This window comes from Canis aureus, chromosome 1 (assembly GCF_053574225.1).
Source record: "Canis aureus isolate CA01 chromosome 1, VMU_Caureus_v.1.0, whole genome shotgun sequence".
NCBI classification, from domain to species: domain Eukaryota; kingdom Metazoa; phylum Chordata; class Mammalia; order Carnivora; family Canidae; genus Canis; species Canis aureus.
The window spans coordinates 33,491,556-33,563,644 of record NC_135611.1 but is presented as its reverse complement, the minus strand read 5'-3'; positions in this window follow the sequence as shown (position 1 = coordinate 33,563,644).

Genomic DNA, 72,089 nt, shown 5'->3' with positions numbered 1-72,089 from the left:
TTCATGAGAGACACAGAGAGAGAGAGAGGCAGAGACCTAGGCAGAAGGAGAAGCAGGCTCCATGCAGGAAGCCCGATGTGGGACTCAATCATGGGACTTGATCCTGGAACTCCAGGCTCAAGCCCTGTGTCAAAGACACATGCTTAACTGCTGAGCCACCCAGGCGTCCCATTCAGCCGGAATTTAAAAATTCTAGTGGCACGTGTTTGCTGAGGAGGACTACTTTCAACTACCTCCTTCACCTGGATATATTTACAATCCACTTTCTTACAGGATAAAAGAAATGCCATTGCACAAACACCTAGAGAAGGGAGCAGGGCTCATCTTGTGGGTTTGCTTTCTCTCAAGTATCAAAGTCTTGTGCTGACAGTTATTCAATTCCTGAAAACAATGGTCTCCTATATGTTGCCCAACTTCGTAGTTGTTACAGCAGTGGGTAAATCTGAACCCCTTTTTTTTCTATGACCACAAAAAGTCAACACTGTTTTTGAGGGATTTCCTACCATGCAGCTTATTACTTGGCAATAACTACAACAAACCTATATATAGTGCACAGTTTAGCCTCATTATAATATTAACAATTTTATATGAAATAGGGCTATAATATTGAATAATTTCATCATAATTGAAAGTATTTATCTGTACCTCATGGTTTGGGATTCTATTTAGAACCTTTAGACTAGCTCTAAACTCAAGAAAAACATCTCACAAAAATTTCCTGTTTTACAACATTTAGGATTTTCTCAAACTCAAAGCAAACCCCACGTTGGCTCATATTATTCTCTTGGGTTTATGTAGTGAATTTTATTGATAATTATGTATTTTGGCCCCCCAACAGATATTATTCCCATTTTCTTACTATAAAATATTTATTTCTGGTAACAAGAATAATTTATTTCTGGTAACAAGAATAATAACTTTAATATAAATATGATAGGACATTATAGTTTCATTTATCTATTACTACCTAGCCATTTTACTAAGCACTTGATACTTTCTACAAGCTTCTTAAACTTTGTGACCAAACCATTCATCTATAAAACAAGGCCAAAATAATTCCTACTTTATGGAGTTGTGAGGATTTAACAACATAATTCATGCAAGGTCATTTAGATAGTGCTTGACACATAAGTACACATGAATTATACATTATTATTATTTAACATTATTTACATCTTGTTACCCTTTGGAATAGCTTCCTTTTTCATAGCTCCATTATACATCATCCCCTGTGATTATATCCTCCATAAATCCTCCATCAATACCTGAGTCAGTTTATTTACCATATTTTTCCTAGCAAATAATATCTGTCCGTTTTATTTTCAACCTATTTAAAAATAAAACTATAGTCTCCATCCAAAAACAATATTTCTGCTTGATTTGTATAGAACATCTTTATTTATACAATCATTTGGGTCAAGAGAATTTCTTCTTTTTTCCCCTCTACCTTCTCATGCCTCATGCCAGTCAGACCCATATTTCACATCAGTTTTATTAGTCCTATTAGCATGCTTGTTTAGCTCTTAATGTCTTGTTACTGGGAAAAGACCATAACTCTGCTTTGGTAACTTCCAGTCTTTTCTTTCATTCAATATACCACAGATATGGGGTTTTTCCAGCACTCCAGTGCACATTTAGAGGATATTAATGGATGCCCATTGACTAAAGGATTGTGTCTATACTCCCTCTCCTAGCATTTTATAGCTAACATACCCAAGGTACTTTTGAGGAGTTATATATTAATTATTTAATATAACAGTTAACATTTGTGAGTGATTATTATGTGCCAGCCATACTTACCACAGAAATCCAAGGAGATATAGGCTATTAATCTCTATTTCATATTGAAGGAAACAGAAGCTTAGATAGCCAGTGTCTATAATGTTTAATGGCATAGATTTTGGGACCTTAACTTCCCTCTGCCTCAATGTCTTTATTTGTAATTTAGTGAATTATAATGATACCTGTTAAATAAGGCCTTTGTGAGAAGTAGATCAGTATATGCAGTATGCCTGCAGTTGTCCTTGGTATGCAGTATGTTTTTGGTAAGTGGTAGTTCCTACTGTTCTGTGGAGGAACATAAATGGCAGGATTGAGATATGTAACCCAAGGATCCTAGTACCAGAGCCCAAAGACCAGCATAATGCTGTACTCTGTACCTTTCAAGGCCTTCCAGAGAATGTAACAGAAGTTTTTCACTCATTACTTCCCGCACCTTCCTTCAGTAAGCCATTCAATGTAAGGCAAACTTATTTTGATCCCCTGTAGACTTCTCCACTTTTATTTATATGGGTGCCACCTACTAAAATTGTTTTTAAACTTCAAGACGCTGCTTATAATTCTTTCATTGAGGCTTTCCATAACACATTTTTCCATAGTGCTACATAATTTACCTCCTCTTCAATTTTGAATAATTATCCCAAAGAACATGTAATCAATACTTAGGAGTTCATTTTCCTCTTATATTATAGTCTTTAGTGGAGTCTGTTATTTTGAATCCATAATACTATTCTAATTGTTGTATGCTTCCATTCCTTTATTATACAATCCCATTTTTAAGTCTATAAACATGTTGAAGTAACTTCTTCTATTGTACTTTGTACAGCAATGTCAATGTATGTGGTAATTAGTAAGCACCTATTTTTGGTTATCAATATAGCCTAAAATTCTTGAATTTTACTAACTAATGGGACAAATATAAGTCAATATGAAATTCTTCTAAAAATTAAAGTATAATATTTTACAGATAACTCTGTTCAAAATATTTTGAATCAGATATACCATTACATTTTTCTAACCAAATGCACTGAAAACAAATAGCATTTTGTGTACTTACATGATAATATAGAATTTAAGAACCTATTCAGAAGCCAAATCAAGTTTCTCCAGATGATGTTAACATTTCTTGAGTTAGAAATCTCACCAGAGATCTATCTTAGTGATTTTTGTTAGACACACTCAAATATTACTATTTCATAATAGCTGATTTACATTGAATCCTTGAATTATGTAACTTTGGCCAAATCAAAATTCCTACTAGAGACATAACTTGGGAATTTCTTATTAGTGAGATACTTAATTTCTTTAACAATATTACTTCTTAATGTTTAATTCCTAAGAAATGAAATGAAAATGAACAATTTTATCCCCTTCCCCTCCAAAGGGAGAAAAACATTTGTCTTGACTACCATACTTGGATATATCTCTTATATATCAGATCCTTGGCAATCCCTTTAAAAAATTCATTCCTGAAGCTTGCTCATGCTGCCAAAAAATACTTTCTCATCTTTAAAGTAGAATTGTATTAAAGAATGTGATTTTCAAATACTTAATAGAAAAAAAGGGAAGTGTATGGCATGGATCCAAATTAGTATTTCATAAAAGTTAACTCCTTTAGAAAAGAATACTGAAATTGTGCCAAATATGGAATAAAGTTTGTGTTGCAGTATAGTTTCCACCTGGGTGAAAATCCTACTTTTCTTTTAAGCCTAATCTTTCAAAATACTTTCTGAAACTTATGGTTAATAAAAAATAAGCCTAACACTATTTCTGTCTGAAATAATAGTATCAAAACAATAAGAAAATGCCCCAGATACAAGTTTTGAAGTATATTAGGGAATCAGTGAAAATATAAACTTTTTTGTACTAGATCTCTGTGTTAATATTCGAGTAAATAAACAGAGGTTAGCAGATGAAAAAGTATAAATATTTAATTTTTCATAAGTTTTATTTACTCAAATATTTTAGAACTATTTTATACATAATTTGAATTAAAATTTCTTGATTATTCATAAAATCCTGTGTCCAATTACTATATCTGTAAGCCTCATGTGGAATCAATACTAAAGAGATACATAGAAGGTAGATAGCAAATTGATTATTAATTTTACAAGTATCTATTTCCCAGTCCAGCTATCAAGCAATTTCCTTGCCATCAAAAGTTTGGCAAATCAATAAGAATCTACATTTTCCTCTTACTAGAGGAAAAAAACTAGAGGAAAAACTATTGCACCAAAAAATAGTGAAATTTGTGTTTGAACAATGGATATTTTTCAAAACAGTGAGAAAGCAAAACCAGATTAATAGAATGAAAATTATCAAAAATCAAAATTAGAAAACTACAACATACATTATGCAAAACAATTACAATAAAAGCCGCTTCAAAAAATAAAAGCAGAAGGAATGTACTAAATATATCACTCTATCAAGTAAAAAGAGCAAAAGCATAGTGTCAAAAAGATTGGAAATTTCAATGGGGGAATAACACTGGTATATGCTATCAAAATAAAGAGAACAATCTGTTTAACCTTATGAAAAATGATTTTTAAGCTATGAATGTTCAAGATAAATGTAGATTACCAAAATGACCCCTGAAAACAATGTCCTTGTGCATGTAAATAGAGAAATTGCCTTGGGAGGAATGAAAAATCTTACAGTTAATTTAAAAAGCACTAGCCTTAAATGTTTATATACTCATATTCCATACAAAATTGAAACCTCAAGGACTTCAGTTTTCCACTGGCCATAGGTAATGGAGGATTTGGAGTAGAAGGAAAGTTAACTTATTAAAGCCCCTGAAAGAGGCACCTGGGTGGCTCAGTGAGTTAGGCATTTGTCTTTGGCTCAGGTAATGATCCTAGTGTCCTGGGATTGAGTTGCATGGGGCTCCCTGTTTAGTGAAGAGTCTGCTTCTTCTTCTCCCTCTGTCCCTTCCCCCTGCTCATTCTTTCCTTCTCTCTCAAATAAATCTTTTTTAAAAAAAATCCCCTTAAATACTATTTTAAATGTTTATTTTTATTCACTATACTGAACATTTTAAGTTATTTTTTAAAAGATTTTATTTTTAAGTAATGTCTACATGCAACATGGGACTCAAATTCACAACCCCAAGATCAAGAGTTACATGCTGTACTGACCAAGCCAGCCAGGTATCCCATACTACAGTAAACATTCTGTTTTATTTTTTTAAAACTTTATTTATTCATGAGAGACAGAGAAAGGCAGAGACTCAGGCAGACAGAGAAGCAGGTTCCCTGTGAGGAGGGGAGCCTGATGCAGGACTCAAACCCAGGACCCCAGGATCATGACCTGAGCCAAAGCCGGATGCTCAACCACTGAGCCACCCAGGTGCCCCCATAATAAACATTTTAAAGTTAATTATCAAGTGACAGCAAATAACCAGTTATGTTCCACATTTAAAATCTAAAGTAGCAAATATTAACAGACTTAAAATAGTCAATCTTAATCGTTATAATTTTTAAGAAGTCCGAAAACTTTCTTTAGAAATCAAGTAATTTAACAAAATACATTCTCTAGAAACCAAATAATTTGACAAAATGTATCAATCAAAACCTAAAAACCAAGATGTAGTCCAATATTTCCACTTGAAATTAGAAGATCTTTTAATCAAATATTAGCTTTTAAGTATTTTTAGTAATAAGATTTAAAAAGTACTGTTCAAAAGGAGTAAAACCCTTAAATACCCAATAATAAACAGAATGGCTATAAATGTTCTATTTAGATAGTGACATAGGCAGCCATTAAAGCTTATGTTCACTGTGTTTTCTAATGACCTGACAAGTCTTACTGAACAATTAAAAGTAGAAAAAAAATATGTCTATACTGACTGTAGTAAATATACGTACAGCTGAATAGCAAAAAATAGGAAAAAAAAACACTTCTCTCTGGTATTCTTTAGAAGGATAATTATGGATGCTCATTTTGTATACTTCTTAAGTTGTCTGAATGATCGTAAGTTAGTCTTATGTTCAGAGTTGTCTTCTTTATTCTAGGATTAATACTCAAAGTAATATAAAGTAGGATAACCCACATAAGATGATAAACTACTAGAATTATCTATGAAAATGTATATGCATCTACATTTATTCAACAGTTTTACTAAAAGAAGTGTATTGAATAAGTTGTCTTAGTTAACTTATCTGGTCTTGATGCTGATTTTCTAGTAAAAATAAACTTCTGTAACAGCATGCATATATTATTTCATAGTTTTATCATAATATGTTATGTTAGTTTCTCAATAATATAAAGGAGAGCTATTATGAGAGATTAAAATGGTATCAGTTTTTCCAGTTACCTGAAGCTTAAGCCACTGTGTTTAAATACACAAATTTAAAATTACAAACATTCCTTTGTGCATATAACAAAATTATCATAAAGTGAGTCTGTCCATATATGTTCATACTGAGTCAAGAAAACTAATTTTACTGGCACACCAAAAACTCTTATGACCTACAAAATTATTACTATCTACTATTTCCAAAAAGTATTTCTGATTTAATGCCATAGATTAATTTTCACAAGTTTTTAAATCTTTGTATCAGTGCTATTATATAGTGTATATAATTTTGTCTAGCATCTTTCCCTCATCATTGTATTTAGAAGTTATCCGCGGTATACACACAACTATAGATCATTATTTCAGAATGTAGAGTATTCTCTATGTTATGTTATGAATATACTGAAGTTTATTTGTAGTTCTAATGGTAATAGATATTTAGCTTGATATGTGTTGCTATATATATTTTTCTGAGTGTCCTTATGTTGGTGCACAGGTCCATGCATATATATGTATGAAATTGCTAGGTCATAAGGTAGGGACTCATTCAAATTTATTAGAAAACACCAAGTCACATTCAAAAGTAGCAATATTAAGGATACTCTCGAACAGTGTATGAGAGTACCAGGTTATCTATCCGTAGGCTTATCTGGTATTAGCAGACTTGAATTTTAGCTATTTTTATTAACTACAGGCCTGTCTTTGGCATTAGTTTGTATTACTTTGAAACTATGGAGTTGGAACAACATTTTTTTTTTCTTTTTGGCACTTTTGAGGTATCCAGTTAAGTCTTCTGTCCATTTTTACTATCTTTTAGTTGATTTGTAAGAGTTCTTTATATAACCTGGGTAAGGTCCATTTTCAGATAGGAGTTATGATTATCTTCACCTTTCTGAGATTACTTTTTTTTTTTAAGAAGATTTATTTATTTGAGAGATGGGGGGGAGAGAGAGAGAGAGAGAGAGAGAGCCAGAGGAAGGCAGAGGGAGAAGCAGGCTCCATGCTGGGAGCCTGATGTGGGAACCGATCCTGGGTTTCCAGGATCAGGCCCTGGGCTGAAGGTGGCGCTAAACCGCTGAGCCACCCGGGCTGCCTGTGAGATTACTTTTTGATGTGTTTCTGAGACACATACACATATACAAAAGTGTTCCTTAATCTAAATTTAACTGTATTTGTATATTTTTTTTAAAAAATGATTTTATTTATTTATTCATGAGAAATACAGAAAGAGGCAGAGAGATAGGCGGATGGAGAAGCAAGCTCCCTGCAAAGAACCTGATGTGGGACTCAATCCCAGGACCCCAGAAACCCAGGGTCCCATCCTGATCTGAAGGCAGATGCTCAACCACTGAGCGCCCCCCCCCCCCCAGGCACCCTGGTATCTCTGACTTTATTCAGAATTTATTTTTAATAATTTGTCTAGCTTTTCTAGTTGATCTCATTGGGAGACTTGAACTCAATTACCTTATTAATCACTCTGTGTGTGTGTGTGTGTGTGTATGTGTGAGTACAATTCCCGTGGTCCATATGAACATTGTATTATCCTAATGATTTTTTCAGTATCTAGATTTCATTACCTATTCTGATCTTTACTACTTATTTAATCATGGAAAATGTCTTCTGAACAAAGAAGACAAAATGGAAAGCTTAAGAATATCAAATTCATACCAATAAACCATGCAATACTATTTAAGCTTAACAATACATTATATAAATGCCAGAATATTTTCATTTTTGTTTTTAACTTTTTAAATTCAATTTGCCAGCATATAGTACATCATTAGTTTCAGGTGTAGTGTTCAATAATTCATCAGTTGCCTATAATACCCAGTGCTCATCACATCACATAAAATATAATACTCAAGGTTCTGTGTGTTAACTTTGGTATTAAACCCACTATAAGATGTTTAATATTGAAGAGAAATTGTTTTGATTGCATAAGCTAAGTAAATCTGTCTTCTTTTTGACTTTATGCCAATCCTCGTTTCTAATGATATTTAATTTTAATGAACTAGATCTCTTTCAATGGCTGTCCTAGGTCTCTCTCTATTTCTCACATACCTTCAAATCTGGTGGTAGTGCAGGGGCTCTGATTAATTTCTTCAGTAATAAACAATTCATGGTTAACATTTCAAAGAAATTTCAATGTTGATTAAAACATTTTAAAGGCTAACAATTATGTAGCACAAGACGAAAGCCAACAGAAAATTATTGAAGCTTTGCTATGTGTTTGCTGATTATTGGAAGAGGTTAATAGAGGGTAAGCAGAACTTTAGCGAGGTCTGACTGCAATCTTAGGATAAAACTTAAAATCATCATAGGAGTCATACTTCTGTGTATTTTAGAGATTAATAATGCCACTATAGGTTTCTGAAAAAAAACTTGCTAAGAATTTGATAAGCTTCTGAAAGGATTTTAAATTGAAGACCATGCTTTAGTGGCAATTTTGAGGTTTCTCAAAAGGACATTCATACACAAGCCATCAAATCTTTTTAAATTATGAATATTATACGTTTAAATTAAAACTGACCATGTTCCTAGTAGCTATGAAACTCCTAATCAAATAATGCTAAACAATGATAACAATTACAGTATATTATAAAGTATGATAATATTCAACACCTTTTCACATATGTTGAGCTCCCTATGAGCTGTTGTCCTTGCTGTTTTTTTTAAAAGAAATGAAGGACTGGACATACCCATGCTCAGTGCTCTACCTCTGAAAACTCACATGCTCACACTCTATATCCTTTAATTCCTCTCAAGCATCATATGCTGAATAATCCAAAGCATAAATAGTTATTTTCAGGCTGCTATAGAAAGTCCACAAACCAAATTAAGTGCAGGGTAAGAGTTGTGCGCTTTCATTTGTAAAATATGAAAAAGAAAATGGGGTGAAATCTACCTCCATTTTAATAGTGCATAATTCTATCCAGGGAGCAGTAACATCTTAGTTTTTCTAATATTGGTCAAATATTTCAAAGAAAAATACTTGTTTCTGGACATTTTCAAGACATAAAATTATCAAATGCAGTGTTCCCTTACAGAACAAGCCAGAAAATTTATGATTAAAATTCTCCATGTGAAGTAACTATTTGTTCAGGAGGCTATTACTGATTTTACTTCAGCAATTTCTGATTCTATTTCTTTCTCTAGTGAGCATTAATGTCATTTAAAAGTGCTTTGAATGCTTTATTCAAAGTGGATATTTGGAACAACATGGTAGATTATAGCTAATTGACAAAATTCTGGCCCTCAAAACCTAATGAACTGATTTAAAAGTCCCTTAAAATAAGAAAACAAAAACAAAATAAAGCCATATCAAGATAAATAGTAGGCAAACACCAGCCTTACAACATTTTTCAACGGAATTTGGAATGATAGACCTTTGATTTAGAAGCAGTATGTAAAAACAGAAGTTTAATGGGTAATATCCCTGAGAAGAAGTATGAACAACTGCACATTTTGAGGAAAAAAAAAAAAAGAATGAGACCAAGGGGAGTGTTAGTGGTAGACTTGAATCCCCCACAAATTCATATGTTGAAGTCCTAACACCTCATTACCTTGCAGCATGATCTTCTTTAGAACTAAGGTCCTTGTAGATATATTTAGTCAAAAGGAGGTCCTACTGGACTCTGATGGGTCCCTGTTACAATTTTCTTGAGGTGTCATTATCAGAAGAAATATGGCCCAAAGTCCAGGTTCTCATGGCTTTCCCTTCTCCCTCCTCCTTCTCTCTGGCTAAGGGAGAATGTCTAGTATTAGGAAGAAACGGGTGAAGAGATAGAATGAAATATCTCTATTAAAAAAGAGAAGTTCCTAGGACTTCCTGGAACCAGAAAAATAATGGAAGCCTGGAAGAATCAAGGAAATGAATGATAGTTTGTTTCATTTTAAGGTTTATTTATTTTAGACAGTGCAAGCTGAAGCATGAGAGGGGCAGAGGGACGAGGAAGCAGTGAGCCTGGAGCCCAATCCTACTGGGGTTTGATCCAGTTTACCCAGAGATCATGACCTAAACTACAAACAAGAGTCAGATGCTTAATCTCTTAATTAACTGAGCTACCCAGACGCCCCATGAATGATAGTTTTTAAAATGGATGGAGTTCTAAAACATCAGATTTCAGACCAACATCAGGAAATGCTTAATGATGTTATTAGCTACAATCAGTAGATGGTATGAAACTAAAAGAAGGTTAGTAAAGTCTAACCAAGTATCACATATGCTTTAAAAAGCAGCCATCATGTAGAACTACAGTTACATGAATTTTAAAATGCTGTCCAATCCATTGTTAAATTATTTATAAACAGCCTAATTAAACTCTATATGTGGCACTAGAAAAAATCCAGAGACCTCACAAGGAACTAGAAGAAATTGATTTAAGGTTTGTACCATTTGGACCATTTTTCTTTAATCCAACAGGATAACAAAGGAGGGAACAAGAAGAATGGTATTCCTATGAAAATGTTTGCTTTTATTGGCCTAAAAAATTTTGAATGCTATAACTTCCTATAATAGAATGGTAAAGAGGAAAATCCATTTTAAATAAACCCTACCACTTAGATGTGGTGAAAAAGCAATAAATTTGACAAAATTGTCCCTCACAAAACAGTATATCAAGGGTTATCATTTCATTTTCACTTGAATATACTCTTTTTTTTTTCAATATAATCTGATTCATGGCAGTATTTGGAGCACTATTCTAATGAAGATAGGAATTTGTCAGATTAGCCTAATCAAATTTCCTGTCTTTTCATACTTCTTATTTTCTATGGGTGGCTATTGGCTTTATTTTTGTTGGCAAATAATCTGCTGCTTCAAAGATATACAGTACCAATTATTTGACATATTGTTTATTTGTAGGAAATGGAATTCTGTATAGTTTTGAAAATTTATAGATCCTCTAGTCATTAAATAGAAAAAATGAAATACCTGGTGAAATATTCCCTTTTAAAGAAAATATCAATCCTTATTCTATTAATAAAACTGAGAAAAGTAATATAATGGGATATTTACTATAAAAATCCTCCACGGGATATAATCTTATATTCTTGTAAGCAACTTGTTGTTTTTCCTGAATGTTTTTATAATTATTAGATTATAAGTAAAAACAGTATCTTTATTCCTTAGCTTCCATTGCCTTTTTATCCACTGTAGTCTTAATCTTCTAAATGTGGCATCATTGTTGCTTGCTATAGAAATGACTCAAAGAAACGTCAAAATATAGTCATATTCAACATGCGTAGATTGACACAGTGATTCCTTATTTCATAGAAAAATATCTATTAACTTGTTGATGTATATGTATTCAGTTCATTTTATCAAATAGATTTACAAGTGACGATGCATTTTAGAAAAATGTTTATATTCATGAAAACTTTCAAAAACAGAAAAAATGTGTAATTTCAGCACTGCAGGTGACTGGAAGGGCTGGGTCAGGAGCTGGTTACTGGGTGAATGAAAACACACAAGGCTTGCTTGCCCCTTTTGCACATAAAGGTCACCAATGGAGCATACATGGAAATTTAGAAGTAAGACTCCTTTGTATTTTCTCAATTCTCCACATAGTTCCTCAGGATTATGAATGGACTTAGAGCTGTGAAACGTAGTGAAGAGTCAGAGGAATTCTCATAACGAGGTGCATAGCTAGACACCCTGGGCCTGCCGCAGACAACATTTCTCATTCATGTATGGTGGCAATGTTTAGACATGAATAGCCTTGAGTTAGTTGTTCTCTTCCTTCCTGGAAAAATAGTTTTGGAATATCCAACCAGCACTGAATGAACACACACAAAAGGACAATTACTTTTTAACTCCAGGAACACAAAATTTTCTTTCAAAGTAAAGTGAAATAAACATTTGAATATATATGATATATATATATTTATATATATATATATATCACATATATATATGATCATCACATTGTATACTTTAAGCTTACTGTATATCAATATCACGAAGCTGGAAAAAAATTTGAAATGAGGAAAAATGTGAAGTATTTTTGCTATATTTTCCCCTTGTAGAAATCATGCACAATAGAGCTTTTTAAATGCTAGGCAGAGATTGTTTTAATATGGTTAGTATTCAGGGGAAAATGGGAAAAATATTATTAAGTTTTATCATCTGTTATTGTTACCAACTTAGTTTTAATATATTTCCTTTGAAAAGTTTTAAAGATGTGAAATTCAAAAACCAAGATACAAGAAGTTAGTAAAATTCATAACTTAAAAAATTAAATTTTCCTTTTCATTTTCCTTAACCAAATAAAATGTTGATCTCCTAAAAATACCACCACCTTGATTTATGCTATATTTCTTTGTCTTCATTGCCTCCATTATAATCTATTTTCAGGCAGGATTCAGGTTCCTGGACTTATTTCTCCCGTGACCCTGTTGCACTGTTTCTCCCAGGGTTACTCCTCTAGCCAGAGATACATCTGCTTGTTGATAGGCTTACTTCTGGATCTTTTATTTCCCTTGGTTTTGTCTGACAGCTTTTTCTTCTTCAGGAATAGAGAAAAATGTGTATTGTATATTCAGGTTGATTTTTGCTATGAATCTTGCTGTGCTTACGACTCTAAGCTGAAGGGACATATATAGGGATATTTGAAACTGGCTCATTCCAGATAATCATAAAACTGTTTATATTATCATTTTCAGATAACCACATAAGATAGAATGCATGATATACCAAGCTTACAACATAAAGCATTGGAAAAATATATTGAATGTGTTATTTTGATTATATTTTTAACAATATCTGAATTGGAGTTTAGAAATTTCACATTACCACATAGCAAACTTTATATTGAGGAGGTAAAAGCTTTCGTTTTGTCAAATAGAATTTTATCATAATTTTTATTCTTCCATAAAAACAATACGGTTTTAGGGTCACCTGGGTGGCTCAGCAGTTGAGCATCTGCCTTTGGTTTAGCTGTGATCCCAGGATCTGGCATTGAGTCCCACATTGGGCTCCCTGCATGGAGCCTGCTTCTCCCTCTGCCTGTGTCTTGCCTGTCTCTCTCTGTGTCTGTCATGAATAAATAAATAATATCTTTTGAAAAAGAACAATACAGTTTTATAGTTATTTAAGAGTATATTCTTTGACCTCAAGGACTTACAGATCATTATCATTATTTTTTAAGATTTAATTTTAGAGAATAGGGGGAAGGGGAGAGGGAGGGAGGCATGGAGGGAGGGAAAGAGAGAGAGAGAGACAGAGAGAGAGAGAGAGAGACAGAGAGAGAGAGAGAGAGAATATGAATTCTCAAGCTGACTCCTCACTGAGTGCATAGCCTGACTGGAGCCAATCCCAGTACCCTGAGATCATGACCTGAGCCAAGACCAACAGTCAGACACTTAACTGACTAAGCCACCCAGGTGCCCCACAGGTGATTCTTAAAAAATATGTAAAAGAGAACTTACTTTATATTCAAATAATGGTTAAATGTAATGTGTTAATCATTCAAAATTCTATCACTTGGTATATTTTTATTTTTAAACATTATTACTTTTCTTTCATATGTCACATTTAAAGTGACACATCCAAAATTAACTCTTATGGAAGTGTAAGAATAGTGTTCTAGAAGCAAATTATTTTTATATCAGTAGCTTAAGGGATTGAGTATCAGTGATATTTTCAGGGTAACATGAAGAGAATTAGAAGGATGGTCAAAGAGTGAGGAGACATGTTTGGGGATGTAACGAAAAAACTTTAGTGAAGGAGATTTAAAAGAATCTAGTAAGGAGAAGCAATGGAAAAAAATACCAGAGAGGGGAAAAACTTAATTTTATATGTATATAATTATCTTTTATATTTTAAGCTTAGAATTTTCTCTTCGCTGCTCTGAAACTCTTGGCTATGTAAAAGACTTACAGAAAAATTATTACTAATCTTTTGGCCTGGGTCCATTTCCCATATAACAACAAATGCATTGTAGCTGCTTTGTCATTTATCAGTATCTATTATGATGGATATTCTACTTACACTGTCTACTTGGCCAAATTTCTAAGTGTGAATATTCTCACATGTTAAACTAATTTAATAGGAGAAATCTAACACATTTTGTTGGTCTTTGGAGAACAAACTATGCCACAGTATTCTGGTAAAATTGATTTCTTTACAGAAAAATCATTGAAGTTGCAGGTAATGCAGACAACACTTTTCTTTTCTTTTTTTTTTTTTATTTTATTTATTCATTCATGAGAGACACAGAGAGAGAGAGGCAGAGACACAGGCAGAGGGAGAAGCAGGCTCCATGCAGGGAGCCTGACGTGGGACTCGATCCCGGGACTCCAGGATCACGCCCTGGGCCCAAGGCAGGGGCTAAACCGCTGAGCCACCCAGGGATCCCCAGACAACACTTTAAAGTCCTCCAATGTTCTAGGCCTAATTACAAATAACATTATCTGTTGTCTTAGGCTCAATTAAGATTATCTTGAAATTTAAGCTAGAGGGATTAATTTAAAACAGAATATAAAGACCTATAATATGGGTGAACTCTCACCTTGTCCATCTTGACTCAGAAAGTAAGTATGATCTTTGCAGTCATTAAAATTGGATTATTAGTTCACATTAATGGTCTGTTTTGAATGTAAGATGTATAGATGCGCCTCTTTTTCCTCCTATAAAGCCCTTATAATACTGTTGCAAGCTTGGATGGACTTTGAAGATTGATTTGGATTAAACTGTAGCTCAGACTCTCCCAAATTCTATGACCTTTAACAAGGTTTTAAACTTTATTTCCATTTTCTCATTTGTTACATTGCAATAAGTGATGATTCTGCTTTATTGTTGGGGTAAATGCAACAACCATTTTGTTGAAATGGACGCAAGACAAATTTTGGATAAATGGTTCAAGTTCATATTGTAGTCCACTTTCTATTGATTAGTTATATAGTTCTATATTTTTTCCATTTGTTACCTAAAAATGGAAACCTTATTTCAGTAAATACAGTAACTGCATTCTTTGCCAGTAACTTTCCTTAAAAACTGCCCTAATACAAATGTCTGTTTTGTTTTTTTTAAATACCATATCCTAAGTGCAGCACTGTTACCTTCAACTTTTTTGTCTCCCCATCCTGTCATTTCATCCAGACCCCTAGCACTTTAAAACAGGATAATTTTAATAAATGCCCCCATATATCTGCTTCTTGATCTCCTGGGATCTGGGGACTCTGCACTATACTGTGTAGTGAAATTCTGCATCTTAAAATCATGTTCTTGCCAAAGATCTATCATTCTCTATTTTATATTGTAGTGGTCTTGCTTTGAAGTCCTTTCATGGTGGTCATCTCTCTCTATATGCATATATATTCATGTCCTTTTCTTTACCTGATGTCTTATAGATTACCAGAAACTTAACTTCACTAATTTTTCATAGCTCAGAAAAGTCCTACCCTATTCTAAATTTTTTTCTGGATTCCTCTAAACCATGTTTATCATGACTCATCTGCAGCAGACAGGATCATAATTGTATTGTCTTGTGACATGGTCTTGTGTTGCTTGCTTAAATTTTCCTTTTGGTCTCCAAATACAGTGTAAACTTATTTCTTCAACTCTCTTCTATCATAGATTTCACATCAGAGCAAATGTATACGACAGGGAAAATCTCACTGGAGTTCTATATAAAATAAAATTCATTATATGGATGGTCTGTTTTTAACTACTTTGTACATATGAACTAAGTATATTCTAAATACTCATTTTAAGGATGCCTGGGTGGCTCAGCAGTTGAGTGTCCGCCTTTGGCTCAGGGCGTGATCCTGGAGCTTCGGGATGGATTCCCTCATCAGGCTCCCTGTATGGAGCCAGCTTCTCCCTCTGCCTATGTCTCTGACTCTCTTTTTCTGTGTCTCTCATGAATAAATAAATAAAATCTTTAAAAAATGCTCATTTTAATTTGCTAGTTCAGTTAAGGAAGTGAAGGAGACAAAGGATGGAATTAGGCATTTGGGGAATAAAATTATTGGATATGACTAAGAAAAGGCAGGTGTTATGGATTGTATTTCTAAGGTTTCTAGCTAGGGTGACAACTGAATCACAGAGAGAAATAGATGCAGATTCCAGCCAAGATAGATCATTTTGATAAATCCTGGGATTTGTAAGTTTTGGTGGATCTGTGACCAGCAAAGACATTCAAAACTCATCTTTGGCTGGTGAAGCTGTGTACATGGACTGTAAGGAGCCAGCCCCAGCAGGAGGCATAGTTTTGGTAAAACACAATTATACTCTGAGTAGGGAGAGTAGCTGATGTCAGAGCTTTATTCCATGCCTATTTCAGGCCCACAGCCAAGGTAGCATTCTTATGCAGATTGAGGCCTAAAATTGTGCAGTGAACTTGAAAGCAGTACAAGAAGAGTGAGTGAGCCTCCTTTCAGAGCAAGTCATACCAATTCAGCTGTGGGGAGAAATTAACTCTGGACACGGATCCTCTTTCTTAGTGAGGAAGTACTAGGGAAAAGAACCCTATGCTGAGGCATAAATACACACTCACATGTACATATGTGTGCACACATGGAACTGTACTCCTCTCTGGCATAATTTCCTGTAGATTATTTGTATTTTTAAAGCAGAAACATTTGGAAAGCAGAAAGAGCGAAGATTTAGGAAAGTTCATTTAGTAATTGAGGCTCAGTCTGCATGGTTGTTAGTCAGCTAAAAACTAATTTTTTCTCATTTAGTGAAAAGGGCTCTTGTCTCTGAAAATTATAAGATTTCACAATGTGGTGATTAAATTTGCTCTTAGAAAAAAATCCCATTAAAAGAAGATTAATACAATGAGTTAGATTCATGATTTAAATAAAATACATGTAGGGGAGCCTAGTCATAAAATGTGTATGTATCTATGTCAACAAAATGAAGCAGAGCTTTTTCTTTAAGATTTTATTTATTTATTCATGAGAGACACAGAGAGAGAGAGAGGCAGAGACACAGGCCGAGGGAGAAGCAGGTTCCATGCAGGGAGCCTGACATGGGACTCGATCCCAGGTCTCCAGGATCAGGCCCTGGGCCGAAGGCAGGTGCTAGACTGCTAGGCACCTGGGCTGCCCAAAGCAGAGCTTTATGGAGGTTGCCTCTAGATGGAATTCCAAGTATTTGTAAAACTTCTCATTTTCTTTGTGTTGCAAATTACTTTTTATGTAATCATTATTTTATAACATGAGTTATATATATAATGAATATATATGAAATGAATGATAAACAAAAGATGAAATGACTTAACAAGTAATCTTTCACAAAATGTGAAAAATGGGCTTCATTAAAATAAGCTTGATTCTCCAAATAGTACAGATACATATTTATACTTTTCAAATAATTTATCCTATCCTTACATATTTGAAAATCTTCAGAAGTATAAGTTACAATTCACTTGTTTGCACTGCTAACTCCTTCTGTTCAGATTTCTGAAATTGTTTCTTATGAAAAAAATAGGTCATGATTCACCTGGATGCATTTTGATAATATATACTAAAGTCAATATGAAATCTTATTTGAGCCCCATGGATGGATGGCTTTATTTATCCATGAGTACCACTTCAGTGTGGTTCAGATGCTAAATGAGTGGTTCATTTCTACTTGCTAAACTTTCATGAGTCAGTGAAAGCCCCATTAACTCCTAGGGACATTATTACTTATTCTTCCTAGAACCAAAACTGAAATAGTCCATAGCTGCTTTTTATTTATAGTGTGGTGTTCATTCAATTATGACTGTTATATTGTCTACTGTCATTGTTAGAAAATCTACTCCTATTCCCTTTGTCCTACTCCCCCCCCCCCTTTATCATTGTTGGTCTCTTGATACATTACCATATTAATTATAATGGTTAGGCTACTAACCTACAAGAAAGAGACAGCCTTCAAAATTATGGTCTTTCAATACTTTATAACTGCGATATTTGACACACATCAACTTCTCCATACGTAAAAATTTTAAGTAATTTTTGCAATGGAAAAATGTCTTAAAGCATTTTTATAGACAGATAATTAGTATTGTACTTTAAAGTGTAGATTTTAGTTTTAAATAACTTTTCTGTATCAACTTAATAAAATTGACATAGAAATATTTAAAACTTCCAATTATAAATTTATTTAAAACTTTTTAAGTTTATACATCAAACTTCATATAACTCTTAGGAAATCTTATTTATATTTAATTATAAACCATTATGATAAAGTTTATAAAAATTGGTACTTAAGTAATATTTAAGTAGTCTTTATAGTTGAGAAATTAAAAGCTGAGGGAAACTGTTTACCATTGATAACCTTTTTTAATCTTATACTTACCACAGGAGAGATATATAAAATACTAAGCATGATGTTGGAACTCTATGACATTAATGTAATGAAAATTACACTTTTATGTGTTTTCATCAAGTGGGCTATGACTTGTAAATATTGTCTTTTTAAAGATGGTTATAAAACAATGGTAGACTTTCACATCCAACAATACAAAGAACTGTAATGTATTTAAAGCATAAAATTATATAGGCTACATATACTAAGCTCTGTGCAACAAAATATATGCAAATAATTTAAAAATAAATGTACTAAGTAATCACTAATGACTCACAAAAACCAAAAGAGAAGGGAAAAAAACTGGCCCTAATGGAATCAAAACTAATGGAATAGATTTGAAAGTTTTTCTCATGCAAGCATTCGATTTTTGAATTAAATCTATTCAAAATAAGTAAATGAACTAAATATTCATATCAAGAAATGAAAAACACTGTAATTAAATTATTCCAAGGAAAGCAAGTAGAAAGAATAAGATAAAAGAATTTTGAGAAGGTTAATACTCTGATAACCTTACGCTATTAACCAAGAACAAAAAAAAAAAACAAAAGATAAAGGAAAATGTATTGGTTATATATAGGACTATTTAACAAAGATTAAACAGATAAATATTACATTAAAGAATACATGAATCATTTAAGTGTTTGATTGGAATGACAGGAAATTTAGCTCAAAGCAGCTTACGAATCTACGGGCACACAATAATCGAAAAATGCTGGGATTGAGTTGAATAGAGGCATTTAAATTCATAGGATTAATATATCTTTGGCTTTTTCTCATTCTCTTAGCTACCCACATCTTCTATATATTTCATTCTTAGAGACGTTCTTTCCTTACAGTGCCAAAGTCACAGTAGCAACTTTAGCTTGGTATCCGCTCATGTTCAAACCCTATTAGAAGAGTACCACTGATATTCTTGCAGTCTAATAAACCTCACCATCTCTCACTGGATGTGACTGGGTCAAGTATTTACCACTGAATTAACAACTGGGCCCAGTGTAATAACAAGCTTCAACGCTTGTATTTCAACTACTCTGGAAGTGGGTTTGGAAGCAACCTTAAACCAATTGATAGATTAGGGATTGAAACAGGGGTGATTTCTTCAACGCAAAATCAGGATGGTAAGGTTAATCAGTAATAGAGAAGGATGGGATGCTGGGGTGGCTCAGCCCTTAAGCTCCTGCCTTTGACTCAGACGTGATCCCAGAATCTGGGATCCAGTCCCATTTCAAGCTCCCTGCTTGATATCCCAATATCAAGTTTAACAATTACCTTACAGTCAAATTGCATTCGGGCCCAACCAAATAACCTTATTTTAATGTAACCAGGTCTTTAAAGGCTATTTCTAAGTTAGTCATACAAAGGATTAGGACCATAACATATACATTTTGGAGGGGCACTGTTCTGCCCATAACAGAAAGAGAAAAAAGAACATGCAACAATAACTTTTTAAACAATTGTAAATTTCAGAATTATAATAATAAGTCAGTATATTAAACATCCTCATCATGCTGAATATATACTAGGAATTAAGAACATATTAAACTTATCTATTGCCATTTCTTACATTAAGCTCCTTTTAAGATATTAAATGTAAGTGGACTAAATTTAGAGTAAGATTGTTGAAAATTGTTAACTTTTAGTTGTTTAAATGGATTAAAATTATCTTTGCCATAAGACTCCTCTAAGGCATGAAGAATTGGCAAAGATAAAAGTAAAGGTATGGAAAAATACACCACAAACTGACAGCTACTGTAGTTATATGAAGACAAAAATATTTGGAAAAGAAATCCTTAGGAATAGGATTAATAATGATACAAATCCATTTCAAAATAAGTTATAAAACTTCTAAACATTTAAATTATATTTAAATTTAGATATATTTCTATATATACATATATCTGTATTATATACTTGTTATCTAGGCAGAGGAAGTTACATTTTACTCCAGTGTTTTTTATTAACGTATCAAATTTATTGATCATTTCAACTTAAGCACTATTTCATCTTAAGAAATCATTTTTTGTATATATTTTTATTGGAGTTCGATATGCCAACATATAGCATAACACCCAGTGCTCATCCTGTCAAGTGCCCCCTTCAGTGCCTGTCACCCAGTCACCCCATTCCCCTACCACCTCCCCTTCCACTACCCCTTGTTCATTTCTCAGAGTGAGGAGTCTCTCATGTTCTGTCTCCCTCACTGATATTTCCCACTCATTTTCTCTCCTTTGCCCTTTATCCCCTTTCACTATTTTTTATATTCCCCAGATGAATGAGACCATATGAAGTTTGTCCTTCTCCGACTGACTTACTGCACTCAGCATAATACCCTCCAGTTCCATCCATGTTGAAGCAACTGGTGGGTATTCATCCTTTCTAATGGCTGAGTAATATTCCATTGTATACATAGACCACATCTTCTTTATCCATTCATCTTTTGATGGACACTGAGGCTCCTTCCACAGTTTGGCTATTGCGGACATTGCTACTATAAACATTTGGGGGGCAGGTGTCCTGGCATGGCAGTACATCTGTATCTTTGTGGTAAATCCCCAGCAGTGCAATTGCTGGGTCGTAGGGCAAATCTATTTTTAACTCTTTAAGGAACCTCCACACAGTTTTCTGGAGTGGCTGTACCAGTTCACATTCCCACCAACAGCACAAGAGGGTTCCCCTTCCTCCACAGCCTCTCCTCTTGTTTCCTGTCATGTTAATTTTCCCCATTCTCACTGGTGTGAGGTGGTATCTCATTGTGGTTTTGATTTGTATTTCCCTGATGGCAAGTGATGCGGAGCATTTTCTCATGTGCTTGTTGGCCATGTGTATGTCTTCTTTGGTGAAATTTCTGTTCATGTCTTTTGCCCATTTCATGATTGGATTGTTTGTTTCTTTGCTGTTGAGTTTAATAAGTTCTTTAAAAAATTGGATACTAGCCCTTTATCTGACATGTCATTTGCAAATATCTTCTCCCATTCTGCAGGTTGTCTTTTAGTTGTGTTGACGATTTCTTTTGCTGTACAGAAGCGTTTTATCTTGATGAAGTCCCAGTAATTCATTTTTGCTTTTGTTTCCCTTGCCTTCATAGATGTATCTTGCAAGAAGTTGCTGTGGCCAAGTTCAAAAAGGGTGTTGCCTGTGTTCTCCTCTAGGATTTTAATGGATTCTTGTCTCACATTTAGATCTTTCAACCATTTTGAGTTTATCTTTGTGAATGGTGTAAGAGAAGGGTCTAGTTTCATTCTTCTGCACGTGGCTGTCCAATTTTCCCAGCACCATTTATTGAAGAGACTGTCCTTTCTCCAGTGGATAGTCTTTCCTGCTTTGTCAAATACTAGTTGACTACAGAGTTAAGGGCCCATTTCTGGGTTCTCTATTCTGTTCCACTGATCTATGTGTCTGTTTTTGTGCCAGTACCATATTGTCTTGATGATCACAGCTTTGTAGTACAACTTGAAATCTGGCATTGTGATGCCCCCGGCTCTAGTTTTCTTCTTCAATATTCCCCTGGCTATTCAGGGTCTTTTCTGATTCCACACAAATCTTAAGATGATTTGTTCCAACACTCTGAAGTAAGTCCATGATATTTTGATAGTGATTGCATTAAATGTGTAAATTGCCCTGGGTAGCATTGACATTTTCACAATATTAATTCTTCCAATCCATGAGCATGGAATATTTATTCATCTCCTTGTGTCTTCCTCAATTGTTTCCAGAAGTGTTCTGTAGTTGTTAGGGTATAGATCCTTTACCTCTTTGGTTAGGCTTATTCCTAGGTATCTTATGCTTTGGAGTACAATTGTAAATGGGATTGACTCCTTAATTTCTCTTTCTTCATTGTTATTGTATAGAAATGCCACTGATTTCTGGGCATTGATTTTGTATCCTGTCACACTGCCAAATTGCTGTATGAGTTCTAGCAATCTTGGGGTGGAGGTCTTTGGGTTTTCTATGTACAGTATCATGTCATCTGCAAAGAGGGAGAGTTTGACTTCTTCTTTGCGAATTTGAATGCCTTTTATTTCTTTTATTGTCTGCTTCCTGAGGCTAGGACTTCTAGTACTATGTTGAATAGAAGTGGTGAGACTGGACATCCCTGTCTTGTTCCTGATCTTAAGGGAAAGGCTCCCAATGTTTCTCCATTGAGAATGATATTTGCTGTGGGCTTTTTGTAGATGGCTTTTAAGATGCTGAGGAATGTTCCCTTTATCCCTACACTCTGAAGAGTTTTGATCAGGAATAGATGCTGTATTTTGTCAAATGCTTTCTCTGCACTTATTGAAATGATTGTATGATTCTTGTTTAATCTCTTGTTGATATGATCTATCACGTTAATTGCTTTATGAGTGTTGAACCAGCCTTGCATCCTGAGGATAAATTCCACTTGGTCATGATGAATAATCTTCTTAATGTCTTGTTGGACCCTATTGGCTAGTATCTTGTTGAGAAGTTTTGCATCTGTGTTCATCAGGGACATTGGTCTATAATTTTCCTTTTTGGTGGGGTCTTTGTCTGGTTTTGGAATTAAGGTGATTATGGCCTCATAGAACAAGTTTGGAAGTATTCAATCTCTATCTATCTATCCGAACAGCTTTAGTAGAACAGGTACAGTTCTTCTTTAAACGTTTGATAGAATTCCCCAGGGAAGCCATCTGGCCCTGGACTTTTGTGTCCTGGGAGGTTTTTGATGACTGCTTCAATTTCCTCCCTGGTTATTGGCCTGTTCAGGTTTTCTATTTCTTCCTGTTCCAGTTTTGATAGTTTGTGGTTTTCCAGAAATGTGTCCATTTTTTCTAGATTGCCTAATTGATTGGTGTATAGCTGCTCATAATAAGTTTTTAAAATTGTTTGTATTTCCTTGGTATTGGTTGTGATCTTTCCTTTTTCATTCATGATTTTATTAAATTGAGTCTTTTCTCTTTTGTTTTTAATAAGGCTGGATAATGGTTTATCTATCTTATTAATTCTTCAAAGAACCCACTCCTGGTTTTGTTGATCTGTTCTACAGTTCTTCTGGTCTCTATTTCATTGGATTCTGCTTGAATCTTTATTAACTCTCTTCTGCTTGGTGTAGGTTTTATTTGCTGTTCTTCCTCCAGTTCCTTTAGGTGGAAGGATAGCTTGTATGTATTTTGAGTTTTTTCCAATTTTTGAGGGATGTTTGTATTGCGATGTATTTCCCTCTCAGGACTGCTTTTGTTGTATCCCAAAGATTTTGAACAGTTATAACTCCATTCTCATTAGTTCTCATGAATCTTTTTGATTCTTCTCTAATTTACTGGTTGACCCTTTCATCTTTTAGCAGGATGCTCTTTAACCTCCACATGTTTGAATTTCTTCCAAATTACATCTTATGATTCAGTTCTAGTTTCAAAGCATTATGGTCTGAAAATATGCAGGGGACTGTAAGTTTTTTTAGGCGAATGAAGGAGACCCCAAGGCAAAATGATCTGTAGGATGAGCTTTATTGCCAGCACTCTAAGGCCAGATTTCCCTACTCGGGAGAGAAGAGTTAAGGAAGTCATGCCAGGGTTGGGAAGTTGGGGGGTTTTAAGCCTTATTGGTTCCCGGTTGGGATCCGGGTGGGGCCCTTTCCAAATTAGTCAAGGGAACACCTTGTCCCTAGGTGATTGGCTGGGGGTGGGGAAAGTCCAGATGTTGGGGGGTGGTCCCTGGCTGGAAAGGCCCGGATGGAAAGTTTCAGTTTCCCATCTAGGTTTCCATTTACTAGAGATGACATGGTGGTCATGGCTGCTTTGGCAGGAAGATCAGCCATCTTGACCCAATTTGAGATGTCCGCCATTTTGGGTTCCCCTGTCTCTCAGCCAGCCCAACAGGGAAAATCCAATCTTTTGGTGTTGGTTAAGACCTGATTTGCGACCCAGTATGTGGTCTATTCTGGAGAAAGTTCCATGTGCACTTGAAAAGAATGTGTATTCAGTTGTTTTCGGATGTAAAGTTCTATAAATATCTATGAAATCCATCTGGTCCAGTGAGTATCACAAGAATTTCATTTAAAGCTCTTGTTTCTTTGGAGATGTTGTGCTTAGAAGATCTGTCATTTGCAGAAAGCACCGTGTTGAAGTCTCCAAGTATTAGTGTATCATTATCTAGTTATGTCTTTACTCTGGTTACTAATTGATTGATATACTTGGCAGCTCCCACATTAGGGGCATAAAGACTCATGATTGTTAGGTCCTCTTGTTGGATGGATCCTTTAAGTATGATATAGTGTTCGTCTTCATCTCTTACTACAGTCTTTGGGATAAACTTTAATCTATCTGATAAGAGGATGGCTACCCCTGCTTTCTTTTGAGGACCATTTGAATGGTAAATGGTTCTCCAACCTTTCATTTTCAGGCTGTAGGTGTCCTTAGGTCTAATATGAGTCTCTTGTAGACAGCAAATAATTGCATCTTGCTTTTTTATCCAGTCTGAAACCCTGCACCTTTTGATGGGGTCATTAAGCCCATTCACATTCAGAGTTACTATTGAAAGATATGAATTTAGTGTCATCATGATTCCTATTCAGTCCCTGTTTTTGTGGGTTATTTCTTTGGACATCCTCTCTGTTTCTTGCAGAGCTGGTTTGGTGGTCAAATATTCTTTCAGTTTCTGCCTATCTTGGAAGCTCTTTATCTCTCCTTCTATTCTGAATGAGAGCCTTGTTGGATAGAGTATTCTTGGCTGCATGTTCTTCTCATTTAGGACCCTGAATATATCTTGCCAGCCCTTTCTGGCCTGCCAGGTCTCTGTGGAGAGGTCTGCTGTTAGTCTAATATTTCTCCCCGTATAATTTAGGGATTTCTTGTCTCCTACTGCTTTAAGGGTCTTCTCTTTATCTTCGGAATTTGAAAGTTTCACTATTAGATATTGAGGTGTTGACGGTTTTTATTTGTTTTTTTTGGGGGGGGAACCCCTCCATCTCCTGGATCTGAATGCCTGTTTCCCTCCCTAGATTAGGGAAGTTCTCAGCTATGATTTGTTCAAATATGCTTTCTGGTCCTCTGTCCCTCTCAGAGTCCTCTGGAACCCCAATTCAACGTAGATTTTTTCCTTCTGAGGCTGTCATTCATTTCCCTTAACCTTTCCTCATGGTCTTTTAATTGTTTTTTCTCTTTTTCCTCAGCTTCCTTCCTTGCCATCAACTTGTCTTCTATGTCACTCACTCTTTCTTCTACCTCATTAACCCTCGTCATTAAGACCTCCAGTTTGGATTGCATCTCATTTAATTGATTTTTAATTTTGGCCTGATTATATCTAAATTTGCAGTCATGAAGTTTCTTGAATCCTTTATGCTTTTTTTGAGAGCCACCAGTAGCTTTATAATTGTGCTTCTGAATTGGCTTTCTGACATCAAATTGTAATCCAAATTCTGTAACTCTGTAGCAGAGATTACTGTTTCTGATTCTTTCTTTTGTGGGGAGTTCTTCCTTCTAGTCATTTGCTCAGTGCAGAGTGGCTAAAAATGAGTTGTACTGGAAAAAGGAAGAAAAAAAAAAAGAAGGATTATCCTTTGGTTCTATATACTGTAAATGCCTTGACTTCCCCTGGAGCTTTGCAGAGTTGCTAGGTCAAGAACTTGCTGTTCCCCTGTCCTCCCAGCTGGTCTTATGGGGGAGGGGCCTGATTATGGGGCTGTGCTGATTCTCAAGGTGTGTGCACCTGGGGGAGCTGCCCCCCCGACCCCCGCCAGGTGCATGGATTAGTGGGAGCTGTTTATCTGTGAGGCCCCTGTTCCCTGGTGGCCCCGCTCCATCCCAGGCAAAGGGTAACACCAGGAGGAACAACCCCACTGGCGGTGGTCAGTTCTCCATCCCTGGAGTCCGCTCCGGCAGTAACTACCGCAGGTCCCAGCGCAGGGGCCTAGAGGCTCCGGGGGCCGGGCCGCTGATCTGCACAGCTTGGGGGCACCCGGCGGCAGGAGCGTCCTCGCTGTCCTGTGCCCTCCCGGCCTCCGCCTGTCCCGGGGGAGCGCCTGATCCTGGGCGGTGTCCCCCGGCGCCCTGGGCTCCGGGCCTGCGCCACTGCAATCTCACTCCCGGGGCTGCAGGGCCCCCTCCCCGTGGAGCCGCCGCCTGGGCTGCTCTTGAGGCCCCGCCCCTGGCGCGCTCCAGCCCTTTTTCACTGGGCCTGGGGGGTATGGCACGCTCTCCCCCCAGTGCACCCCCTCGGTTAGTGACCCTGGGAACCTGGGGGCTCCAGTGCCCCTCCTGCTGTTCTCCCCAATTTCCCTGATAAGCACCTTTCCATCAGGGAAGAATCCGGTGTGGATTTTTAAAGCTCCTGCTTCTCCGGGGCTGGACTCGCTCTCCTGTCCTGGAGGTTCCTGCCGCCCCCCTTAGCCTGGCTTCTCACGGTCCCTCCCCCACTTGATTCTTTTTTATTTATTTTTTTTCCATCCTCCTACCTTGTTAGAAGGATTTTTTTTCCATCCTCCTACCTTGTTAAACTCTTCTCTCTGTAGCGTTCCAGCCATTCTCTCTTTAAATCTCAGGTCAAATTCGTAGGTTTTCAGGAGGATTTGAAGTTATCTAGGTAAGTTGGTGGGGCCGGGTGACTTGGGGTCCCTACTTCTGTGCCATCTTGCCCCGTTCCCCTCCTCTTAATAAATCTTAAGAAGCCTACCTACATCTTCTTTGAGGAGAAACCCAGTATTGTAAAAATAACTATTATCAAGTTAATGTATAATCCTAGTAAAAATTATAAAAATACTTAAAAAAAAACCACAAAAACCTGACACATTGATTCTAAAGTTCTTATGGTAGAGGTCATTAGTAATCAAGAAGAATTTAAAAACTAAACAGGAAGGAGAGAGCTATTCCTATAGCCAAATGAAACCATGCTTTTATACTAAGGTAAACTGAAAAAATGAAATTATGTACAGAAGATGCCTGTAATAGACATATGTATTATAAGAAAAGTTATTCATAAACGAGTTGGATGAAATTAGAGATCAAAAATTAAATATTAGGGGATCCCTGGGTGGCTCAGCAGTTGAAAGCCTGCCTTTGGCCCAAGGTGTGATCCTGGAGTCCTGGGATCGAGTTCCGCCTTGGGCTCCCAGCATGGAGCCTGTTCTCCCTCCTCCTGTGTCTCTGCCACCCCACCCCCTCTCTCTATCATGAATAAATAAATAAATAAATAAATAAGTAAATAAATAAATCTTTAAAAGAAATTAAAAATTACCACAAAGCTTCAAGAGACTAAAATTGTGAATACAAAAAAAAAAAAATACTATGACTAAGGCACAAGACTATATAGCAAATCCTTAAATAAATCGTGATGTTAAAGAGGTTCTACTAATTTAGGGTATTCTTAGTAACAGTAAAGAAAAGAAGTCTATAATTTACCCTTCAGAAAACTTTTATACTGCAAATTATACATTAAGGAACAACATAAATACAAAAATGAATTGATGGACAATATTTGCCTTACATTTAACAGGTAAGTCTTCATAAGCAGAATAGAAAAAAATTCCAATAAGTGTAAATATATATTTGATACTTCCTTTTTATATATCAAATACAAAGTCTCAGAAGCCATTAACTTTGAGGAAAAGAGATGAATTGAAGAGTAGTATGAAAAGAGGTAGTTGTGTTCTCTCCAGATTGACTGAATCTTGTGCAGTGAAGAGCTTCTTGGTATCAGTGAAGTTTGAAGGCCTTTTGAAGATTAGATTTCAGGCATCCTATGTCAAGTTTGAAACAGCTGTGAGAATTCAGTGTACTTCATGGTATTTTTATAGAGCTAAAGGTCAGTTACTCTGGGCAGAGATATGGGGATGAGGTTAGAGCTAGACCATGAAGCTAGCCTCATGCTAAACTGTAGAATAAATGAGAAATTGCTGAATGTATTCGAAATAGAAGGATGAAACTTTTAAAATTTTGGTAGGCAATTGTGAACTTCTAAAGAAAAATTAAACGTCATCCTTGGTTTTTGATAACTTGTTTCTGGCCCCTTTACTGGTTAGAACTCCTTGTCTAGTGACACAAACAATGTAAAAAATATATATATAATACAGAGTAGAAGTATTTAAAGTATTTAGAAGCAAAGGACAGATTAGCAAAGAAAGCATCACAAGCAAAATAACTTTTTATTTTGGGGCCATGCATATTTGGATGGTGAACTACCATTTAAACTTGTATGTGAATCCTAGAACTCCTTCAAGTCTCCATGGATGAGGAACATGAAAATATAGATATTCTATGGTATCATGATTTGATGTGTTGGTGTGCACTTAATCATTTTCTGTATATTATCTTGTCAGTATGAGTTTAGATATACTACTTCCTAAATTTGTCCTAAGCATATTTGAAATAGTTGAGCAATGAATATATAACTACTAGAATTAAGGATTGAATATTTGAGAACATATAATGAAGCTTATGTTATTAAGGAATTACTAAAAATGATCAGAGAAAACAGACTGCTTCCTCACCATTTGTTTCTTTTAAAAATACAGTACTTATTTCAAATTAAGCAAAATGTAAAAATGGATACCTATGAGATAGTGGTGTTTATTGGGGCATACAAAATATATAAACTCAATTTTATATTTACTCTGCTGATGTAATTCCCCATTAACATTAACCATTAATTTCATTTTTTTTAAAAAAATTATTTATTTATTCATGAGATACACAGAAAGAGAGAGGCAGAGACATAGACAGAGAGAGAAAGCAGGCTCCATGCAGGGAGCCATATATGGGACTTGATCCCAGAACTCCAGGATCACACCCTGAGCTGAAGGCAGACGTTCAACTGCTGAGCAACACAGGCATCCCATTTCAATATGTGATAGTAGAAATGTTATATATTAAGGCAAAATTACAATTTTCTTGACAGGTTTTAAGGCTACATTCTTGCTTTTATAAGTATTCTACCCCAAGAAAACTCAATACAGGAAACCTTAAGATATAAATCAATAAAGGAATATTAAAATTACAGTGATTCACATCTAGGATATGCAAATTGTCTGGATGTGATACATATGTATTGCATAATTTTAAAATATGGATAACTGGAATATCAATGTTGAGTATCAGACCTTAGTTTAAAAGTCCTTTAAAATGCATAATTGCATTGTTTTTGTATTTATAGAATAAGCAAAAACTGAAGTATAAGACATAATGAAGGACATAGGAGAATATAACCTTTATTTCACAAAGTAATAGCGATTAACGGAACTGTCAAAATTATTTTCTTTTGGAAACAGAGATGCTTACTGGATAATGATCAGATATGAAAATGAAAGATGTTATGTTTTCTGCAAGACTAAAACACAAAGTGGGATTCTTAAATAAGATTTATATTTCCATTTTAGTCTCACGTTAACCTCTATTTTGTATATTCAGAATGATTAGTTCATGTTTTTATTCTGTTTATAGGTGAAAATATTGTATTTCCTATGTGGATCTCCTACGGTTACGCAGCAAAAATATAAAAATTCTGTTTTCTGTTAAAGATTCTATAATATATTTTAAAAAACAAGTGCATGCACACGTTTTTTAATGTGCAGAAAATTTGCATTCATTTGCACTTTGAAATTGTCATCCACTCACATTTTCTCTACTTTTGTTACTTTTAAACTAATTTGCATAAAGCATGAAAGTTGCCCAGCTGTTCAGTGGAATACATTATTTTCTGCTTTCAAAGAAAGTGCAAGTTATATTTTCTATCCCTAATTTAGTATCCATTTTATTAAATTTCAAATTGAATGTAAATACCACATAAACCATTGCATGCTTAGAATGAGGAAAGGTGAGAAATTAAAACTCAAGTTGTGGAGTTCAGGGCTTTATGAAATGTAATTGCATGATAGATGTATATTTTTAATGTTAATATACTATTCCAAATATGTCACACAAAAGTCATTAACTAGGATAGAAAAAAGTTTACAAATAAAAATGATCATTGTTGAATAGATACATATTTTCAAAAAGTTTTTATGATTATGTCTCATATTTTAGGCCTAGAGAGTTTTCATACTAAACAAAGTCTCAGTCATATAAACTAAATGTAATTGAGCAAGTGAGTACTGGATTATAAGCCAATTTTCAGCAATTAACTATGTTAGGCATCTCTGTTATAATGCTTAGCAAATAAAACCTTTCGATTTCTGACACATTTCTTTCAATTTCAACATCTTAAAGGAAAAGAATGCCATAGTTAAATATATTTTTAAATGTTATTTTACTACTTGAAATATTATATTCCCAAAGGACTAAAAGTAGTACTTTTTAGGTCTCTTCATATTCAATTTATATTGTAAACTGTCATGTTAAAATACTCTGTTGGAAAATCTCAGCCATTCTTAGTTGAAAGAAGTAGCCAAAAATTTTGCACCAATTTTTTTATGGACAAATTTGTATATAGATAATTATTTCCTAGAGCCATAAGTAAATATAAACGATAAAATTATGGTTAAGAGTATTGTCCCTTGTAAAGTTTTGCTACAGGAAACAGATAAGAAAATGACAGTTTCTTGTGGGGGATTTTTTGGCCTAGTAATCTGCAATGTCATAAAAAAATATTTTCTGAAACCACTTAAAATACTGGTAAATTCAGCTAATCTGTCAAGTTATTTAAAAAGGTAAAGTTTTTCAGTCACTTATTTTGATAAAAATTTCAGAATAACAAATTATAGTTTTATAGTACTTTATAATGTATCTACATTGGAAGAATTATTAGGCAATTCTCACAGGTTGGTTGTTGGTGTGCCAAATAAAAGTGCTTTAATAAAATTATAAATGGGGATCCCAGGGTGGCTCAGCAGTATAGTGCCTGCCTTCCACCCAGGGGTTGTTCCTGGAGTCCCAGGATCCAGTCCCACATCAGGCTCCCTGCATGGAGCCTGCTTCTCCCTCTGCCTGTGTCTCTGCCTCTGTGTGTCTCTCATGAATAAATAAATAAAATCTTTAAAAAAAAAAAGAAAATTATAAATGTGTATGCATATAAAATTTATGAAATGGTATCAGATATCTAAGTATCTAAAGAATAATATATTTCAAAGCCAACATATCAGAAAAAATGAATTTAATGATGAAATTAGATTTTGTGAATGCTTCCTATAATAGATTTTATATTTAAATATTATGTACAAAACAAAATATTTGTATATGTAGAAAGAAAAATATAGAGAATAAAAGATGTAACCTCAAAAAATTACACAAGAATTGGCATATCAGAATTCACTGTGTACCAAAGGGTATCTTTCACTGTGTCTTTTTTTTTTTTTTTTTTTTGGGTGTTTTAGGTAAAATTCCTCTCTGCTTCATGGAAATGGATTCAATTTTTAATTTTTATTTTCGTAATATTTTAACTTATGAGGTTTAATAATTGCCATATTTTCCCATTTCACCAATTACTTTGCTTATATACATATTTTATGTATATTATATATTTCCAAACAATTTGAGAATAGGTTGGAGATATTATGACCTTCTATTCCTAAATAGATTTGTATTAAGAACAAACATATGATCTTACATAAACATAATTTTACCAATTATAAAAATTAGGAAATTTAACACTGATAGATTTAATGGATACAGTCAAATCCACAATCATTGTTCTATTTTGGCAATTCTAATATCTTTTGTGGATATTTTTCCCAGGTCTGAATCAGTTAATAGAGATACATTATATTTTGTAGTCATATGGGTTTGCTATTTTTTAAAGATTTATGTATTAGAGCACACATGCATGAGAGCCCATGCAAGTGAAAGTACAGCGGAGCAGAGGGAGAAAAGGGAGAGAATATCTTCCAGACTCCCAGCTGAGCACAGAGCCCGAAGCCAGGCTTGATTCCATGACTATGAGATTATGACCAAAGAATCATGACCTGAGCCAAAATCAAAAGTCAGTTCCTTAACCATGTTAGCCACCCAGGCACCCCTGGTTTCCTTTCCTTTTAAAAATATAGGAAGGTCCTCACCTTTTCTTTATTTTTAAATTTTATTAAATTTTTATTTAAATTCAATTTAGTTAACCTATAGTGTATTATTAGTTTCAGAGATAGAATTTAGTGATTTATCAGTTGCATATAACACCTAGTACTCATTGCATCATTGCCCTCCTAAATGGCCATCATCCAATTACCCCACTGTCCCACCTGCCTCCCCTCAGTTTGTTTCTTAGACTTAAGAGTTGATTATGGTTTGCCTCCCTCTCTGTTCTTATTTTTCCTTCCCCTATGTTCATCTGTTTTGTTTCTTAAATTCCATGTATGAGTGAAATAATATGGTATTTGTCTTTTCTAACTTATTTTGCTTAGCATAATACCCTCTAGTTCTATCCATTTCATTGCAAATGGCAACATTTTATTCTTTTTGATGGCTGAGTAGTAAACCATGATATCTACATATATAATGAAATATATATATTATACACACACATACATATACATGCTACGGACATCTGGAGTCTTTCTCTATTTTGGCTATTGTGGACATTGCTGATATAAACACTTGATGCATTTGCCCCTTCAAATCACTATGCTTGTATCCTTTAGATAAATACTTAGTCATGCAATTGCTGGATTGTAGAGTTGTTCTATTTTTACCTTTTTGGAAGAGCCTCCATATGGTTTTCTGGAGTGGCTGCACCAGTTTGTATTCCCATCAATAGTGTCAGAGGGTTCCCCTTTCTCTTCATCCTCATAACATCTGTTGTTTCCTGATTTGTTAATTTTACCCATTCTGATAGGTGTGAGGTAGTATCTCATTGGGGTTTTGATTTGTTTTTTCCTGATGCCAGGTGATGTTGAGGATTTTTTCATGTGTCTGTTAGCCATTTGTATGTCTTTGGGGAAATGACTGTTTATGTCTTCTGCCCACTTCCTGACTAGATTTTTTTTTTTAAGTTGAGTTTGGTAAGTTCCTTATAGATTTTGAATACCAGCCCTTTATCTGATAAGTCATTTGCAAATATCTTCCCATTCCATCATTGCCTTTGCCTTTTAGTTTTGTTGACTGTTTCTTTTGCTGTGCAAAAGCTTTTCATCCTGATGAATTCCCCATAGTCTGTTTTTGCTTTTGTTTCCTTTGCCGTTGGAGACACATCTAGTAAGAAGGTGCTGTGGCCAAGGTCAAAGGGGTTACTGCCTGTGTTCTCCTCTAGGATTTTGACAGATTTCTGTCTCACACTTAAGTCTTTCAACCATTTTGAATTTATTTTTGTATATGGTATAAGAAAGTAGTCCAGTTTCATTCTTCTGCATGTGGCTGTCCAATTTTCCCAGCACCATTTGTTAAAGAAGAGACTGTCTTTTCTCCACTAGATATTCTTGCCTGCTTTGTTGAAGAATAGTTGATCATAGAGTTGAAGGTCCATTTCTGGGTTTTCTATTCAGTTCTATGGATCTGTATGTCTGTTTTTGTGCCAGTACCATACTGTCTTGGTGATTACAGCTTTGTAATACAGCTTGAAGCTTGGAATTGTGATGCTTCCGTCTTTATTTTTCTTTTTCAAAACTACTTTGGCTACTAAGATTTTCTGGTCCCATACAAATTTTATGATGGTTTGTTCCAGCTCTGTAGAAAAAATGGTGATGGTATTTTTATAGAGATTGCATTGAATATGTAGATTGCTTTGGATATCATATACGTTTTAATAATTTTTGATCTCCCAACCCATAAGCATGTGGTACATCTTTTTAATGTACCATTGGATCCTATTAGCTAGTATCTTGGTGAGAATTTTTTCATCCATGTTCATCAGGGATTATATGTCTGTAATTCTCCTTTTTAGTGGGGCCTTTGTCTGGCTTTGGCATCAAGGTAATGCTGGTGTCAAAGAAGAAGTTTGGAAGTTTTCCTTCCATTTCTATTTTTTGCAACAGTTTCAGAAGAATACATATTAATTCTTCTGTAAGTATTTGGTGGACTTCCCCTGGGCTCCTCTCCTTTTCTTTGTCTTTCTTCATCTTAATATTATGTGGTCAAGTTATTCTGTAAAATGTTTCTCAAATGGTATGCTGCTCTTTCCTCATAATTACTTTAGTCATTTTTGCCTTAATACAGCAAAATTAAAATTGTCTTTCTTGCTGCTGCTAATTAGGCATGTGATATTAATTGTTACAATATTGGTGATTTTTTTTACTTTAGGGACTTGGTTCAGTTCTTGCCACTGTAAAAAGAAAAACAAACCTTTGAATCCATAATATAAAATTTTGTTTACAATAGAATGCCAGTTAATATAGGAGAAATCAGTCTTAGAAAATCATTGGATACTAAAAGGAAAGATTGCATCAATCTCCAAGTGTCTCACAAACTTCTTACAGATTGAAGTGATAAAATCATAAAAATATTAAGAATAAGGCAAGGGATTAGGATCACACCTCTTACATTTAAAAATTTTACTGGGGATTCTAGCCATTGCAATAAGGCAACAAAAAGTAAATGTCAAAAAGATTGGAAAGAAATAAAACTAGCTTTCTTACAAGATGGTATGGCTATTTAAGAAAATCTCAAGGAATCTATAAAACAACTACTGACCTGGATATTTTCTTTGAAGTGTCTGTTTAAATTCTTTGTCCATCTGTTATTTGGGTTGATTACCTATTTTTTGGTTTTGAATGTTCTTTATTCTTGATTTAAGTCTTTTATTAGATATATGATTGGCAAATATTTTAATCTGGTATGAAACTAAGGTCGTTTTTTTCTCTCTCACTCAACAATGCCTTTAGAAGAACAGAAGTTCTTATTTTTTTATGAATTTTAATTTATCATTTCATTATTTTTTGTATCATGCTTTGATGTCATATTTAAGAAGTATTTGCTTATTAAAACTCCAGAGTAGATAATGAATTACATTTGCTGGTAAATTCTAACAGTATAGCTGATAAATTGCCCATAATACTATTAGAGAAGATACAGTTGAGTGAGTACATTAGTGATTTCATTTTCAACATGCAACATTTAAGATACTTTTGTTACTTCTGGGATAACCTAGTTAAAAAAGTTGAATATTGGAATTTGGAATTTAGTCAAAGGTATAAGCTAACTATTTTGGAAGCCACAGAAATATAAAAGGATGCCTCAAAAAGAATTAAAAAATAGATTAAAGCATTAATTACCATAATTTAAGGTACAGATGGAAGAAGATATATAAGGAAGAAATGATAAAGATAAGAAAATGAGGATCAAGTCATGGCACAAAATTCAAAGGACAGAAAAGTTGAAGATATAAAAGTATTGAACATGTGAAATGCTATATGTAGAGGGGTCAAAAAAATAATGAAATAGGAGATTATTAGAACAATTACAGGGATCCCTGGGTGGCGCAGCGGTTTGGTGCCTGCCTTTGGCCCAGGGCATGATCCTGGAGACCCGGGATCAAATCCCACATCGGGCTCCCAGTGCATGGAGCCTGCTTCTCCCTCTGCCTATGTCTCTGCCTCTCTCTCTCTCTCTGTGACTATCATAAAAAAAAAAAAAAAAAAAATAGAACAATTACAAAGTCTCTGATGGCTTGAACTGTAGCAGCTTAGCTGAGAAGGAACAGAAACTAGATACTACCAGGGTAAGAAGAAATATGAAAAAGGATATGGAGGAAGTGTGCATAAACTACATTCCAGATGCTTGGATTTAAAAGAAGTGGGATTATTACAGGTTTATTTTTTTTAAAGATTTTATTTATTTATTCATTAGAGACAGAGAGGCAGAGACATAGGCAGAGGCAGAAGCAGGCTCCCCTCAGGGAGCCTAATGTGGGACTGGATCCCTGAACTCCAGGATCACGCCCTGAGAGGAAAACAGAGCTTAACTGCTGAGCCATCCAGAAGTCCCTAAAAGAAGTGGGATTTTAGTTATAAAACGAAGAGAGCTTTTCTTCTTGAAAGGACAGAGTTTAATATATTTAAATGTTGAATGGAAAGGAAGAAAAAAGCCTAGTGTAAGGATTTATAGAGAGCAGAATCTTGGAGGAGGCTAAGGATCTAGGATCTAGAACACTGCTGGTGAGAATTTGCTAAGGAGCATGAAAGCAACCCAGAAAGCAGGAAACTAGTGGTAGCTTCAGGTAAGTTTATAGGCATAGGACTGGAAAGTGGAGTGGTTAAGACTCTACATGAAAAGGAATTAGAGAACAGGGTGATGTTGGGGGCACGATGTTGGGGGCACAGCTTCAGGGAAGGAAGCTCATTAAAATTATGGAGTTGCTATTGTATACAGTGTGAGGAATGGAGTATAGAAGCGAAAAAAATGCTGATGAATGAATTAGGATCAGCTGACATTGGCAATTTTTAGTGTGTGGTGGCTCCAGGACATACAATGTTTTGGTTTTGTGCAGTAGCCTCAAGACTTAAAGTCCTAAGTGGTGAGGAGAAATGACGGAAATTAAAAAGAAGTAGAACAATGTAGTAAAAATTACTGCTCCATTTTCTTTTGCTTTTCATGACTATAAAATAGGTTGTGGTCTTATATTTGAATAACTGAATAAAAAGAGCAATGGGTAACTTTTAGTAAGAGGTTATTATAATCATATACTATGCTATGCCCTTGGCAATTTTAGGCTTGCAGTGGGTAAGACCATATTCCTTATGCTATTGACTCTAAAATTACTTTTCTACATGACCTCTAACATGTTTCTTCAGTCTGAGCAGGTCTATTACTGATCCTTCTTCTGCAAGATAAACTGTGCTTACAGACCTAGGTGGTGGCTGAGGGTAGCTGAATACTGGCTGAATTAGGAGATGGGGTTGGGAAAATAGAGCTTGATCATGAGACTGGGGTGCCCACATCTATGCACATGCTTTTTGGGCCTTTCCTGGTGTGGGAATAGAGAAAGATTTGGGAAAAACTGTGGTCGCAAGTCATGGGGATAGAGGCCTAAATTTGTACTCTTCTGCCAAGTGCCAAAAAATAAGGGCTATTCTTATTTTCTGAATTAGTTTATCTCAGAAAGTTGGATGTCAAAGCTCCCATTCTTATCTAGTATGCAACACTATTTTTTGATACCTTCATAATGAGCTAGAACTTAGTTTTTGTTTTGTAAACCCTGATCACATGCTCATGATAATATGAAACAAGAAAAATAAAGCATAATGTCCGGAAAGGTTTTAGTAGAATTGTAAGGGATACTTGAAGAAACAAGAAGCATATTTAGACAGCAGAAGAGAAAATATTCTATAGTATATCTGGCCTTATTTGTACTTAATGGGAATTCAGATTTGTCTGTGTGAACTAGGTGTGATATTAGGATTGGTTGATTTATACTCAGCAATTTGCATTGCTTGGTGTGCATGTGTTTCAGATGATTAGGAAGAAAGAAGTATGATTGCCTGGGGAGAAGAACTGAAATAATATATGTAGTGAACCAGATGTGATGGCATGGCAAGTCCTAGTCAGCCTTAGGGACAAATATCTGATGCTCATAGGAAGAGAGTTTTATTAATTATTCCTTTTGGAGACCAACTTTACCAAAGGATTGTTGAAATCTTGTCATCATAGTCCCAAATTATGTCCTTCCACCAGTGAAAAGCACTATATTGAAAGGACAGAGAAGATTTTTTTAATGTAGATTTACTATTATTACTACTTCTACTACTACTATTATCATCACTCTTATTTTGTAAGAATGTAGAAGGAAGTCATCACTCCAGAGAAGTGACAGTGAGCGACTTGCAAACTAACACTGGGAGTTAAAAAGCTCTAGAACAGGGTGGCGAACAAGCTAGCATGGAAAAATGCATGAAAGCTTGTCGCTCATGTCCTAAAGACTCCCCTAAATACATCAAGGGAGAATTTTTAATGAATAGGAGATCTTGTGCTTTATAAATGGGTACTCAAGAGCCAGTAGTGTGTGTTAGTTAGTTGGTTATGAGAGCACATAAGCTGGAAGGGGGCAGAGGGAAAAGGAAAGGGAATCCACCAGGCTCCAAACAGCCCCCTTAATAGTGACTTCACTATTACTAAAAATGAGACATGTTTGTTTTACAGATGAGGGACTGGATTTACTCTGTGTGGCTCTAAAACACAGGTCTGGGGATCCCTGGGTGGCTCAGCGGTTTAGAGCCTGCCTTCAGCCCAGGGCGTGATCCGGGAGTCCCAGAATTGAGTCCCACATTGGACTCCCTGCATGGGAGCCTGCTTCTCCCTCTGCCTGTGTCTCTGCCTCTCTCTCTGTGTGTCTCTCATGAATAAATAAATAAAATCTTTTAAAAAAATAAAATAAAACACAGGTCTGGAACCAAATTATGGTTATTATAAAAGGTGCATTTTGGTAAAAGTGGTATGTTATTTTCTATTTATTAGAGATATTGTAAGAAGGTCATTAATAGTAAATCAGGCAGAGGCAGGAAAGCCACTTTGCAAGGAATTATAGACAGGGGAGCCAAATGAAACACAGAATAAATATTATTAATGTTTTCTTCTAAAGCACATTGATATTAATAGTAGAGAGTTCTAAATTCTATGATCTTAACACATTTAAAGAAAGAATGAGAGGAAACTGGACATAGGAAGAATTCTGGGGATGTAAGCAAATTTGAGGGGACATATTTTAGTGATTCAACTTGATAGAACTTAACAAAGTTAAGTTAAAAGTAAAGTGCTTATTTTAAAAGTATTTTCTAAAATGTTAGCTCTCTCAGGAGCATCAGGAAAAGGCATACTGCAATATTTCTGGCACATTGCATTCCTTATTTGGAAGGACACCAATCCCTATTCATATAGTATCTTTCTTCATAAATTCCAGTAAGTTATTCAAGACAAAGATAGTGTATTATCCTTGTAACAAATACACAAACCCTTGACTCATATGTGCATGCACACCAAGTACAAAATAGTTGAAATTTCATTAGGAAATCTTTTGTTTCCTAATAGATTCATGGGTAAATGGTGGTAAATGAATGTTTGCACATTATTGCACATTATTGCACATTATTTGTATGTAAGGGTTAATATTTGAAGAGGTAGCAGGTCCCTTAACAAGGGATTTTTATTAATCAAAGCATGCCCATCTAATAACAAGGTTGGCATTTAACCTACATTTTCTTCTAAGAGTTTCATTAGTTTTCCTAGTTGTTTTTTTCTGATCCAGTCTCTTATGAGTCTGTGTGTGTGTGCTTACACACAGGCTGACATAGGGGTGGATATGTGTGCATGTACAAGATTCAGGGGATTGGAATGGAGTGAAGTGAAAAGAATATTCCCATTCTCTGTGATGAGGAATTCAGTCTGGTGCTGGGAGAAACTATTAAAGTTGATAGAGCTCTCTTTCTAGAATAAAAGATAAAACTGCTTAGAATATAATTTTTTTATTTGAAAATGAGAGTTTACTTCTTTCTATATATGTAGACTATGAATCAGCTTTCCTTTCTATCTGATATTCTCCTTAATCCATGCCTTTACCTTTATTATAAAAGAGGGAGAAATTCAAATGGATAATTGTTTCCAAGACCAAATTTTTGTTCTAATATCAAAGTGTTACAGTTCAAAGAAGTATGTAGAAATTACTCTGTCCTTTTCATAATTATCTAAGTGGCATTAGAAAAAATAAGACTTTTCTCCGTAAGTGATTACATTCTTTTTTATTCCAAGGTTTCATGGAAAGCTTTGCTTGTGTGAGTCAGCTCCTCAAAGCAAATATCATTTACAGTTCATGTCATCTTTTCATCCCAATTATTTAGTTTCATTTCCTTTACATTTTAGTTCTTTTAACTTTTAAACTCAGAATCATTTAGTCAAACTGCTATAAATCTTAATCTCCCCTTGCCAAAAATTCACATGTACATGAGAAGACTTGATTAACTTTTTTTCTCTTACAATGTTGTAAAACTCAACTATGGATCTGAGTTATTAGTCTACCAAGGAAGGAATGCAGCAACAATTTCCTACAGCTAACATATTTATGCATTATCTCATTGGTATTCAGGCTGATTTTCACAACTGTTCCTTTCAAATTGTTATGTCAGCAATCTGACAGTTTGAACATTCACTCCTATTTTATTTCCTATAAACATGACTGGGAAATAATTCTATTTTTTTTCTATTTTGTTATTGTTAGGCATGATTTTTCCTTCGTTATGGCATTGTTTTTGAATTACTACATACATTTCTACTCTCCACTGCAAGTAGCAAGGTCAGTTTTAATATTGTTAGGTTTTTAACATTGTGTTTTTACAAAAATATATTTATTTATTCTTCTATTTTAAAATTTGTTCTTGTGCTTACTTTTTTATTTGAAATAGTTTAAGCTTCATAAGAAGTTGCACAAATAGTAGATAAATTTCCTAGGTACCCTTCATGCAGCTGTCCCAAATGAGAACATCTTACATGGACATAGTACATTGTAAAAGCTGGGGATTTGACATTGGTACAATGCTATTGCTTGAGTACAGATCTTACATAGATTTCACCAGTTTTAAAATGATCTCTTATGGTTTTATGAAAGTTTATTACATCTGGATTTGATGAACAATCATCACAATCAGGATACAGAAATTTTCCATCACCACAAAGAAATTCCTTCATGTTACCCCTTAATAGTCCTAACTGTCCCCCAACCCTTGACAGAATGGGTGAAGGGGAGAGAGAAATAAAAGCCAGCATTTAAAAAGGAACCATATATATGCTTAAGAAACTAAAATGGCTATTATTTGCCTCTTGGATCATAAATAAACTCTAAGTATGAATCAAACTTTCCCTATAGCCAGTCTAATGTGGTCTTCATCCTTTTTAACCAGATCAACGTTTTATATTCCTATGCATACATAGCAGGTCTCTCTTTCCCTGGAGAATTGCCCGATTCCCTCTTGTTCATTTACAAAATCACTTACTTAGTTACCTAAACCTGTCACCACAACCTCTTCTTCCAATTTCCTTGTCCAGACACTGCACAGGGTCATTCTTTGATTTAGGAAAGCCATCCTCTTGTGCCACGGTGACTCAATTGGTTAAGCATCTACATTTGGCAGACATCATGATCCCAGAGTCCTGAAACCTAGCCCCACCTTGAGAGCCCCAGGTTGGGTTCCCTGCTCAGCGAGAGCCTGCTTCTCCTTCTCCCTCAGCCCCTCCCCCTGCTTGTGAGCCACATGGATAAGCTCCTGGTTTCCTCCCCTTTCCTTCCCCCTCCTCCCACTCCCCCTCCCTCAGTAAGATCTTTAAAGAATAAAAAAGGTTATCCTGGGGTGCCTGGGTGGCTCAGCGGTTTGGTGCCTGCCTTTGGCCCAGAGCATGATCCTGGAGTCCCAGGATCAAGTCCCACATCAAGCTCCCTGCATGGAGCCTGCTTCTCCCTCTGCCTGTGTCTCTGCCTCTCTCTCTGTGTCTCTCATGAATAAATAAATAAAATCTTTAAAAAAAGAAAGAAAGAAAGAAAGAAAGAAAGAAAGAAAGAAAGAAAGAAAGAAAGAAAGAAAAAGAAAGAAGAAAGAAAGAAAGAAAGAAAGAAAGAAAGAAAGAAAGAAAGAAAGAAAGAAAGAAAGAAAGAAAGAAAGAAAGAAAAATGTTGTCCTCTCCAATGGCCCTTCTATTTTGTCACGGTAAAACACCTTTTCATGTATTCACTCCCCTCGTTATACAGTGGAGATATAATCGTTTCATGATATTAATAAAATTCTTTTAATTTACTACTTTATTTTCCCTTTATACGCACCTGTTGGCAAAATGCCTACCATCTATTTCCTGTGCTCTTGCCTTTGAACTGCCAAGTACGGCTGGAGAGACTTGCAAAAGAGCAGGTCTAGACCACTATAAATTCATAATCACCAACCTCAAACTCAATTATGGTCAATCTTTTTGTTTTCTGATACACTTTATTTCTCAGTCGTTTGAAGAATGTAAACTTTCAACTACTACTGGTCTCTTCTCACCTCTAATTCCTCCTTCACCATGTCTTACTCTCCAAAGGCAAATTATTTTCCTGCTTCCCAAAGTAAAAGGTACCACTCTGGAGCTTTCTCATCTTTCATTAACAGATCTCTGGACTTGCCTACTTTCCTTATTTAAATGTCCTGTCTTGTTAATATCTCCACTTGATGCTTCATTGACATTTCCCTGGCCCCCTGCTGCCAGCATGCTTAAGATCAGTTTTGTTTTGTTTCTTTGTTTATTTGTTTTTATTCATGAGATAGAAAGAGAGAGAGAGAGAGAGAGAGAGAGAGGCCGAGACACAGGCAGAGGGAGAAACAGGCTCCATGCAGGGAGCCTGACGTGGGACTTGATTCCAGGTCTCCAGGATCACGCCCTGGGCTGAAGGCACCGCTAAACCGCTGAGCCACCCAGGCTGCCCTTAAGATAAGATCAGTTTTGTAATCAAACAATTCCTTCATTCAAACCTCCTTTAGTTTCCCCACTCAGATGAAAACCTCAATGTCCACCTGAAACTTTGGTATCATCTTTGACGTCTTCCTATTTCTTACCCCAATTTTCAATTTATAACCAAGTCTTATAGATTTAAGTATTTAAAATACCTTTTAATATTATATATTCTCTATATTACATTTCACAAATGCAGAAAATACAGGAATTCCTTATTTTTGCATTACAAAGCACTCATTGTCCCTATATATGTTCATTAGCTATACATTCCTCCAAATGACTTACGTTGTTAATAGTTTATCTTGTAAATTATTTCTTAAATTTCTCCTGCACCATTGAAAATGTATATTTACATCATTGATACTTATTATTCTTGGCTTGGCCTAAAAGATAATTAATAAAATGTGCATGTGCTTATCATAATTATGGGTTTCTATTGGATATGATGCTTCATTGATATTTGTGATAGAACAAAAAATGTGTAACTTTGATAATATTTAAGATTGGCAAAATATGACTACTTACCTGAGACTTTGTTGTTCATTTGATCATTCTTTAGATATTTTGTATCTTTTTAATATTGCACAAATATGTTATCTCAAATCTTAGTAGCTAAAAGCAGATTGTAAATTAAGAAGCTTTTTTTTTCCAAATTAGTAATTAGGTCAGAATAAATCATGACTTTAGAAGAATATATAGACTTAGTTCAAAGCAAAAGGGATTTTATAAATTGCATTCCATTCTACTTTCATGGGAAATATTAGCAAAGCAAATGGAATGACACATTTATAGTTGACTTTATTATGGATATAAGTATATGAGGATTTTTTTACTTTATATATCAAAATGAAGATTTTGGAGTAATGTGAATGCCACCAAAACACAAGTAATAAAAACATTTTTTACAAAGTAATGTAAACACATTTAGGCCATCTGGAAATTATTTGTGAGGGTGGGAAAGAAAGTTTTTCCAACACTCCAGCACAATCATCTGTACTTCCACTGCGTACACTTCTGGTGTTTTTTCTAGGAAAATATACACTAGTTTAATCATAACGTTTCTGTGCTTTTGCACACTGTTTTTGTATATTGTAAAGTTATAATGTTTACATTTTGTTTACTATAAAATACAAAATTAGTTGTCATTCATAATGTACTTTATATTTTATTACAATTACATAATTTATGGATGATGTTCTGAGTGCAGTTAGCATCTCACAACTGACCTAGTTGAACACATAATTTGAAGTGACCGTTTAAAAATTCAATTTTATAAATTCTACAGGAAAATAGTAAGTAGTCAATTGCAACATAAATACAAATTCTATTTATAAAGGAGATTATATTCCTAGGGTGTCATCACAATAATAAAAACAAGTAGAAATCTTAAGCCCCCAAATGTTTGTTTTAATGTGATCAACCGCTTGATGGAATGCCAGTTTTATAATGAATGGTATCAATATGGATCTGTTTTTTTTATTTCCATCTCTCCTTAACAAACTCACTATAGAGTCTTACAAATACTCTTTATAATTTGCCTTCTAGTCTGTTACATGGGCATGATGTAACATGTAACACTTTACATGTGAAGTAAAAGTACTACATTTAAAAGATTAACAGTAGTTGGCTTAGTCCTTAGTCAGTTGTCTGCCTCACTAAAATCATAGTGCATTTTACTTCAGCCACTACATTCTATTGCAAAAAGAATTAGACATAAAACTCTTTGTTTACATTTTTGTGTTTGTGAATATAAACATTGAGTAAAATAAGACTAAATGAAATAAAGCTGAATATAGAAAAGAAAGCTAGATTATTTGTATATTTCCCCTCATTTTGTTTCATGTACCTTTTCAATAATATATAGGGTATAACAAAGTATAAAGACATAATTTATTTCAATATTCTCTAGTTTAGGCTTGATCCAGTTTCCTATAGGATTTATTTTTTAGCTTTTATTTTTGTACAGTTTTATTGACAAATTGACAAAATTGTAATATACTGAAAGTATACAATATGATTATTTGATCTATATATACACTGAAAGATTTTTGCCAATGAAGTTAATTAATACATCCATCATCTCCTATATTTACTTCTTTGGTAAAAATAGTTATGTTGTACTCCTAACATATTTTAGATTACAGTATTATCAACTATAATTGCCATGCTTTACATTAGATCCTTAGACCTTCTTCACCTTATAACTGAAAGTTTATACCCCTTAACCAACCTATTTCTATTTCTCCTAAACTCCCAGCCCCTGGCAACCAAATTTCTACGAGTTTAGTTTCTATGAGCTTAATTTCTTTGAGACTAAGTGAAATGGTGTAGTATTTCTTTCTTTCTTTCTTTTTTTTTTTTTAAAGTATTTCTTTCTTGGTCTGAGTTATTATTTCACTTAGCATAATGCCCTCCAGACTCATCCATGTTGTTGCAAATGACAGATTTTCTTTATAAGGCTGAATAATATTCAATAATGTGTGTGTTAAAATTCTATATATACATCATATACTCTTGACCCATTCATCTGTTGGCAGATACTTGGTTGGTTCTGTATGTTAGCTATTGTGAATAATCCTGGGATGAGTATGGAAGTGTACAGAAAATGGCTTTGTTTCCTTTAAGTGAATCCAGAAGTGGAATTGCTATATCAGATAGTAGTCTTATAAATTAATAATATAATAATAAAATAATAATAATCTTCAAATTAGAAGATCCTCTAAACTATTTTTCATAGTAACTGCAACAGTATATGTCCCACCCCCTAAACTGTATACAAGTGTTTTCTCTTCTCCACATTTTCATCAGTATTTGTTATCTCTTATCTTTTTTTATAATATCTGTTAACAGATCTAAAGGTATATCTCTTGTGGTTTTGATTTGCATTTCCTTGATGATTAGTGATGATCACCTTTTCATGTCCTTGTCAGTCATGTGTATGTTGTCTTGGAAAAATGTCTATTGAAGTTCATTGCTCATATTTTAATTAGATTGTTTTTGCTATTGAGTTGTAGGAGTTTCTTGTATATTTTGGATGTTAACCCCTTATTGAATATGTAGGTTGCAAATACTTACTGTCATCGAATATGTTGCTTTGTCATTTGGTTGAAGTTTCCTTTGTTCAACAGAAGCTTTATAGTGTGATGTGGATCCAACTGTTTATCTTTCTTTTGTTGTCTTTGCTTCTAGTATTAAAATTAAAAAAAAAAAAACTATGGCTAATATTTGTGAAGGAATTTACTTGTGTTCCTCCAGGAGTTTTAAGATATCAGGCCTTAAGTTTAAGTGTTTAAACCATTTTGAGTTGATTTTTGTGTATGGTGTGAGCTAGGGGTCCAGCTTCATTCTTTTGCTTGTGGCCACCCAGCGCTCCCAGCACCATTTATTAAGGAGACTATTCTTTGCCAATTCTATATTCTTGAGTCCTTTGTTGAAAATTTGTTTACTATATATGTATGGGTTTATTTGGGGCTCTCTATTCTGACCCATTGATTTTTGTATCTGTTCTTATGCCAGTAGCATTCTGTTTTGATTACTGTAAATTTGTAATATAGCTTAAAATCAAGAAATATGATGCCACCAGCTCTGTTTCCTTTTTCAAGATTGCTTTGACTATTCAAAGTCTTTGGTGTTTCTATACAAGTTTTTTTTGTTTTGTTTGTTTTGTTTTCCTAACGTGAAAAATGCCACTAGCATTTTGATAAGGATTACATTGTCTCTGTAGATTGCCCTTGGTAGCTGGGACATTTTAACAATATTCTTCCAATCTATGCACATGGAATGAATATCTTCCCATTTACTTGTGTCTCTTCAATTTCTTCCATCAATATCTTATAGGGTTCAGTGTATAGGCATATCTGTTTTATTGTTTTTAGGTACTTCACAGGTATTGCTTTGTTTTTGTACATCAGAAGTTTGTGGCAAACTTGTATTGAGTTAGTCTGTTGGCACCATTTTTTTTCCAAAAGCATTTGCTCATTTTATGTCTCTGTCGCGTAATTCTCACAATATTCAAAACTTTTTCATTAAAAAAAAAAAACAACAAAAACAAAAACGAAACTTTTTCATTATAATTTTCATGATGATCACTGATCTTTGATGTTAATATTTGTGATTGTTTTCAGGTGCCACTTATCCTTCTCTTTAAGATGGCAAACTTAATATAAGTTGTGTGTATTTTGATTGTTCCACTGGCTGGCTATTTTCCATTTCTCTCTCTCTTCTCATTCATCTCCATGTCCTGAGACATAGCAACATTGAAATTAGCCCAATTAATAACCCTACAATAAACTCTAAATGTTCAGGTGAAAAGAGTTCACCTGTCTTTCAATTAAAAGCCAGAAATAATTAAGCTTTAGTGGGGAAGACATGTGGAAAGCTGAGATAGGACCAAAACTAGGCCTCTTGTGCCAAACAGCTAAGTTGTGAATACAAAGGAAATCTTGAAGGAGGTTAAAACTGTGAGTCTAGTGAACACATGAATGATAAAATGAAATCACCTCATTCCTGGTACAGAGAAAATTTTAGTAGTCTGGAGAAGGTCAAACCAGCTACAACATTCCCTTAATGCAAAGCGTAAAACAGGTTTCGGGCCTAATTCAATTATGTGAAGACTGAGAGGTAAGGAAACTGCGGAAGACAATTTTGAAGCCAGCAGACGTTGGTTCATGAGGTTTAAAGGAAGAAACTACCTTCAGAACATCAAGTGCATGGGGAAGAAAGTGCTGACTTAGAAGCTATAGCAAGTTAGCCAGAATATCTACCTAAGATCATTAATGAAGTTTGCTACACTAAACAATAGTTTTTCAATGTAGATGAAGCAAACTAATATTGGAAGATGATACCATCTAGGACTTTCATAGCTAGAGAAGACAAGCCAATGTCTGGCTTCAGTTAGCTTTAAGCTAACTTTCCTGTCAGGGACTAATGCAGCTGGTGATTTGAAGTTGAAACCAGTGCTCATTCACCATTCTGAAAATTGTAGGGTCCCTAATAATTATGCTAAATATACTCTGGCTGTGCTCTATTAATGGAACAAAAAAACCCTGCATGACACACATCTGTCAACAACATGGTTTACTGAATATTTTAAGTTCACTATTGAAATCTAGTGTTCACAGGAAAAAAAAAAAAAAAACAAAAAAAAAAAAAACAAAGTAAAAACCTTTCCTTTCAAAATATTACTACCATTGACAGTGCACCTGGTTGGATGGGATAAGAGTTCTGGTGGGATGTACAAGGGGATTAATGTTGTTTTCATGCCTGCAAACACAGTATCCATTCTACAGTATCCATTCTGTAGGCCCCGGATCAAGGAAGAATTTTGACTTCAAAGTCTTATTTTTGAAGAAATGCCTTTGTAAGGCTGTAGCTGACATTGATAATAATTCTTTGCATGGATCTGGGCAAAGTCAATGGAAAACCTTCTGACAGAATTCACCATTCTGGATGCTATTGAGAACATTTGTAATTCATAAGAAAAGGCCAATATATCAATATTAACAGGAGTTTCGAAGAAGTTGATTCTAATGCTCATGGATGACTTTGAGGGGTTCAAGTGGATGAAGTAATTGCAGATGTGGAAATATCAAGAGAACTAGAAATAGAAGTGGATCTGAAGATGTGACTAGATTGCTGCAATCTCATGATAAAACTTGAACAGATGAGGAATTGCCTCTTATGGTTGAACAAAGAAAGTGATTTCTTGGTTTAGCATCTTCACCAGGAGTAGATTCTGTGGAGATTATTGAAATGATAACAAAGGATTTAGAATACTACATAAACTTTTAGTTGATAAAGCGGTGTCAGGGTTTGTGAGGATTGACTCCCATTTTGAAAGAAGTTTTATTATAGGTGAAATGTTATTGAACAGCATAGTGTGCTATGGAGAAATCCTTCATGAACGGAGTCCTTCACTGTTTTACTTTTTTTTTTTAATTGCCACAGCCACCCTAATTTTCAGTAATCAACACCCTGATCAATTAGAAGCTGCCAACATCAAGGTAAGACCCATCACCAGCAAACAGAGTATGACTGGCTGGGGCTCAGATAGTTGCTAGCATTTTTTTTAAACAATAAAGTATTTTTTAAAGTCCTATGGGTTGTTTTAGACATATTGCTATTGCACACTTAATAAGACTACAGTATAAACATAAATTTTATATTTACTGAGGAACAAATAATTTGACTTGCTTTATTATGACATTTGCTTTATTGTGGTGGTTTGGAAATGAAATATCCAATATCACACAATATCCAATATCCAATATCACACAATATCCAATATCCACAATATCTCTGTGGTATGCCTATATAGATTTTTCCCCTCTGGTTAAATTCATTTCTAATAATTTTTATGCTATTATATATGAAATTAGGTTGTTTTCTTGATTTCTCTTTCTGATAGTTTACTAGTGTATAGAAATGCAATGGATTTCTGATGTTGATTTTATATCCTGCAACTTCACTGAACTTATTTATTCTGACAGCTTTTTGGTGGCATCTTTAGCATTTTCCATATTTAATGTCATGTCATCTGGAAACATAGGCAGTTTTACTTCTTCCCTTCTGATTTGGATGCCTTGTATTTCTTCTCCTTGTTTAATTGCTTTGACTAGGATTTCTAGTACTATGTTGAATAAGAATGGCATCTTTGTCTTGTTTCTGATCTTAGAGGAAAAGCTTGCAGCTTTTCACTTTTTGAGTATATTAGCTGTGGGCTTGCCATATATGGCCTTCTTATGTTCATTCTAAGCAAATTTGTTAGTTTTTATCATAAAAGGATGTTGAATTTTGCCAAACGTCTTTTTTTCTATGTCTATTGAAATTATTGATTTTTACCTTTCAATTTGTTAATGTGCTATATTATACTGATTTTATGGATGTTCAACCATCCTTATGTCCCTGGAATAAATCCCACTTGATAATGGCATATCATTTTTTTAATGTACTATTGAATTAATATTGCTAATATTTTGCTGAGGATTTTTGCATCTATGTTCATCAGGGATATTGGTTTGTAATTTTCTTATAGTGTCCTTGTCTGGCTTTGGTATGAAGATAATGCTACCTCATAAAATGAATTTGGAGTTGTTCCCTCCTTTTTAATTTTTTTTTTGGTGAGTTTAAGGATTGGTGTTGATCCTTCTGAAAAGGTTTGGTAGTATTCACTGGTAAAACCATCTGGTCCTGTACTTAAATTTTGTTGGCAGGTTTTTAATTCCTGATCAAATTTTTTTACTAGTAATTGGTCTGTTCATATTTCCTATCTCTTCATGCCTTGATTGTGTAGGTTGTATGGTTCCAGAAATTTATCCATTTCGTCCAGGTTTCCAGTTTTTTTGGCATATAATTGCTCATAGTAATCTCTTATCCTTTGCATTTCCATGGTGGTATCAGTTGTAATGATGTCTCCTCTTTCATTTCTGACTTTGAGTCCTTTTTTTCTTAGTGCATCTTGCTAAAGATTTGTCTATTTTGTCTTTTTAAAAGGCAGTTCTTAGTGTTCTGAATATTCTGAGTTTATTATGGAAAGGATATGTTAGGTTTAAAAGGGCGAGAAACTTAGTTTAGAAGTGTAAAATGTGTAACTAAAATTTTTATACAGATTTCTATAAATGTAGATGAGGCATTGTATATACATATTTTCCTGGAAAACATTTTATGTAAACTTTATTTTAGAATTTTTAATTTAAATTTTAAAGATAACATAAAGTTCTATACTTTTCACAGAGATGCCTCTATTAAAATCTTCCATGAGTATGCTATATTTTTTAAAATTAATAAGTAATACCAACATATTATTATTAACTGAAACCTATACCCTATTTAAAAATTGTTGTCTGAGTGTTTTTTTTAACTGTATCACAATCTTATCTGGAATAGTAAAATACATTTAGTTATCATGTCTCCTTTTTCTCTTGTTAGCTGTGACAGTTTTTCACTTTCCTTGTTTTGGAAGACTTTGAGAGTTTTGAATATACTGGTCAGGTATTTTATAGGAAGTTTGTCACTTGAGATCTGTCTGCTCCTTTGCTCACAATTAGACTGAGTTATGTGTTTTAGGAGGAAGACTGCAGGGATCCCTGGGTGGCGCAGCGGTTTGGCGCCTGCCTTTGGCCCAGGGCGCGATCCTGGAGACCCGGGATCGAATCCCATATCGGGCTCCTGGTGCATGGAGCCTGCTTCTCCCTCTGCCTGTGTCTCTGCCTCTCTCTCTCTCTGTGACTATCATAAATAAATAAAAATTAAAAAATATATATATAAAAAATAAAAAAATAGGAGGAAGACTGCAGAAGTAAAGGGCTTTCATTCCATCATACTATCAACATTAATACAAATTACCAACATATTTATTATTGTTGATGCTAACTTTGATCAACCGGCTGAGGTAGCGCTTAAAGATTTCTCCACTATAAAATATCCTTTTTTTAAACCCTGTCTTTACACACTGTATTCTTTGGAAGGAAGTCACTATTAGCAGCTATGCATAAGTAATGAAGAGTTTTGCTCAGTCGGTTGAGGGCCAAGTTTTTGCCTCATGTATTTTGATCTGTTTTTAGGTGCAGACATGTCTAGGATTGTTATATCTTCCTAGATAATTGACCCCTTTATCACTGTAAAGTGTCCTTGAAAACTGATAAAATTCTGTGTTCTGAAATCTGCTTTGTTTCTTTTAGCTATTGTAGCTATTAATATAGCTACTCCAGCATTCTGTTGGCTAGGCTATCTGTCACCAGTTAGATGCCAAGACCTGACCTTTACTATCCACCTGCTTATACTCACTAACCTTTGTCTTTCAATTTTCCTTAAGTTCTTTTTTTCCACTTACTTCTTTATTCAGGCAAATGAAACTCAAAACCACCCAAGTGACAGAGACTTTGCGGACAAGATCTAACAGCCCAGACCACCCAGATCCTTTGAGCTGAATTTCCAACTTGTGCCTATGCAGATGGGCCATCAAGTTGGCTCCTGGAATGACCTAGTTACCTTTACCCCATTATAATACTAAAATCTCCACTCAAAGAGGAGCCTCAGCCTCATTTACATAACATACGGTGAATGTATAGGCATGTTTCTTTAAAGCATGTGTGTTACCTTTTGCCCTCCTCTGCATACCATGACAAGAATTCCCTAACTAAATATTCATCCTAACCCTAAGCAAAAGGATCCCATTTCACTCTCTTTCAGGGGTCATGGCATTGGAAGTTCCCCATGATCTCTTTATCTGCTGCAAATAAAGTTTCTTTTTGTGAGGCAATTCACCTGGTGTAGTGTCTGTAACTCACCAAGGAGTGAACTCAAGTTGATTTGGTTACATTAACGTGTTACACCTTATCCATTCCTCTACTTTTGAGCCTTTAAGATGGCTTACTTGTATAGTGTATATAGTTTGTTTGTTTGTTTTTTAGTGTATATAGTTTGATTATGTTTTGCTACCCACTCTGATAATTGGCGGTATCCATTAATGGAGATAAACCATTAATATTTTAAGTGTTTATTGATATAAATGGATTTATGTTTACCAGGTTTTAAGTATTTTCAATTTATTGGATTTAATTTAGTTTTTGCATTTTCCTCAATTTCTGCTTATGGTATTCTCTTTGCCTTTGGCTTTTTGTAGTTTGAATATGATATTAGTATCCTGTGGCTGCTATAAAAATTACCAAAAACTTGGTGGCTTAAAACAAAATCAATCAATCAATCAATCAATCAATCAATCTCACTGTTGTGGAGGCTAAAATTCCCAAATCAGTTTTACTTACTGATCTAAATATTAGAATACTGGCATGGTTGTAAAGGAGGTTCTAGAGGCTGGATTTGAAGATCTCTCCTCTGTCTCCTCCAGCTCTGGCAATGCCAGGATCCTTGATTTGTGGCTTTGTCACTTCAGTCTCTGCCATAGGGGTCACACTGTCTTCTCTTTTGTCTGTCAATTCTACCTCTTCATCTATTTCATAAGGTTACATATGATTGCATTTAAGGCCTGACATTCCCCTGAACAGTGCATGCAGATTCTTTTTCTCCACATCTTCACCAACACCTATTATGCCTTGTATTGCTGATTTTTAGCCATTCTGACAGATGTAATGTGATATCTCATTCTGGTTTTGATTTGCAGTTTCCTGATGTTTAGTGACATTGATCACCTTTTTATGTGCCATCTGAGAAGAAACACATATAGAAAAATATTTCTATGACTGTTAAGGAGATCACTACTTACATTTTATTCTAGGAGTTTTAGATTTCAGGTCTCCCATTTAAGTTTTGAAGCCATTTTGAGTTTATTTTTGTGTATGGTATAAGAAGGTAGTCTAATATCATTCTTTTGCATGTAGCTGTCCAGTTTTCCTAGAACTATTTATTGAAGAGTCTTTTTCCCATATTCTTGCCTAACTTGTTGAAGATTACTTGACCACAAAAATATGGGTTTATATCTGGGTTATATGTTCCATTCCATTGATCCGTGTGTCTGTTTTTGTGCCAGTACCATACTGTTTTGATTGCCATAGCTTTTTAGTATATTTTGAAATTTGAAATTTGTGACTTTGTTCTTCTTTCTCAAGATTGCTTTGTCTATTCAGGGCCTTTTGTGGTTCCATATAAATTTTAGAGTATTTTTTCTCCCATTTAAGTTTTGAAGCCATTTTGAGTTTATTTTTGTGTATGGTATAAGAAAGTAGTCTAATTTCATTCTTTTGCATGTAGCTGTTCAGTTTTCCTAGAACTATTTATTGAAGAGTCTTTTTCCCATATCCTTGCCTAACTTGTTGAAGATTAGTTGACCACAAAAATATGGGTTTATTTCTGGCTTGTATGTCCCATTCCATTGATCCGTGTGTCTGTTTTTTGTTTTTGTTTTTGTAGTGCCTTTATAGGGTTTTGTATCAGAGTAATGCTGGCCCCATAGAAAGAATTTGAAAGCTTCCTTCCTCTTCTATATTTTGGAAGAGTTTGAGAATAGGTATTCGTTCTTTTTTAAAGTGTTTGGTAGAATTCATCTGTGAAGACTGTGAAGGTCCTGGCCTTTTGTTTATTGGAATTTTTTTATTATTGATTAAATTTTATTGCTAGTATTCACTCTGTTCAAATATTCTATTTCTTTCTGACTCAGTTTTGGAAGATTATTTTTCCAAAAATTTATTCTTTAGGTTGATCAATTTGTTGGCATGTAATTTTCATAATACCATAATTCTTTGTATTTCTGTGGTGTTGGTTGTATTTATTTCTGATTTGATTTGGAGGTTGGGAGCAGGTAGGTGTTCTAAAGTTTTATTTGTTGATCTTTTCAAAGAACCAACTCCTGGTTTCATTGGTCTGTTCTTTTCGGTTTTTATTCTCTATTTCATTTATTTCTGCTCTAATCTTTATTATTTCCTTTCTTCTACTGACCTTTGACTTTATTTTTATTTTTCTAGTTTCTCTATGCATAGGATTAGGTTGTTTGAGATTTTTCTTCTGTAGGTAGACCTGTATTGTTATAGTCTTCATTCTTAGAACAGCACTTGCTGCATAGATTTTGGACAGTTTTTCATTTTCTTTGTCTCTATGCAGTTTTTGATCTCTTGGTTGAAGCCTTCATTGTTTAGTATCATGTTATTTAGTCTCCAAGTATTTGTGTTATTTCCAGATATTTTTCTTGTGCTTGATTTCTGGTTGTGGTCAGAAAAGATGCATGATATGATTTCAATCATTTTGAATTTGAGACTTGTTTGTTGTCTAATATAATATCTATTGTGGAGAATATTCCATATGCACTTGAAAAAAATTTGCATCTTGCAGTTTTTGCACGGAATGTTCTGAGTACATGCTAGATCTATTGGTCCAATGTATCATCCAAAGCCAGTGTTTCAAAAACAAACAAACAAAAAAAAAAAAAAACAAAGCCAATGTTTCCTTGTCAAGTGTGTGTGTCTGTGTGTGTCTGGATGTTCCATCCATTGATGTAAGTGGAATGTTAAAGTCACTTACTGTTACTGTATTCCTTACTGTTAATAGTTGCTTTAGGGATGCCTGAGTGGCTCGGTGGTTAAGCGCCTGCCTTTGGCTCAGGACGTGACCCTAGAGTCCTGGGATCAAGTCCCACATCAGGTTCCCTGTGTGGAGCCTGCTTCTCCCTCTGCCTATGTCTCTGCCTCTCTCTGTGTCTCTCATGAATAAATAAATAAAATTTAAAAATTTTTCTAAAAAAAAAATAATAGTTGCTTTATTATCTGTGTGTTCTCTTACTGAGTGCATAAATATTTACAATTGTTATATACTCTTGTTGGATTGTTCCTTTTATCATAATATAGTATCCTTCTTTGTCTCTTATGATTTTTGTTTTAAATCCTATCTTTATTTGATATAAGTATCACTATCATTGCTTTCTTTTCACTTCCATTTGCTTGATAAACGTTTATCTCTTCAGTTTCTTTTTTTTAATCTCTTCAGTTTCAATCTACATGTGTCTTTTCCTCTCATGTGGGTCTCTTGTAAGCAGCATATATGTCTTTTTTTTTTAATTGTTATTTATTTATGATAGTCACAGAGAGAGAGAGAGAGAGAGAGTAAGAGAGAAAGAGAGAGAGAGGCAGAGACATAGGCAGAGGGAGGAGCAGGCTCCATGCACCGGGAGCCTGACGTGGGATTCGATCCGGGGTCTCCAGGATCGCGCCCTGGGCCAAAGGCAGGTGCTAAACCGCTGCGCCACCCAGGGATCCCCTGTCTTTTTTTTAATCCATTCAGTTGCCTTATGTCTTTGATTAGAGCATTCAGTCTATTTATATTCAAAGTAATTATTGACAGGTATGTACTTATTGCCATGTTGTTTTAAAGTTGTTTTTGTACTTCTCTGTTCTTCTCTTACTGTCTTGTGGTTTGATGACTCCCTTAAATAATGTGCTTGGATTCATTTCTCTTTATTTCTTGCATATCTAGTACAGGTTTTTTTTTTTTTAAGATTTTATTTATTCATGTGAGAGAGAGAGAGAGAGAGAGGCAGAGACACAGGCAGAGGGAGAAGCAGGCTCCATGCAAGGAGCCCGATGTGGGACTCGATCCCGGGACTCCAGGATCATGCCCTGGGCCACGGTAGGCGCTAAACCACTGAGCCACCCAGGGATCCCCTCTAGTACAGGTTTTGATTAGTACTTACCATTAGGTTCAAATATAGCATCTATGCACAGAGTGTCTATATTAAGTTGATGATTGTTTAAGTTTGAACCCATTCTAAAAGCACTAATATTTTTACTCTCCTACCCAAAATTTATATATATATATATATGATATCATACATTACATATCATACATACATATATCATACATATCATATATATATATGATATCACACATTACATCCTTTTATTTTGTAACTCTCTTGACAGATTCTTATAATTGATTTAGTGCTTTTGTACTTTAACCTCTGTACTCATTTTATTTTATTTTATTATTTTATTTAATTTTATTTATTTTATTTTATTTTTTAATTTTATTTTATTATTTATTTTTTTATTTTATACTGGTTTTAAAAGCAATTACTACTTCTATTGTCTTTGTATTTACCTCTAAAATCTTTTAATGGTATTCTTACCTCTGATTATGGCCTTTTCTTTCCACTCAAATAATTTCCTTTAACCTTTTTTGTAAGTCTGGCTTAATGATGGTGAACGCCTTTAATTTTTGTTTATCTGAGAAACTCTTAATTCTAAATGGTACTACTGGGTATAGTATTCTTGGTAGAGTTTTTTTTTTTGGTTGCAGTTTTTTTTTTTTTTTTTTTCCTTTTAGCACTCCGAATATATCATTCTACTGCCTTCTGGATTATAAACTTTCCACTGAAAAATCATCTCATAGCTTTTGGAGTTTCTTTTATTGATAACTGTTTTCTTTGGCTGCTTTTAAAACTCTTTCTTTTTCACTACTTTTTGCTATTTTAATTATTACATGCCTTGGTGTGTAAGTCCTTGAATTAATTTTATTGATTTAATTTTATTATTTTATTTGACTTTATGTATTTATTTATTGGTGCAGGGATCTCTGTGCCTGATGGATATGGATGTCTGTTTCCTTCCACAGCTTCGAGTACTTTTCAGCTATTTCTTCAAATGAATTTTTTACCCTCTTTTCTCTCCTCTTTTTGTGATCCCTATAATGTGTTACTATATTGACATCACTGAGTTCCCTTAATCTATTTTCTTTTTTTTTTTTTTTTCCTTTTTTACTTTTCAGCTTGATTGCTTTCCTATACTGTCTTCCAGCTCACTGATCCATTCTTCTGGTTCCTCTAATCTGCTCTGATTCACTCTAGTGTATTTTTAACTTCAGTTAATGAAAGTTCTTCATCTCTCGACCATCTCTCGTTGGTCTATTTTATGTTTTATATCTCTTTTATATCTCTTTGTTGAAGGTCTCACTGAGATCCTCCACCCTTCTCTCAAATTCAGGAAGTATCTTTATGACCATTGCTTTGAATTCTTTATCAGGCATATTGCTTATCTCTGTTTTATTAAATTCTTTTACTGTGGTTTTATTCTGTTCTTTCGTTTAAGGGGCATATTCCTCTGTCTAATCACTTTGTCTAACTGTATGATTGTTTCTATGTATTAGGAAAATCTGCTACATCTCCTGATCTTGAAAGTAGTGGCCTTATGTAGAAGAGCTCCTGTGGTACCCTCTAGTACAGTGTTCCTATTCTCCAAAACCAGGCTTGCCTATGTGGGTTGTGTACACCCTACTGTTGTGGCTAAACTTTGTTTGCCTTCAGTCCAGCTGGCTACAATGTCCCACTGTGCCTGCAGTAGATTTGCTGTTAAGAGGCCAGTCAGAGGCTTGTGGTTGGACAGTGTTAGCAATCAGATGAGATACCTAACATTAGCCTGTTTGCTGGTGGCTGTAGTCACACTAAACTATAGGGTACTTTCCTTGTTTTGTCTCCTGAGAGGCCTGTAGCCCAACCAAATATCTGCCCCCCAGTTCAGCTATTGAGACTGCAGACCTACAGCATCCTTTCTCAGCCTTGTCCCCTGAGAGGATTTTGTTGGTGGGCAGGGCTGGCAGTTAGGCCAGATGCCTGCTGTGGCTGCAGAGGCACTGATTGCAGGACATTTTCTCTATACTATCATTTATAAGGTTTGGCTTCTGAATGCACTGGGGTGTGTGGTTATCTTTCCTTCTCCTCAGATACAGATCCCTAGAGGGACTGCTTGCAACATGAAACATGGCAGGAGCTGCTCCTACTACATGGGGCCAGTTGGATAGGGCAGATTTGTGGGAGAACATGGGGGCAAAGTTCACGGTGTTAGAAAGCTAGATGGAAAGCGTTCATGCTATTTCCTGTAGGTATCAGACTATCTAGGCTGGGACGGAAGAGAAATGGTGCCTGCCAACCCTTTTATTCTTCGAGAAACCTCCTGAAGATCTCTGTACCTCCAGCATATGTTCTAAGATTAGCAAATAAATACATCTTCAAGAGGTTATATCCCAGGTAGTTTTTAAACTGCTGCTTCTATGCTATATCTCTGTGGGGTTGTTATGCTGTCTCCTTTAAGAGTGGAGACTCAGTTTCCTATTGCTTGCCAGCTCTCCTACAGCTGATCCTGCTAAGTTTTTAAGATGCCAGGAGTTAAGCCCTGCTGGTTATAAAACCTCATGAAATTAAGCTCCACTGGTTTTCAAAGCCAAATGCTATGGGGGCTCATCTTCTAGGTTGGATGCACTGATGTGGCTGCTATCTAAATATGTTTGTGGGACCAGGTGAGCTTAGGATTCACCTATTCTACCTTCTTCATGGACGTCTGTCCTAGTTTTAGATCCACTTTTTTTTTGTTTTGTTTCATTTATATTCTTTTGTCTCCTTGGATTTCAGTCTGGGACATTTCTTTTAACCTATATCTAAGCTCACTGATTTTATCCTTGGTCTTGTCAACTGTACTAATGAGCCCAGGACAGGCATTTTTCATTTACAGTGTTTTTGTTTACAGTTACACTGTATTTGTTTTAGCATTTATTCTTATATGTAGATTTTTCTCATCAATCTACTTATGTTCCCAGTGATATCTGCTTTTACATTATAACTCTTTGTTTGTTAATCATGGTTAGGCTAAATTTCCTGGCTGATCATTCTGGCATCTGTGCTTTCAAACCATGTGTTTCTTCTTGTCTCTTGACATGCCTTGGATTTGGAGTTGAAACCTTCTATATTTTTGATTGGAGAAAAGATTGTGTTGTCATTGCTATTTACAATGATTAAACCACCACCTAAAAATGTACTGGGGGGATCCCTGGGTGGCTCAGTGGTTTGGCGCCTGCCTTTGGCCCAGGGCGAGGTCCTGGAGTCCCGGGAACGAGGCCCACGTCGGGCTCCTGGTATGGAGCCTGCTTCTCCCTCCTCCTGTGTCTTTGCCTCTCTCTCTCTCTCTATGTCTCTCATAAATAAATAAATAAATAAACAAACAAATAAATCTTAAAAAATAAACTTAAAAAAATAAAAATAAATAAAAAATAAAAATGTACTGGAATTAAGAGAGGTTAAAAAAAAAAAAGCAGTAGAGAGATGCCTGGGTGGCTCAGTGGTTGAGTGTCTGCCTTTGGCCCAGGGTGAGATCCTGGAGTCCCGGGAACAAGTCCCATGTCAGGCTCCTGGCATGGAGCCTGCTTCTCCCTCCTTCTGTGTCTTTGTCTCTCTCTCTCTCTCTCTCATAAATAAACAAACAAACAAACAAACAAATCTTAAAAAATAAACAAAAAAATAAAAATAAATAAAAAATAAAAATGTACTGGAATTAAGAGAGGTTTAAAAAAATAAAAAAAAGCAGTAGAGAGATGCCTGGGTTGCTCAGTGGTTGAGCGTCTGCCTTTGGCTCAGGGTGTGATCCCAGAGTCCCAGGATTGAGTCACACATCAGGCTTTCTGGATGGAGCCTGCTTCTCCCTCTGCCTATGTCTCTGACTCTCTCTCTCTCTGTGTGTCTCTCATGAATAAATTTAAAGAAAAATCTTAATTTAAAAAAAAGGCAATACAGAAAGCCTAGAGAAGAGTGACTTAGGACTTAGGTTACGGTGGAAAAGAAAAGGTATAGATTAGAAAGAGATTATAGGATATATCTATCCCAAACAAAAATTATGCACATGCTTTAAAAAATACTAGTTAGTGGTGTCTGACAATAAAATGTGTATTATCCCACACTTCATTCTTAGATTCTGTGCACCGAGAAGCTGACTTCTTTGGGATGGTTCAAGAATATCTCTTTTATTTTGGTTCTTGCTTGGATTCCACCAAAAGGAGGTATACTGTCAAAGATGAGAGCTGGAGTGTATGTGAGGAGAGTATGTTTGAGATATTTGTCCCTTCAAGTTTCCTTCTGCAGAATATTTTATTAGAGGTCACCTCCCTGTTTCACAACTTATCTTTTACAGTTATATAATACATTTTGCTCTCTCTGGCTTCTGGAAACAACTCTTTCCCCTAACCTTTCAGGTATAGGGGTGACAACAGCCAGCTTCCAACTATTCCTAAATCCAGGGTGATCTATTCATCTTGTTGATTTCCTTTATCCCTAAACCTATCTCTCTGCCTCTGCTTTATTTTGATTACTCCTTTTGAGTATACCCAGTGTTTCCTGCTGGGATCATGATGGCTAATGCAGTAGCACCTAGCTCAGTTTCTACCGCAAAGAAGGCAATTACTAAGTAGTATATTTGTTTTGTTGTTATAGAGGGGAGGAAGAAGGGAGAGAGAGAGAGAGAGAGAGAGAGAGATGAAACAGAGACTATAGTACAAAAGGATATAAGGATTTGATCCTGTTGACTTTAGAATTCTGTGCCATAAGAAGAGTGAGAAGTCAAATACCTAGTTTGTCAGAAACATAAGAAAGATTGGATAAATAGTTCACTGTGGGACATGGAGATAAATGATCCATATGATGGACAAAAAGTCAACATTAACATGCAACTGAAGAGGCCTGTTAAAAATAAAATGGCTAGAGAAGTAATTAGTTGAAACGTAAATTTGGGATTAACTCAGACATAGATGAGAAGCAGTGCATAATAAAGATAAACTTATAAAATAATGTCATGTTTGAATACTCAGAGAAAAATTAAGAGCCCATACATAGACATTTTTTAATGGAAGGATAATTTTTAATTTTTTAAGGAAGGATAGAAAGTGAAAGTAGGTGATTCCATGTCAGAGAAGAGAAAGGAAAATTTAGGTTTTTAAAAAAATTGGTCTATAGTTTTGAATATTGCTAAATTTGAGGATATCAAAAATCAAGAGCCTTTTTTAATGTAACTGCTAGCAATGATTGTGAATTTTCAAAGAATGGTATTTCTTAATTTTCACACCAAAATATCACTGTAACAGAGGGAAACAAAACTATTTGGGCCTGAGGGTAGGGATAAAAAGTGGTGGTATTATGATACTTCATCTTATTATCTTATCAAATTTTTAAGAAAAAAAAAAGGAAACTCTTTTCCACTAAAATATATCTTTTGTTTTATATAGAAAAATATTTTGAAACTACTATATTTTTTCAAGGGACATCCGTAACACATTACCACAAATTGGATGGGTCAACACAACAGAAATATATTCTCTCAGATATTTGGTGGTGAGCAGTTCAAAATGAAAGTGTAGGCAGGGTTCATTCCTTCTTGAGACTCTGAGGGAGAAATCACCCCATACCCCTTTCCTAGCTTCTGGTTCTTGCTGGCAATCCTTGGCATTTTTTGGCTTATAAATGCGTCACTCCAATTTGTTTCCATTTACACACTACTTTCTTATCTGTGTTGTGCCCAAGATCACGAATCCGAGAAACCACCAAGGAGCCGACACCGATGCAAACACATGAGGGTTTATTTACAAGCTCGAGCTTGGGTCCAAGTATACCCGACACAGTGGAGCAGGGACTTGGACCCCGAGGTGGGTGCCAGCTTAGTTTTATGGGCTGGTCTAGGGGATCTCCAGAAGGGGGGGAGGAATTTCTCAAGTTCTGTTTACATTCTGATATGGGGCTTTCAAGAGCATTAAGCTCTATTCTTATTCTAATATGGGGCTTCCAGCCACTGGCTTGGGCTCTGTTCTCATTTTAATATGGGGCTTCCTGCCCTTGGCTTGGGCTCTGTTCTTATTCTAATATGGGGCTTTCTAGGACGTTAAGCTGTAAGATGTTTTCTTCCTGTAACTGAAGTAATGTAAATTTCAGCTCTTATTCACAGCGGCCTGGGATGGCTGTACTTGTGCTAACGCTGAACTTAAAGTGGAATGGCCTTAATTTTCTTGGCCTCCACAATCTGTATCTCCAGGGTCATTTGCACTTTGTATTTAGGTTTTCCCCTAATCTAATATGATGTCATCTTATATCTACAAAGCCTCAAATCCCAAATAAAGTCACAATCTGAGGCTCTGGATGGACATGGATTTTGAGAGGCCATCACTCAACCCACTACTGCTACACAATTATTTTTTTTTTCTCAGAAAAACACCTCTACTTAAAGTTTATGATGTAACACAATTTACCATTTTTATCTATTTGGTGGCTTGATGATTATGAATAGTTCAGTGGGATAAGCAATAGCTTATATGAAAGAGAAAGGAACCAGATTTCAAAGTATTAAGGAATAAGTGAAATAAAGTTTTAAATTAGAGAAGTATAGAGCTCTTGGTCAGTGGCTTTAACAGTGGAAGGATAGGGAGAGGATGAGTAGATCAAGAGCTTTGTAGACATAAAGGAAGGGTGCTTTTTGGAAGTGAGACCTAAGAATATTTTGGGGAAGAATGAAGATATTGAGTTACAAGTAAATGGTTTGTTTAAACTAAGATAAAATTGATAAGGTCTTAAGCAAACAGACAAAAAGTCACATCAAGAATAAAAGTTCAGATGTGTTGAGCCTTTGCTAAGGAGCTTCTCTTTAGACACAGCGGTGGGGCGGGGGAGGGGCATATGGAATCACTGTAAAACAGAGTAGGGATGTGAGGGGAGATCCATCCAATATGTTGTGGGATCTTAGATGCCAACTTTTTAAAAATTTTTAAGCATTTTTCCTTTAAGATGTAATATGTTGCAATCATTTATGACTTGCTCCACCCTGCTGAATGAAAAATAAACAAAAACAAAACATTGCATTTTGAATTAAATGGATTTTGTTGACTTGTGGAAAAATAGAAAAAAAATCAGGGAAAATATTTTCTGTAATACTTAAGATTGGGACATTTTCTAATGTGAAGGGGGAAAAAAAAAGTTCCTGTGAATTTTTACAGGAATGTAGCCATTATAGGCTCCCAGCTGCAAACTTTCTCTTCCATTAACAGCAAATAAGGTTTCTTGTTTAGGGCCTGTAAAGCAATTCTAATGATCTGAATAAGCCTGGAGGCCCTTCAAAAATTTTACAAGGAAAATTAATTGAAGATTCACTGTCCTTGGAATTTACTGCTATTGGCACTTAATAGCTCAGACAAATTCTCTCTCATGTTTCTGAATTACTGGGGCATTTTAGCACTTTTCTCTTCAGTCATTGTTCTGTGTGACCACAATTATATCCATATTTATATAATCCCCCATGCCCTCATGAGTACGTACCTATTTGCTATTTAATTTGTAGGAATTTTGAAGGATTATAAATTTAACTTAAGCTTTTTGCTGTCTGTATTATCACATAATATTCAGTGTTAATTGACAATTGTTCTTTTTCTGATTCAATTATTTTGTTTTGAGTTGAGATTCTCTTAAGGAGAATTAATCTGGCATTGTAAAGAAGAAGTGTAATACTTGAACACATAAGAGATACACACAACAGCACTCAAAGACCTAAAATACATTCTGCCCTTCTGGCAATGTGGCTATGTTCTCTCTTGCTATTGCCATCTTGCCTCTGATTATTGAAATTGAAAGACTAGAGTAAGATAAAGAGCTGCTGCTTCTCACAAATCCACTTACTGTGAACATTTAGTAGCTCTGTTTTCATTAACTGAAGCCCTATGTACATTTTGGGTTTTATTGAGCATTCTATAGCCCTGAAGAGAAAGATCCATTTCATTCAAATTACACTTTACAACAAAATGTAAAGTAGTTGTGTTAATCCAAAGATGACAAAGACAGTACAGTATTAAAATCACCACACCCTAAACAATTATGACCAACATTTTTGTTTATGAATTAGGCTAGGTGTGTGTTTTTCCATGATTTAAGGTGACCAAGGCATTGCAATGATAATGGAGCAGGTCAAAGGCTCAAACAAAGCCTTAGCTTTCATATTACAATTCAGTTTCCTGCAGAAAGGGAATGCCCCAGGAGTAGACAAAGGACTAGTGGCCATGGTATAGCTAATCACATCTTTAGGAAGGGGTGTTGAGACAAGAGCCCCTGAAAGTCAGTGGCTGGGCAGGACCAGGGAGAAACTTCAGCGGTTGGTCTCCCGTATGCACAGATGAAAGGCTGCAGAGGATACAAGTTGGCAGGTATGCTACTGGCCTTAGGGTACTCAGGAGCTCTGAGGACAAGGACCATTCAGGAGTTGAGCAGAATTTTTAAAATACCTTTAACTAGTTTGCCAGAATTATATACAACACGATTTAAACTTACAGAGCTATTTTGAAACTACACATTTCTGAGAGGGTGGCCTACATTTCCCGCTCTGACTTAAGACTTAGGCAGAGTGTGTTTTGCATGACCTTTCTCATTTTGATAAAAACGGTTTAAGAATCAGGCTGATTTCTGCCTAATCAGCAGGGATGTTGAGAACTCACTCCTGCAGTTTCTGCTGACACTTATTTATGGGATTTGCTGATGGCAGATAAGAAGACATGAGAATGTGAAAACCCATGGGTGGGAGAGAGAAGAGTGGATAACAAGGCAGATGCACTATCTACTTAATTTCAGTAAAAACCAAAACTTTAAAGTTAAATGAAAGATAGAACTGAGGGATGTACAAGATAGGAGATGTGAAGTCTCATGCAATTTCAAAACTGATAAATCTCTGATTGGTGCACAATGGAGGATCTTCCGTTTAACCACATAGCAATGTTCATAAATTCTTTGGCTGTGGAAGATGCACTATAAGAATATACACTCACATTTTTAAAGCAAATATATCTGTGCTTCTGCATCTGTCTGTGTGTTTGATACACCATCGATTTTTATTAACAAACAGTAAATTTTCAAGTTCCCATAAATGCTAGAGAAGACAAATCTATTTTATATTTTTATTTATAAATCTATTTTTACATATTGGTTTGTCAAATAAGCAAGTTTTTTTTTTCTTTTTGAGAAATTGTTAAACACATACACGAGTAAGTGAAAAGTATACTGAAGGCCCATATACCATTCTCACATATGTTGTTCTCAACAATTCTGTACCTTTTACAAACTTTATCTTTCCTAAACACCTGTTTTTTGGGGGAGTATGTCAAAACAATTCAGGTCATGCCATTCATAATTCTCCATATTTATTTCCTAATGAGAATGACTCTGAATAAAAATTTACCATAATCACACCAAAATAAATGGATAATTATCATCTAATAATTATAAAATTCCCCAACTCAAGGATGAATTTTACTGTGGGTTTGCTCACATCACCTTTCCTACAATTTTCATTCATTGCCACACTGCATTTCATATTATTCCAAAGTCTAATTTGTATTCTAGAGTAGGCTGTGTGTGTGTGTTTGTGTGTGTGTACATGTCCATGCATATAATGTAATTGAAAACCAGGTCATTCATACTATAGAATAACTCACATCCTGGGTATGGCTAGTTGCTTTGGCATGGTGTATTACCTTATTCCTCTAATCCTTTGTTTCTAATAAAATGGATGCTTGATTTACAATCTTGTTTAATTTTTTTTGGTTAGCAACAATGTTTTACAAGTGCTTCTGTGCACTTCTTACCAAATCACTTTACATGATGCATATGAAATCTATTTGTTCTACTTTTAATATTAAGTTATTGTTTACCAGTATCATCATTATAAATTTCTCTGACATTTCATGTAATTGCTTTCAAATCCAGATTTCAATGGAGACTGATGATTTTTGTGGAGTATCATAATGAACATGAACTGATGGTATATCATATATACATATGCCAGCTGTGTTTTTCAAAATACTCCACTGCAGATGGCAGAGTCTTGCTCGGGAACACTAGAGTTCTGCCTTGTGTTAGTAAGACATTGGGTCTTACCATAAACTCCACAAGGTGGGCTTTATTACCACCAGTACTGCTAATGTTATTAGGTTCGCTATATTAAACAGCCCATGTATCAGGGCTGCTTATTAGCACAACCTGAACCAGCTGCTAATTCCCTTTCCATCTTCTTGCACAATTCATACAATCACCCATTGATATCCCCTGATATATAGATCAGAGCAATATTTATAGGTGTGAAGTATTCTTCCTGAAGGATCCTGTGAGATGTTTTTCTTCCTTAGATTTATATTTGTTCAATTCATGGACCTACGGCAGAATACTTTCCTTCTCTGGGCTCTGATCAAAACTGGCAGCCACTCATGTTACCTGGCACAAGATTATAGTAGTACCCAAGTATAAAATGCATTGTCTACAGGAACCAGAAGTCTAATGTATTACACTTTTTTTCTCCATGTGTAATGTGTGAAGTAACATACTTTGGGAGACGTTGTGTGGTGGTGACATGTTTTAGGATGTCCAACACCAATGGACACCTAAAAATGTCTGAATATTTGTAAAGTTCTTAGGATTTAACTCCTACCCTCTGAAGTCCATATGTCTTACCAGGGCAATGTAATAGCTACTTCTTGCCCAACTAGTCTAATTAGCATAAATTCATCAATGTAGAGGACTAGTATGCTATTCTGTCCCAAGTATAGTTGGCCCAGGTTCATTTAGTCTGTACCATGACTAGATGGCAAAGCTATAATTCTGGGAAAGACTGAAAATGTAGACTTTGATCCATTCTAAGTGAATGTAAATTGTTTCTGGTTATCCTGTTAGACTGGGATAGATAAGAATGCAGTCATCATTTAATGGGCACGTACCAGGTACCCCAGGATATCTTAAAGTGCATTATTATAAAAGCCACAGCTGACAAACCGCTTCCAGTATGTAGGTGAGTATGCAATAATATATTCTTGTTATGTTTCTTATAAAGACCCAAACACGAATTACATAGAGAAGGAATGGGGACCACCATCTCTGCCTCCTTTAGGTCTTTAAGGGCAACATTTACTCTACTAATCCTCAAGAATGTGATATACACAATAGATTTTGATCTTGGCCAGAAATGAGAAGCAGGTTCAGATCTTTCCATTAGACTTTCCCTACTTTTCATTGATTTTTGACTTGTAATTAAAAAAATTTAAGGCATGGATGGTCCCATCTACCAGATACATTCATTTTATTCATACAGAAATTGATGAATTGTGTGCCTGGATGCAGTAGGATGCTATAAAGTATGCTGAGCAAGTGGTGCATTAACTACCTGGCTCAGATATTGTCCCACTATAAATTGAGGCTTATTGATGCTCAGATCCTTGGATATCGGACCTTGTGAGCAAAAATTCTATAATACTTTTAGTGTTCCTCTCTCCGCAACAAGTAAGTACATAATTGTTACAGATTCTGTTAGGGAAGAAATTTAAAATCATATACAGTTTTCATAGTACTGCAAAGTCCTTGATACTGGAGTCATGATCTCACTTTTAGGAGTAGGTTCTAGTTCAAAAACCTACTTAGCTTCAGAAATTGGGAAATGAATAGTGTCTTTGATTGGAAGTGATGCCTTTAACCTCTAAGTATTCATCCTTGATGATGTTCTGGTTGTATACATTACTACCATTCTTAGTTGTTGATATATTTGCCTCCAGGGTTGCCATATTCAACTGACCATCTCCATATCTTTCTGCAAGTCAGGACTCGTTGGCCATTACTCTTTTGCTAAAGCATAATTTTGTGTACCTTGATTCTAATAATAAGCTATACTTTTCCCACATCTCCCTAACTCTTATTTTAGGATCCTACGATATTAATTATATGGTATATAGTCTAGTTCTATAATTGTCTTGTATCAGTCCTAACCTACAAACCAGGAGTGTTGTACTTCTTCTTCATGCTGGTGCTCTTCTTATTAGGGCATTCCTTATTACTTTAAAAAATATTGTATCTCATTGGCTACCTATGGAACATATTCATCTGCTAGGTTTTCTGGACTTAAATAGCATATCCATCCTATAAAAATGATTTCCCCATGCTTTTTGATATCTGCCATTTCTGAGTTCATGTGGAATGTGTTCCAGCTTTTTCATTCTAAGAGCTACTCTAAAAGAATGTTTACCTTTTCTCCCAACATATTTACCTGGTCATTAAGTGTTATCCCCTAGGTGAGTGCTTCCATATCAATATTTTTCCTTATGCAGCTTTATATTCTGCTTCCCTATATTTAGTCCTCCCAAAAATCAAGTTCTGTATTCAGTTTCCCATCTTATGCTAGTCCCATGTTGGCTATCTCTGCCAATGAATACTGTATTGCCTTAAAAAGCACAAGTATGTTTTGATTTAGTCCTAGTCATTGGCCTAGTGGGCATGAGAGAACAAATGATAGATTTGGGGATTATGACCATGTGTTGTCTTGCAGGTAAGAAGCAATAAGCACGCTTCTGAAACAGGGTAAATGGGGCTGCTTCTGTAGACTTAAAGTATTCAGGAGATTAAGGATTTAAGATTTTTGAGTGAATCAAACCATTATTTCTGGGTGCTTATCCTGTATCTTAGAGTCTCATTAATCTCCCTTCAGGATCCTTACTCAGCAAGACTAATTTGCCCAACTTGAGACTTAAATTCTGGAGCAATCTGCTGTTACATTCAAGTCTTTGCCTATGTTTTCCCCCTTTTTATTTTTGCCATGTAAAGGATAGAGGGTCTTTTTATATAAAGTGGCAGTTTAAAATAATGTTATACTCTTCCTATTAAAGGTGGTGACTATGCCCTTCTCCTTGAATCTGGGTGGGGTTGTGATTATATTATCCATTAGAGCAAGCAGAGATTAATGCTATGTGATGTCCATCTTCTGGGAAACTCCTTTTGGAGCATTGAGTCATTATTTAAGAAGGGATTACCGTGGGACTCAGTGGTTAAGCATCTGCCTTTGGCTCAGGGTGTGATCCTGGGGTCCTGGGATCAAGTCACTCATTGGGCTTCCTGTGGTGAGCCTGCTTCTCCCTCTGCCTCTCTCTCTGTGACTCTCAAGAATAAATAAATAAAATCTTAAAAAAAAAAAAAAGAAGGGACTACCCTGACTCCTCCATACTATAAGAAATCCATGCCACATGCCGTATGAAATGGCATGGATAAGAACTTTGGTCCTCAGTCGCACTTGAGACAAATTGTTGAGTCATCCCAACATAGCATTAGATATTTGAATGAAGATGTATCCAGATGATGACAGCCTCTGGATATTGAGTTATACTCTCAACCAAGTTTTCACATAACTGTGGCATCAACAAGATATCCCTCCTCTATCTGAGATACTCCTGACCAGCAGAATCTATGAACCAGTGTAATGAAATGGTTGTTGTAAACAACTAAGTTTTGGTGTAATTAGTTATGAACGAAGTTGATAAACAGAATTCAGTACCTGAAATACATAGCATTATCTTTAGGATTAGATAAGCAAAAAGGTTGAAAGTACTGAGAGGTAATGGATAGCTGCAGCCTGGAAGAAAGTGTGAAGGGTTTAAAGTGAGAAGAATGCTGTCAAAAGCTGGATGAAAGGAGACTTCTTTTATGTCATGGCAGAAAACTTTGTAAAACTCTTGCCTGTATTAATGTAGAAAGTAGAATATGTAATAATAACATGACTGCTATTAAGGGGCATTTCCAGACAAAATGTTAAAAGTGCCAACTGGTTCTTTTATTTTCCTTGATAAGAACAGATAGAATAACAGAAACTAAAAAAGAAATGTTCAATCTTAAACAACATTTAGAAGGAATATAAATTTTCAGTCCCTCCAGTCAACAAAAGAATACCAAATAAAGAAATGTATTTGGATAAAAGATAAACACAGGAAAAAAATGAAATCCTCAGAAAAATATAATACCTAATAGAAACATTTTGATGGATAGAAAAAAAAAAAAAACCCTGAAAGTGATGTAAAAAAAACGGTATGCCTATTTAGTCCCCATTAAAAATAGAGCTCTTCAGAGTATCTTAATATTGAGGACATGGCCACTCAGCATCTTTACAGTGAACCAAAAACAGACAAGAACAAATCTTGAAGAGATTAGTTCATGTGGCTTTTGTCTAATAGAATCAATTAGAAATTGATCTTTGGAGACCCAAACATGGTCTTGAAAGGATTTTACTTGTTTGTATACTCTCTCTCTTTAGATCCAAAGTGCATATAGACTTTTAGATCCTTAAATTCTCTGGAATTTTGCTGAAACCATAGGAAACTCTGTGGAAATGGAATAATGACTGAAATGGAATTAACCAAGAGCTAGAAGTCCTAAACAAAATGCCCTAAAGAATCAGTTATACAGAACAAGAATAATCTCTAACAAAGGAACTGACCACTGGTTCCTTGTTCAATTTCAGAATTACTATGGACTAATGACTTCTATGTGCCTCTCCCATCCTTCCCCCCATTTGAATAGGTTTCCCTGTTTCATGATAGTACTTTGGAATATATAGGACAACTAGTCTCTTCAGTGTGCAGATTTTCAAGTGCAGGTATTTCATACCCTAAACATTGTACTAAAGGAGCGTCATCTACATATAGATTTGATAAATTGACAATATCCAGGACTTTTAGCACAATCCTGAAGTCAAAATGAGAAGAGAATTGGGGGGATTTTATAAAGGGGAGAGTGTATTTCTCATATGGAAAAAATAGAAATAATTTGTTGCAAGAGGGTGATTGTGGAAGTTTTAAAAAATGATTGTTAAGTTCTTGGACACTTCTCTGCTGAGAGGGGGGATCTATATCACGTACCTTTCTATCTGACTGGGCTTGTGTCTGCTTCAACTGGTATAGTGCCATAAAAGTTACTCTTACTTCTGAAGTTAGCTATACAATAAATTGCAGTTTCTGCCTCATGTCCTGGGATACTAACTTTTGGCACCTTAAACCCCAATTTAAGAAGTCTGATTACTCTGAGGCCTATATGCTGTGAGGAAACCCAGTCCACAGGGATAGTCCATGTCCACATAGATAGCAATTTTCTGAGCTGAGCCAAAATTGAATGTCAACCCAGCTTAGGTGCCAGACATGTTAATGAAGACACCTGCAGATAATTCCAGAACTCAGTCATTGCATTAATCCCAGCTGTTCTGTCTTCCCAGATACTGTGGAGGAGAAAGTCATCCTTGATATGCCCTTTCTGAATTCCAGACCACAGAATCTGTGAGCATAATAAAAAGGTTGATTTGTACCACTAAGGTTTTGCAAGATCTGTTATGCTGCAATAGTAACTGTAACATATGTTGCCAAGGAGGCCCTCTGGCTTTCACACTTAGCATTTAATTGATGATTAATGGCCCTGAGGAGTTTTTCATTATCATTCTCCAGTGCAGGGTTCAGTAAACTAAAGCCCCAGAGCCAAATCTGGCTTACGTTTGTTTTTGTAAAGACTGAGAGCCAACAGTGGTTTTATATTTTTATAGGATTGTATAAAGAAACAAAAACTAACAAACAAAAAGTAAAAGAAAAAAGAAATTACTACAGAGACTCCATGTGACCCTCAAAGCCTAAAATATTTACTATCTGGCCCTTTACAGAAGATGTTTACCGACTCCTGCTCCACAACACCATTTACCCAAGCAATAGCAAGCCAATCCCATTGTCAATATAATTAAAATTTCTCATATATTACTTAATTACATACTACATTACACCAGCTTTTTAATTCCTTTCTCCAGTTTTATGTTGTAGTTTACCACCACTGTCAAGTTTCAATACCATTCATGATAAAAACTCTCAGCAAACTAAGAATAAACAGGAACATCTTCAACCGACAGATAAAGGATGTCTATGAAAACAAAACAAAACCCTACCAGTAACATTACATTTTCATGTGAATGATTGAGAACAAAATATGAATATTCAATTTGACCATTTAAGTCCTAGCCCTGTGATAAGGTAACAAAGTGATTTAAAGGCATATAGATTGGAAGAAGTAAAATTTTTAATATTTGTAGACATATGCTTGTGTTAGTAAAAATCCTAAATTATTTACCTAAAAGTTACTTAAATTAATTACCTAAAAGTTACTTAAACTAAGTGAATTTCACATCAGAGAATACAAAGTAAGTCCCCAAATTACATTTTAACATAAGCAAAAGAAAAAAATAAATATGTTTAGGATTTGTACACTAAAACTATAGAGAACTGAGAACTTTTTCTTTTAAACTGAGAATTTTTAAAAATAAACTTAGAGATACAGTGTTCATGTACTGGAAACCTTGATTTATAGGCTTAATTCATCTATAGATTTGACAAT